Source organism: Adiantum capillus-veneris, chromosome 13, assembly GCF_014529385.1.
Source record: "Adiantum capillus-veneris isolate H3 chromosome 13, ASM1452938v2, whole genome shotgun sequence".
In the NCBI taxonomy this organism is placed as follows: domain Eukaryota; kingdom Viridiplantae; phylum Streptophyta; class Polypodiopsida; order Polypodiales; family Pteridaceae; genus Adiantum; species Adiantum capillus-veneris.
The window spans coordinates 63,807,254-63,879,342 of record NC_140943.1 but is presented as its reverse complement, the minus strand read 5'-3'; the positions used below and the strand labels follow the sequence as shown (position 1 = coordinate 63,879,342).

At 42.9% G+C, this 72,089-nt stretch overlaps 2 protein-coding genes across 2 annotated transcripts; one reads left to right on the top strand and one right to left on the bottom strand.

Annotated features, from left to right (window-relative positions):
• Positions 1–37,617: 37,617 nt before the first annotated feature.
• LOC147444144 (uncharacterized) lies at positions 37,618–46,722 on the bottom strand. Its single transcript, XM_086526859.1, has 3 exons — positions 45,589–46,722; positions 39,895–43,808; positions 37,618–39,773 (listed from the first exon to the last, which is right to left on the bottom strand). The coding sequence occupies exons 1-3, from the start codon at positions 46,654–46,656 to the stop codon at positions 38,921–38,923; spliced, it is 5,835 nt and encodes a 1,944-aa protein (XP_086382985.1). The 5' UTR covers positions 46,657–46,722; the 3' UTR covers positions 37,618–38,920.
• Positions 46,723–59,666: 12,944 nt separating this feature from the next.
• On the top strand, positions 59,667–60,316 carry LOC147444143 (uncharacterized). Its single transcript, XM_086527794.1, has 2 exons — positions 59,667–59,848; positions 59,933–60,316. The coding sequence occupies exons 1-2, from the start codon at positions 59,739–59,741 to the stop codon at positions 60,162–60,164; spliced, it is 342 nt and encodes a 113-aa protein (XP_086383920.1). The 5' UTR covers positions 59,667–59,738; the 3' UTR covers positions 60,165–60,316.
• The last annotated feature ends 11,773 nt before the right edge of the window (positions 60,317–72,089 follow it).

Sequence of the window (72,089 nt, the reverse complement as noted above, 5' to 3'; positions counted from 1 at the left end):
CTTTTATATGAGCTCACCCCATTCACACTTGGGCGCCCATGCTTAGCCAACTAATCCCTTGAATGTTCGAGTTAGAGTGCGCCTCTCATCGGTGATCACTCTTACCCTTTTCCTATTGGACCGACAAGCCCGATACCTGACTCTACAAGTAAATAATACAACGTCCGCCGTAGGTGATATGGTGTCCGTGAGCCGTGAGGGTTAATATGCCCCCCTTTCTGATGTAGCTTCGGTCCTCGGAAGCTATTGAGTTGAAGCTCGTTCGTCGAGGTGGAAGAGCATTTGAGATGAATGTGCTTAGCCTTCTTTAGTCACTACAAAATTAAACAACATTGGCATAGTAATTGCATTCTCATATAGAATTAAAAAGCATATGCAGTTGTAGGCAGACAATGTGATTGGTAACATAATTTTAAACCATTTGTTAGCAACAATAAAGATTAAATTGCAATATAATCAAATGCATAAAAAGATGTAAAGGTAAAAAATTAGACAAGTCTGGGGTCGCTAATTTAACAATCGAAAGGCACTAGAGATCGACTATTAATACCATGGGTAAGCTTCTTAATTTTCTCTGATCAATTAAGTTGTTTAATTGCGAGAGCCAAGTATTTCATGTTCGAGGGCTGACTAGAGGCTATACCTAGAAGACCTTGTAGTTAAGCTACGATAAAAGGAATTTCTGATGAAATCATCGCTTGACTGCTTACTTTTTTGTTGACCCCCCAAAGTCTTTTCACAGTGATTCAATTTTGATGTGTGTGCTTATTTTGTATGCCTTGGGTATTTTGCTTTTCAAGGAAAAGCGCCCACACTAGGAACCTCTAGGGCTCTAGTACCGTAGGCGATACATGTGAGTGAAGTACCAAATCAAGCCGAGATTTCTCTTCCAGCTTAAGATTTTACATTGTGGCACTTTGATTTGTTTTTATTTGTTCGTTTTCATCATTTTAATTTTGTAACTTTTGGGGGTTCATATAACACTATTACACCTCCGCAAGCTCATCACACTAGTAAACTCCCTTTATAATACTTAAGCTAAAGGTCAATAGGGACTAAGCCCACTAGAAAGCCCTAGTACATTTCACACAATGCTGCCTAAATCGGATTAAGAACCTAAGTAACCATTGATAATTAGGAAGGCATTCCCCATGGTATTAAGAGAAGATCTCTAACACCTAGCTTGGTCAAACTAGCTTAGTCGGACTGCTTGATTTTTAAACCTAGACAAGTGATTATGACAAAAAATTACACTGAATTTAATGTTTGGTACTAAACAAAGGCACTAAATATTATGCTACCAATCACAATCAAAGCAGACAAACATAGATGCAAAAACGATAACGAGCAATGCTAATGGACAAGAAACACCTGTTTGTGTTGATGGTCGCGTTTGATTTGAAGTGTGAACGAGAGAAAGATCCCATGAAGGTCCAAATCCTAATCACAGGAACACGTTCCTGTACACACTAAGAAACACAAAGAATAACTCTAGGAGGCATAAAACACTCTTTCGTACTAATCCTACCTACCCTCCATCACTCGAATGATGAGGATCAAAGGTGTTTTATGACATAGGTTTCTATTTCAGTGTACTGGATGTGAATGTGTAGGTCTGGGTCAATGTTTTGACTTTTATTGTGCATACTCGTTTGCTAATTGCTCTTGCTCTTTATTATTTTTGTTTTGTTTTTGTGAGTATAAGGCTTTATATATACATTCCCTAAGATTGGGAGATTGAGAGGTCAAGGAGGAAGGTTGAGAGGGAAGCAAGTGAATGATGACTGTCAGCAAACACTCCCCAAGGAACTCCCCCCTCCTTGGTTAGATCATACCGTTTGAAATGAGCTTGTCACCCTTTGAATCCAATTATTCTAGTTGGTAATAGGTGGGGATTTTTGCCATTAGTTTTCTATTACCTTAGGTGCCTCGTCGAGTTGCAAGGGTGGTAAGGTACTCTCCGAGGATCGAACCTGAAGTGGTTCATAAGGTGATTCTTGAACACTAGGAGGTGTGGATTCCTTTGTAGAATTATGGAGGTCCACTATTGTAGGTGGAGGCTGTGGAGAAGATTTTACCTCTATGGATGCATTACATGAGGAGCTAGAAGCTTCATGGGACTCCCCCCTTCCTGAGCTAGGTGGAACAAATCGTTCTTTCTTTGATACCCAAACTACCTTGGGAGCGGGTGTGTAGCAAACTAGTTTTGGAGCTACGGAGTTGGGCACAAATGGGTCAGGTGACAAGGAAGAACACAATCAACATTTTGGCACCCAGATTTGATCCTTTCCTTGATAGTAGCCTTGGGCTTCCAATAGTCGTTTAGGAATCCACCACAACGTTTTCTTACATTTCTTGGAGTGAGTGGGACGTTTCTTACAAGGCTTCTGTTTTTTAGCACTAGCTATGGTCGCTAAAGAAGCTTTAGGGACCCACTTGTATGTTTTCTTTCTTATATGAGGACCAGTCTTGTCAGAAGCTATATGCATTGCTTGTAGCATATTTAAGGGTACGAGAATTTCATCCCCCTCAGGCGTTACCCAGGTCATCCCCCTATTTTCCCAAGTGTCTATGGTTGCTGCTAGGTGGACCCAATCCACATTGTCCGACTCAGTCATCCCAGGTAGTACATCCATATAAGGAGAATCTTCCCCAACATGAGTGTCCGCTTTACACGTATAACAATACTGCAATGGGGCCGAGTGAATTGTGGTAACAGATCTATTATCAATTATAAACCTGTTTCCTAGAGGATGTGCTCGACCTATTACAAGATCCACTCGAATGACAGAATATTGGAACTGCAAGTAGACATGGTTTTTAGACCAGTCATGCACCATTTTTGCTTCCCTCATGAAAGGACATCCTAAGATCATCTCTGATGCCATAGTGTGTCTGGAGAAATCCATAACAATGAAGGTAATCCTTATTTTATGTCCAAAGACCTTGATCTTGAGATCTTCTAGCATCCCAATAGGTTTAACAATAGACCCATTGGCCATCTTCACTACCATGGTTGTGGTCGCAAGTTGAGGTATTCCCATAGTTTCCCAACAATTTTTAGTCATAATGCTAACCCCAGCGCCACCATCAAGGATTCCCTTCACAGTTAATCCCTTAGTAGTGATTGGTATGGTCGCATTGGATTCATCACCCTCAAAGTATTGTCCCAACTTGTTAACAGGTATTTCTATAACAAGGTTCTCATCTAGGTTGGGTTATGGATCCAAGTGTTTCTCCTCTATTGGCATCTCCCCAAATCCATCCATCTGTGCAAATTGTGGTAGCTCAAACTTTAGTTCTCCATTGAGGAAGGCTCGAAGAGCTGAGACTAGCTCAGGGTCTTTATATAGTTTGGACATAATGGTGGTTTTAACTTCTGAAGACATGAAATCCATCAATTTGGCAATGTTTAACGGCACCTTTTGGCCTTGAGTCCCTTGATGTGGGGAAGATGGGATCTCCATTTCTTCGATAGGATCAGGTAGTCCCTCTGTAAACATTCTTTCCATCAAGAAGTGAGTACATCCACTTTCCCATGACTTTAAGCCACTTTCTTCTTGGATGACACTAGGTATGGCTAAGGGTCTATGGACTTGGTGAGTTTGTTCCCTTTGGGTATCTTTTACCAAACTCCTTAATTGCTTGACTCGCTCAATCTCCTCTGTAGGGTTTGGATAAGTTCCTATCTTCTTCTTGGATCCTGGCCATTGTGGCTCATGAAGATCTTCCTTGTTGGTTTCTATCTTAGTGGTCGTTTTGGTCTCCATGGTTTCACGTGAATCAGAATCCTCTTCAGCGTCATTCATATATACGAGGTCATCACCAGTCCCTATGTTGGTCTTTGAACTGGCATCTGACTTCGTTGCTTTTTGCGATCTCTTTCTTTGTGTTTTCTTCTTTTTCTGAGATTGGGCAATTGATGCCGTGTCTCTTTAATGGCGTGATCTTCGGTGCATTTGGATTATTTGGACATTGGGCAATCAAATGATCTATGCCACATCGATTACACATGAGTATCGGCATTGTAGACGTGCTCGCTTGATTGGTTTGCATTAGTGTGGCGTTCTTTTGTAGCCTAATAGGGCACTTGGCTACACGATGTGGGCCTCCACACTCATAGCATTGAAGAGGTGGTCTCTTAGCAGTGTAATTGATATTTTGGCCTCTTGCCGCAAGAGCAGCTACTTGATATACAGGTTTGACTTGTCCCCAATAGTCCTTCATGTAGTATTGTGGACTTTCTTGAAGCACATCCATCCCATAGGCAATATTAGGATCTATCTCTTCCTCACAACCTTCCAAACAAGAAATAGATGACTCACAACCCACTTGATTCACAGAAGTGATTCTCGGATTTGGTGGTTGCGGTCCTAGCACTGGAGGTGTTAATTGAACAACATTTTGGGTCCTAGGTACCATGTGTTGTGCTCTTTGTTCAAGAGGTGGGGCCGGCATCAATGCAGGCACTCGAGGTGTATCTGTCCATGCTAAGGTTGGTCTATTGGCCATTGCGCACTTAAATACTATGCAATCCTTAGCTTGATGACCATACCTTCCACATGCATTGCAGTTCCCATTGAATTTTACTCTAAAAGTAGGGCATTCACTGGTACTATGTAGTCCATAGCATACTGAGCACCATTGCTGCTCCCTTCTTGGATACATATGATTGTTTTGTGGAGCACGATTGTCTCTAAGACTCTCTTGAATAGCCTTGGTGAGATCTGCTAAAGTCATCTCAGATATCTTTGGCTCCTTAGCAATAGGCTTGAGGGTCATTGGCTGATGCCCTGATGCTTGCGAGCTAATAGATTTAGTCTCAACAGACACTCTTTCTCCTTGAATCATTAAATTATCCTCCGATTGGATCGCATTGGTAGTGACTGCTTCCCAAGTGGTGATACCTCTAATGACTAGGCCATTGTAGATGTCCTCATGTCGTAATACCCTAATGAATCTATCAAGCAAATGGTTATTGTTGAAGCGCTCATTTGGATTACAACGAGAATTCAAATGCTTCAAGTGACTAATAAAGTCTCTCACCGACTCTCCTTCCTCTCATTGGGCTTTCTGGAGCAGAGAGGCTACACCCCAAAGTACTCCCTTCTTTCAAGAAAAGTCTCCTAAGAGTAGGGTAAATCGTTTTTTCTTCCACCCTTAGGGTTCTATACCAATCCCCTACCTTTCCACTTAAGGTTAGGTTTAAAGCATTGTTCTTGTGTAGGTCATTGTGTTCTCCTAGAGAATCGCATATTTGTTCAAACACTTTGATATGATTTCTCACATCCCCGTCTCCACTAAATTTTTGTGTGAGCTTGGCTATTTGTACTGCCTTACTTCTAGGCTCTCTATCAGGCGCGTTACACATATTCTCAGCAATAGATCGACCGATAGCTTGAGCAAATGTTGCCAAGTCACCTAAATGAGCAAGCACCGTGGGTGGAGGTGCTCTAGAGACTACATGTGGAGTAGGTATTGGCATTGGGCTTGGCACATAGGAAGCCCTTGGGTTCCACGTTGGGTATGATATTGTGCCATGTGGTGGTCTAAAGTTCATATGTGTGGCCCTAGGCATAACAGACATCGGATGTGACATGCTAATGCTGGCCGGTATAGTCCCATGGAAATAAGAACTTAGGTGGTGTGGTTGTGGAGCATAGGCAGTTGCAACAATGGGAGGGGTAGGGACTACATGACTACGAGGACCCATGGGTGTATATGATTGGTACACACTTGTAGGTACTATTGCAAGCATTGAGCTACCATGTAGCGGTGCTTTACTAACAAATGAGGTCCATGGCGTGTTTCTTGGCATGACCATCATTGGGGTAGGCATGGTAGCCGTGGTGTCATCAAGGGAAAGATGAGCTAGACTTAGAAAGGTAAAGCTATCACTTGTGGGCTCAGATTGCACTGAGACCCCTGGCGAAACAACATATGGGGGATCCATCGGACTTACCGAGGGAGTCTCCATTTGCGATAAGGTCGGTTGTTTAGCCTTTCCTATATCCAAGAATCTCATGAGACCCGTTGAAGGCATGTTGATCCCCTTGTTCTGTCTCTCTAACTCAATGACCCTATGGATGACCTCATAAACTCTTTGTTGTTGATCCTCCACACTAATAGCGCCCATTGTGGATTGTAGGACATCTAACCAACCCACGTGATAGGTGTGACCTGTGTATAGGTCGGTCAGAGTTTCCGTTTGTAGTTCGTACTCCCAGTTCTCATTTAAGAACACTCCATCTAGGATTGAGGTGCTAGGGGTGTCCTTTGAGCTAGATGCAATGTTGCTTTCTAGAGGTTTCCCTTTAGAAGTTGCTAAGTTAGGAGCACTTGATTGCTCTCTTAGCAAGGATACTGACATAGGGGCTTTTGCTTTTAACTCTCTTTGTTGCTCCGCCTTGCGTAAGCTCTCGACTTCCTTTTCCCTCGCTGCAAGGATATATCGCTCCACCTCTTGTACTTCGGCAACGCTTCTATCATCGGGTAATATGACCTCGGAGGGAAATAACTCTGAAGAGTCAGGAGGTGCAGTGAATGAAGTATTCACGTGCACATTCTCTAACGGTATAGGGTCTATGTTGGTTAACAATGGAGAATTTACTTCCCCACCCCCCTCATTTACATCATTAGCTCCATGTTCGGAGCGAGGGGCTCTACTAAAGGTTTTCTTCAGGCGGCTAAGCACGCTCGGCCCGGATCGTGGGCCCATGGCATGCATGTCTTGGCTTGAGCTATCGGGATTAGGCATTGGGAAACCCTCCATGATGTCGTAGTCAGAGGAAGAATCACTAGCTGCTATGTTCGGGTCTTGGTTTGTACTGCCTTTGGTCCCCGCCGAGGGCCTGGAACCTAAAGTAGGTGGATATTGAGAACTCTCGTAAGTCGAAATTCTCTCTAGTTGCTCCGTCTCTAGCACACGACCAGAGCGCAGATGCATGTGCCTTTGGCACCCTACAAGCGTCGGCCAATGACCTCGAAGGTTAACCGCTTACTTTTTTAAGCGTCCGTTTTCACTCGTGTTTTTTACGTTTTTAATGTTTTTTAATGTTTGATTTTTTTTATTAAAGTGTGTGATAGCTTGAAATGAGCGTATCACTTAGAGGGTCGCCGTGTGATTTACAACACCATTTTCGGGCATCTGAAGTTCCGTTGTCCTCAAAAAATCAATTTTTAGCTATGTGTGAAGCTAAAATTCGAAATTTTAAAAGGCGACTGAGGCCTAGGCCTGAGCGTGAGCTTGGGCTTGGGTCTGGAAGATATTCCCAATCTCGGTCCTACCTTTATTTTTTTTAAAAAAAATTTAATTTTAAAAAAAAGGATAAGGTCACCGCAGCCTGCACGAGAGCACACACACATACTCTATCTACCTACTCTTAACTAATACACCTACTGTTACACACTAACACACTCTATTAACTCTCACAGATCTACTTCCTACTTACTGTACACAGAAAACTAACAACCTTAGTACACAGAGAATAAACATAGTACCTTTAAAAACTCCATTAACAAAGAAAACTAACAACCTTAATACACAGAGAATAAACACGGTACCTTTGAAAACTCCATTAACAAAAAACACACACAGTATAACACCAAATCCCTCTTCTCAACACACACACCCTCCTTCCTTACCTTTCCTACAATAGAAATTGCACCACAAAAGAAGCACAAAGTGCCATTCAAGCTTAGTGTATGGCATTCCCCGGCAACGGTGCCAAAAATGTGCGTTGCATGTGTCAATGCAAGGAACTTGCCGATACACCGCGTGCAAGCCACAAATGGCTCCAAGCACACAACAAGCCTAAACTAGTAAGCTCAAAGATGACGATGGTGTGTCACTCACCGCTCTATGCTTGCTTTGTGGAGGATTCCTTGCCGTGAAGAAGAGGGAGACGCCGCTACGCCGCGCTCAACCGCCTCGCCGCCATCGTGCCGCCGCAATGCTCAATCGCACTCTCTCTCTCTCTCTCTCTCTCTCTCTCTCTCTCTCTCTCTCACACGCATAAGAACACACACACACAAGGAGAAGAAGAAGAAGAAGATGGAGATGGAGCAAGAGCACTCTTCAATTGCACAAATGAGAGAATGAGTGAATTTTAGGTTTAGTTGACTTTTATATGAGCTCACCCCATTCACACTTGGGCACCCATGCTTAGCCAACTAATCCCTTGAATGTTCGAGTTAGAGTGCGCCTCTTATCGGCGATCACTCTTACCCTTTTCCTATTGGACCGACAAGCCCGATACCTGACTCTACAAGTAAATATTACAACATCCGTCATAGGTGATATGGTGTCCGTGAGCCGTGAGGGTTAACATTCTCTCCAACAAGAAGGGAGTACACCCACTTCCCAATGGTCATGTAAATTTGCAGGGGCAGAAAATGGTGCAGACTAAAGAGATGGTTATAGGTCTACCTACGTTTTGAGTTGCTGAAATGCAAAAAGTATGTGAAGCTTGTCAATTTGGAAAGCACGCAAAATCATCCTTTTCTCATGATAAGCATGTAAGCAGGAATGCATTGGATTTAGTGCATATAGATGTATGGGGTTCGGAAAAGACTGCATCTATGGGTGGATACTATGTGAGTTTCATTGTTGACGACCATAGGAGGAAGGTATGAGTTTACTTGATGAAGAAAAAAAGTGAGGTGTTTATGTGAGTTTCATTGACAACCATAGGAGGAAGGTATGGGTTTACTTCATGAAGAAGAAAAGTGAGGTGTTTAGGAATTTTCAAAATTTCAAAGTTATGGTTGCAAAACAAACTAGGAAATAAGCAAAGTGCCTGAGGTCAAATGGAGGGGGACAATACTTCTCCAATAAATTAAATGGTTTTTTGAAAAAGCATGGAATTCAAAGGTAGTTTTCATGTAGGTATACTCCGCAGCAAAATGGTGTTGCTGAGAAAAAGCACAAGCACATTGCAAAAGTGGGCTAGTGGCTAGAGCATTGATGAATGAGAAGAACATGCCTCATTACTATTGGGTTGAGACTGTTGCTACAGGTGTCTAGATTATGAACAAGACCCCTATTGCTGCAGTACATGATATGACACCTGAAGAAAAGTTCTGTGGTAAAAAACCAGATGTATCAGATTTTAAAGTGTTTGGATGTATTGCTTATGTGCATGTACTAGAAGAGCTAAGAATTATGGATTATGTGAATGTGCAAGATGAGATAAGAAGTAAGCTTGATCCAAAAGCAAAAAAAAACGTGTTTGTTGGCTATTCCCTTGAGCAGAAAGGATACAAGTGTTACAATTCTATCACGGGTAAAGTGAGGGTGAGCAAGGATGCTGATGTAAAAGATGATTTGGGGGCTGATGTAAGAGAGAATGTGGCTGCAAAAAATACAAGTGAACAGTCACAAGTTTTGAGTGGGCTACAAGGGTCCTCTAGTGCAAGTCATGGTGAGAATCCGTGGAGTGGCAGGTTACATGAAAAAGTGAGTCCTGCAAACTCTTCAAATGTATCAAGGAAAGGAAAGGAAAAAGTTGAGGATGTCCCTAAGTTGCCAAATTTAAGTGCTGATTATGATGATGGCGATAGTAGTGGTTTTGAGTAGAGTTTGGATGAGGAGTTTGTCATACCCTCTATGAAGACTCTCGATGCAAGAAGAATGCAAGCAGGGAATAGGGCACATGGACGTGATCATGGACCACGCAGATCAAAAAGATCAAGAAATCATGTGTAGAGATTGACTTATGATGTGGCTCGTCGTTGTGCATTTATGATGAAGATTACAGAGGAAGTAGAACCCACATGTTTTGAGGATGCTGTCAAGGATGGAAAATGGCAGCAAGCTATGGTTGAAGAGATTGTGGCACTTGATGCAAATGGGACATGGGAATTGGTGCCATTACCAAAGGTTAAGGACAAAATTGGATGTAAGTGAGTTCACAAAATAAACCATAATGCTGATGGCAGTGTGAGCAGATACAAGACTAGACTTGTGGCCAAAGGTTATGCATAGAATTATGGGATTGATTATGAGGAGAAGTTCAGGACCGTAGCTAAGATGGCTACCTTTTGTGTGTTTATTACAATGGCCTCCACATTAAAAGGGTATTGAAACAACAAATGTATGTAAATAATGCATTTTTGAATGGAGACTTGGAGGAAACTATGTATATGGAGCAGCCACAAGGTTATGCAAATATGAGGCTATGTGACCTTCTATGTGTTGGGTGAAAGGTCTGTGTGCCCGGCTGCACGTTGTTCAGCCGCCCATGTACAACCATTCTTTTTTCTCATTCATAATAACTATACTCATAACTACACATTGTAGTGTGAGTACCGCCCTGCCACACATTGTGTCTATCTCCTTCTTCGTGCTGGCTCTCTGTGTGTGTGCTCTCCGATCCCAACAAGTGGTATCAAAGCTTGGTAGTGAGAGCATTGAGAGCTTCATCATCATTGTTGAGTGTGCTGAAAATTGTTGCTGTTTCATTGCCGTTTTTTGGTCTCGCGCACGCGCGCATTTCTAAAGAGCAGAAGGTTTTTCCGAGCTTGGCATTGGAAGGTTCAGCACTCCGCGAGTATTTTCAGCAGGCGTTCTGGAGTTTAACCCCCCTTTCGGAGCCATTCGTGCCATCAGAAATCCCATCCAAGCTACAGACTAGGAGCTACGTTTTTCAGCTCTCTTTGGTAGTTTTCTGCTGCCAGAGCTTCCATAGCCATTACAGGTGCAATTGCTGCAGTGTCTTCCACTTACGTGAGCCCACAACTCATTTGAGAGTGTGTAGCCTCTGCTTGGAGTGGCCTCATACACACAGATAGAGTGGGATTTTGGCGGCATTGTCTTCTTCGACTACAGGTACAGGTGCAGGTATATGTACAGGTTACAGGAAGCTTTGGATACAGGTTTCTTCTGTGGTTACAAAATATGTATTTTGACTGCGGGACAGCCATGTATATGGTTGTGGTTTGAGTGGGAGCTTCTACTTTTCTGGGCAGTCTGTTTATGCGTGTTCTTGAGCTACAGGCTTACATCATCTATGTATGTTGATGGATGTGGATATGGCAGTTTGACAGACACTCTTTATGCATGATATTGTGGAGATTTGGTTCACTTATACATAGAGCGGGTTTGCTCTTGCTTGCAGTGTTGCGGTTTGAGTACAGACAGGTACTTGGTTGACAGTAGAGATTGGACTTCGTTGAGCTTGTGCATTGGTTATATGCTCACTTGGATCCATTTATGCTCACGGATTTGTGTAAGCTTGGTCAGCTTATGTCTCTATTGTGGTTATTCAGACATGGAGTATGTTTATGCCTCTATGACAGCTCATTGTTGATGCATTTTGTGGCATGGTTTGCCTAGGCCGGTTCGTGTTGTAATGGGCACTAAAGAGGACAAAATTTTCAATATTGAGAAGTTGAATGGTGCTAAATTTTCATATTGGAAAGATCAGATTTGGGATGTCTTGGTGCAGAAGAAACAGATTCGACCTCTAAAGTTGCAGGGAGTTAAGCCAGAGAACATGGAGAGGGATGATTGAGAGGAGTTGGATGAGATGTGCAGGTCTACCATTAGGCTTTCCCTTTCAAAGTTTGTTTATTACAATGTGAAAGATGCACAGGGTGGAGCTTATGAGCTATGGCAGCGGATTTGCGATATGTATGATCAGCATTCGGCTGCTTATATGGTGTATTGGATTAAAAAGCTTATTGATTTGCGAATGGAGGAAGGTGCTTCCATGAATGCTCATTTGAATGAGTTCAATACAATTTTCAGCCAACTTGCTACGCAGAAAATTACGTTTGAGGACAATGTAAAGGTATGTTTTTACTTGTCACGTTGCCTGAGTCATGGGACACATTTAGGACAGCCATAAGTAACTCGGTTCCTGCGGATGAGTTGACAAGTACTAATGTGGAGTCTGGTCTTCTCACGGAAGAGATTAATCGAAAGAATAATGAAGGTAGTAAGTCTTCTAGTGCAATGGTTGTCAGAGGCAGGACTATGGACAAGTATAAGTCCAATAGGGGTAAATCTAGAAGCAAGTCCCGTGCAGGCACAAGTAAAAAGGATGTAGAATGTTTTCATTGTGGTAGAAAAGGCCATTTCAAAAAGGATTGCTACAAGTGGAAAAGGGAAAATGGAGATGGTAAGAAGAAAGACCATGATGCTAAGCACAAGCTTAAGTCCAATGTCAAGATTGAGGAGTTAAATACAACACAGGGAGAGTGTAGCTCTCAAGATGACCATGTATGTGCTCCGACTAGTGCTACTAGTGAAGAGCTTGGTGATGTGTTGCTTGCATCCTATTTTGATGATGCTTTTCTTCTCACTCATGAGAGTAGTATGCCTATGGATTGGGTCATTGACAGTGGTGCTTCTTTTCATGTTACGCCTCATAGGTCGTGGTTTCATGACTATGATGCTTCAAGCATAGGTACCGTCAGGATTGCTGATGGGCATTCTATGCAGATTCATGGCATTGGGGATATTCATTTGGCTTTGCCAAACTCTACTACGTTTGTCTTGCATCGTGTGCGTCATGTGCCAGCTCTTGCAAAAAGCTTGATTAGTGTGGGTCAGTTGGATTCACTTGGTTTCAATGTATCTTTTGGTGATGGAGGTTGGAAGCTCACTAAGGGCAGCCTTGTTTTGGTTAAAGGTGCTAAGAGGAATACGTTGTATTCCCTTTGTGTAGCTAGTGTGGTTGATCACATTGTGGGGATCACTGAGCAACCTCCTGCTTCTTTATGGCATCAGCGTTTGGGGCATATGTCACTGAAAGGTTTGAAGTTGTTGGCACGTGCGGATTACATTCCCATTTCAGATTTTGGTGGTTTTGAGTTTTGTGAGCATTGCCTTTATGGTCAACATGCTCGGTCTTCTCATAAGAAGAGTGTTCCACACAGATCTTTGGAAAAGCTAGCTTTGGTGCATAGTGATGTATGTGGGCCGATGCCCAATGCTTCTCTTGGAGGTGCTATGTACTTTGTTACGTTCATTGATGATGCTAGCAGGAAGGTATGGGCATACCCCATTCGTAAGAAGGATATGGTGTTTGATATATTTAAGCAATGGTTGGCTCTTGTTGAGAACCAATCAGGTTGTAAGTTGAAGTGCTTACGTACGGACAATGGGGGTGAATTTATGTCTCATGCTTTCACTACATTATGTGTTGAGAAGGGTATACGACGTGAGCTTAGTGCTTCCTATACACCTCCTCAAAATGGTGTGGCAGAGCGCATGAACAGGACTATACAGGAGAAAGTCCGTAGTATGCTTTCTATGGCTGGTCTGTCAGATGGATTTTGGGATGAAGCAGTTGCCACTTCTGTGCATTTGATAAATCGTTCACCTAGTGTTCCTTTGGGCTTCAAAGTGCCTGAAGAGGTATGGATAGGTTTGCCACCTTCGTATGGTCACCTTCGTGTTTTTGGCTGTGAAGCTTATGTACATGTACCTAAGGCAAAACGCAGCAAATTGGATCCAAAGAGCAAGAGATGTATCTTCTTGGGTTATGGTAGCTTTGGTGAGATGGGTTATCGATTGTGGGATCCTATTCACAAGAAGATTGTGCGCAGCCATGATGTTGTTTTTCATGAGGACTCTATGTATAGAGCATCACCGCGAACGGTTGAGGTTCGGCGTGTGATATTTGAGGAGGATGGTCATCGGTATGATGGTCCCATGGCTGCTCTTGGGCAGCCCATTGACCCTCAGGTGGGAGATCAGCCCTTGTTGGGAGATCATGTAGATGTGGGATAGCTAGATGCACCTCCTGCACAGTTTTTGAGGCATTCAAAGCGGCGTGCAAGACAGCCTTAGCGTTTTGTGCCTTCTATGGATTATGTATTGTTGACTGATTGCGGGGAGCCATCATGTTATTATGAGGCCATGTCTAGTGTTGACAAGCTCAAGTGGGAGTAGGCTATGCAGTCAGAGATAGATTCGTTGATCCAAAATGATACGTGGGAGCTTACTCCTTTGCCAAAGGGTAAGAAGGCACTACCATGCAAGTGGGTTTACAAGATAAAATTGTGTTCAATGGATGCAAAGACTAGGTACAAAGCAAGGCTTGTGGCTAAAGGATTCAAGCAACAGAAGGGCATTGATTTTGATGAGATCTTCTCCCCAGTGGTGAAGATGTCTACTTTGCGTATGTTGTTTGCTTTGGTAGCTACAGAAGACATGGAGTTGAAGCAAATGGATGTGAAGACAGCTTTCTTACATCCGGACTTGCACGACGATTTGTACATGGAGCAGCCAAGTGGGTTTGTTATTCATGGCTCAAAGAAGATGGTATGCCGGCTTCTTAAGACCTTGTATGGGCTGAAGCAATCACCTCGTGAATGGTATCGTAAGTTTGATGCATTCATGAGCTCATTGGGCTATGTACGCAGTTATGAGGACCCATGCCTCTATACTCACAAGGCTGTAGATGGCAGTCTTATTGTTTTGGTTTTGTATGTGGATGACATGCTGATCGCAGGGAAGTGTATTTTTTATGTGAATGCCTTGAAACATAGGCTACATGAAACCTTTGCCATGAAGGATCTTGGGGATGCCAGTCATATTTTGGGTATGCGGATCACTCGTGATCGTTCTCGCAGGGTGCTCTTTCTTAGTGAGAAAGAGTACATTGACAGGGTGCTTGAGCGTTTTCATATGGAAGGGGGGAAGGCCATTAGTACCCCGTTGCCTCCATATGTAAAACTCAGCCATGATGACTGCCCTCATACAGATTTGGAGATTGCAGAGATGTCTCAGATTCCCTATGCGTCAGCTGTTGGTTCCTTGATGTATGCCATGGTGGCTATGCGTCCAGATCTTGCTCATGCAGTTGGTGTGGTTAGCAGGTACATGTCTAACCCGGGCAAGCGTCATTGGGATGCAGTGAGAGGTATTCTCAGATACTTGAGAGGGACTTCAGAGTTGTCCCTATGTTATGGTGAGAAGGATATGTCTGTTTGCGGATATACAGATTCAGACTATGCAGGGTCAGTGGACTCGAGGAAGTCTACTAGTGGCTATGTGTTCACAGTTGCAGGTGGACCGGTTTCGTGGGCATCACGTTTACAGCCATGCGTTGCTTTGAGCACTACAAAGGCTGAATATATGGCTGCCACTGAGGCTGCCAAGGAGGCCATATGGCTCTCACGACTAGTGGAGATCTTGGTATGGCTGGCGATGCTCCGATGCTACATTGTGATAGCCAGAGTGCCATAGCGTTGGCATGGAATCCTGTCTTCCATGCGAAGACAAAGCACATTGAGGTGAGGTATCACTTCATACGAGAGGTGCTAGAGGACAAGCGCATAGAGCTTGTCAAGGTACACACTGACGATAACCCTGCTGACCTACTCACGAAGTCGTTAGCCTCACAGCGGTTTGCACACTGCAGATCGCTGATGGGTATGGCTTGACTTCTTTTGCTTTACTTTGGCCACTTTAAAGGCACGCTGCCTTTAAGTGGGAGATTGTTGGGTTAAAGGCCCGTGTGCCCGATTGCCCGTTGTTCAGCCGCCCATGTACAACCATTCTTTTTTCTCATTCATAATAACTATACTCATAACTACACATTGTAGTGTGAGTACCGCCCCGCCACACACTGTGTCTATCTCCTTCTTCGTGCTGGCTCTCTGTGTGTGTGCTCTCCGATCCCAACACTATGCAGTTTAAAGAAATCATTGTAAATTGTCTAAAGCAAGCACCTAGATGTTGGTATGAGAGGATTGTGGCATTCCTCATTTCATTGGGTTTTGAGGTGTCTGATGCAGAACATTCATTGTATGTACAAAAGAATGAGGCAAAAATTGTGGTAATATGTATCTCTATGGATAATTTGATTTTTGGAAGTGATAATGTGGTTGAAGTAGAGGGTGTGCACGCTCTACTTATGCAAGGGTTTGACATGAACGACTTGGGAGACTTGCGATATTTCTTAGATATTGAAATCATTCGCACACAAGAAGGTGTATGGCTATCACAAAAGGCAATACAGTTAAGCACATCATGTTTCTTCATTAGATGTCCATGGAATCCAATTCAACCGAAGCACTAGCTAATATGCTTTAGATATGTTGAAAAAGTATGGTATGGATGATTGTAAGCCAATTGCAATGCCCTTAAATTAAAATTTGAAGTTGGGAAATGATGCAGGTCAAGTGCTTGATAATGCTACCATGTACAGGAAGATTGTGGGTAGCTTGATCTACTTGACTATCTCATGTCCAACTTGAGCTACATAGTTGGATTGGTGAGTCAGTTTATGCAGTCTCCCCAAGAAACCACATTTGGATGAAGTTAGGTGCACTTTGCGCTATGTGAGTGCTACTTTGGATTATGCACTCTTTTTTAGGGTTGATGTGGGGTTGCATCTCTATGGCTACACAGATGCGGATTGGGCTGATAGTACATACGATCACAGGTCTACCAGCAGTGGATGTCCATTTCCTCTTCCTCTGTTGTTGAAAAGGACCTGTTGTTCAGAATTATTTCCACCCTGTGTAGAGGAGTCTTGCTTAAGTTCCTTCTCTTCCATAATCAATAAGGACACTACACCTATAAACGAGGGAATGTTCTCTCAAAGATGATGCCAATTTTAAATTGTTTGTACTTAGGACCCAAGTGTAACATTTAATGGCCTAGTAACTTGTGTGTAGCAAAATAGCATAGACATAGTGAGCATTTCATTAGAATAGATTCCTAATGAGCATAGCAAGAGTGCTCGGGTGGAGGGAGCAACAAAAATCATAACACCTAGTTCGATAGGCATGAACAATACTTCAAAAGAGAGAGAAATTAAGCTATTGACAACATTTGAGGACCGGATTTTCATGGAGCCAGTCCCCCCTCCAAAAGGCTTTGTATTATAGGTTTCCCCCATCAAGAGAGACATTTTACAATACAATTCTTTGTGTTCCCTCAATAACTAGCTAGTGCAATGAAGATGAAAGCTTCAAGCACTAAGCGAAACACTTATAAAACACAAGATCAATTCCCTCATGGTCTTAGACCCAAAAACCTCAAACACCTTCGAAGATGGTGAGAGCTAGCGGGGTATGAGAGTAGATTGAGAGGAAGAAGGAGTAGTCTTACGAGAAAAATGTACATCTCCTCACATAATCACTCATATTAGCATATCATAGCTTAGTAATTAGCATGGTAGAGGAGATGAGCATGCATTGAAGCTTGGCTCTTGGTTGGATTTGCATCACAAAGCCAAGAGTTGTTGGTGTAGGCCTCCCTTCTCACAAGCTTGGAGTAGGTGATAAGCTTTCCATTAAAGCTTGAGAACGAGAGAGAGAGAGTCTTCTTGCTTCACACATAATCTTGTGTCAGTGTGTGTGCAATTATGCCTTGAGAAATTCATCCCCCTCTCTCTCTTGGTCGACCCCTCATGCTATTTCCTCTTGCTGGCTTCCCATTGGACCCCTCCACGCTTAGCCAATAGGATTTAAGAAGCATAAGTGATAGTCTTCTGACATGTGTTCCCCTTTCCCCTTTTGTGAGAGCTTTAGGTAATTACTTAATGCAATTAAACTCTCATTAAACCCCTTTGTCTCCTGGCCAATAGGAATCAGGCAAGCCATTGGGTTGTTGAATGCTCATTGGACCCCTTGGGAGACTGTCCAATAGTCTTCTAGAGAGCTTAATTCTTATTGGTTCTTTTATTAATTACTGTTAAATGAATTAAACTAGATTTACTCTAGCCTAATTCTCAACGGTTCACCTCCATGTCCATCCAATAGGATTTGAGTGCACCTTGTGGGCATTTGGGCTAGGGAGCTGACATGTATCTTTCATTCCCTTTGTGTAAAGGAAGCTTGTGAGTGTGTATGTGTGTTTCTTGTTGGGGTATAAAGACCAATGTGGTCGCCCAGGTAAGTGGGCGGGCCGCCAGGTATGTACACATATTCTTTTGTAAAAACCTAATAAGAACTCTATGCTCTACACATTACAGTAGAGCGAGTTCACCATATCGTCGTGCTCTTCTTCTTGAACTCTCTCTCGCGTCGCACTTCCGCTCGTACTCCTTCAACTGGTATCAGAGCTCAAATCGAGGCTCGAGGCAGCACTACAGGAGGCTAGAGTCACCAGCTTAGATTGGAGTGAAATTCTATAGGCAAAGACACGGCCCCAAATCCTTTGGGAGAACCCGAACGCCTCGGTGTTCTCAGAATTTCATTCTGAGGTCATCTCGGCCACCGTTCGGCTTCGACAAAGTTCTGCGCAAGCCATTTTTGACTACGTGGTCTCAGCGGGTGCAGATCCGACTCTGCAAATTTGGGGTTTCGGCCTAAGACTGCAGGTGCTGACGATATCGGCACTCCCAGAGTGTTGATTTGTGGCTGTCTACACATCGAAGGACGGCTCACAGTTCTTGGAGGCGTGTCACATATGACACGGGCGCATCTACACACAGACTGTAGGCGACATTCACTAGTTCATCATGTAGCTTGTGTTTGCTGCTTGATATTCCAGATTTCATCCTAACATTGCAGGTGCTTCCACATGGGATGTATTGTCAGAGATGATGTATGTCTGTTGAGGGTTTGCTGGCTGTGAGTCACGCAGCAAACAACCGCCGCAGCGGTTACAACATATAGTGGGAAATTTGTGGATGTATGACTTTGTGGGAAGTCTATGTACTGTCAGATTTACTGCAGCCTTTGTTGAGGGTCGAGTGAGGTTTTATTGAGCTGGGGGATTCTCGAATGTTGAGATCCTTTCGGTGATACAGGTCTTGGAGCGATCCCTCGAGCACCCTTAGATAGGCAGCTAGGATGTATTGACTGTGAGTTAGACAGTTGGGATTGCATCTTTGCTTTACTGCCATTGAGGCATTGTCATAGTCTATGCTTACAGGACAGTGACAAGACAGTGACAGGACAGTGCAGGACAGTGAGAGACAGTACAGGTGTAGGACAGGTTTACCCACAGCTCACAGTGTTAGAGAGATAGTGGTTTTTTTTTTGAGCTGTTTTTGGTCTGTTTTTGAGTACACCATAGCCATTTTACAAAGAAGACTCTGCCAAAATTTCAACAGAATCTGAAGCTTTCTTAGTTCATTTGACAGGTTGATATTGGTTCAGAGGTCAGTTTACAGGGGAAACTCTGCCGAATTTTTCCCACGAAAGTAAACTACTGTGAAGCGTAGCTATGGCTGGATCACAGGACACTGCTCTTTACAATATCAAGAAGCTGGATGGAACCAATTTCCCATTGTGGAAGAAGCAGATTTGGCATGTGTTGGTACAAAAGAAGCAGATAAAACCTATAAAGCTCAAGGGGATAAAACCAGAAGATATGGACGAAGATGAATGGAGCGAAATGGATGAATTGGCACTATCTACCATTATGCTGACTTTGGCAGAAAGCGTTTACTTCAATGTAGCAGACGAGATGTCGGCTTATCAAGCATGGTTAAAGCCGAGTGATCTTTATGAGAAGCAGAGTGCAGCTTCACAGGTATACTGGCTTAAGAAGCTTGTTGACTTGAAGATGAAAGAAGGGACACCTATGTCCAATCATTGAATGAATTCAACACAATCTATAGTCAGTTGTCAGCTCAAGGTGTCAAGTTTGCTGAACCTGTTAGAGCTATGTTCCTGTTGATCACATTGCCGGAAAGTTGGGACACTTTTCGCACAGCTTTGAGTAATTCTGCACCTCTAGATGGTTTGAACATAGCAGGTGTAGAAGGAAGTCTTCTTACTGAAGAAACCAATAGAAAGACAATGGACAAAGGCAAAGGAACAGCCTTAGTTGTCAGGGGAAGGACCAAAGAAAAGTACAAAGGTGGAAAGAGGAATCGCCTCGTAGCAAGTCCCGCAGTGCTAAAGGCAAGAGTGACATAGAATGCTACCATTGTGGCAAGAAGGGTCACATGAAAAGAGACTGTAGAGAATGGAAAGCAGAAAAAGGCAAAGAGAAAGCTGAAGACCATGGTGAAAAGAGCAAGTCCTCAGTGAAGATTCAAGAAATAAATGTGACAAACACTGTTGCAAAGGATGACAGTCTAGTGTCAGGAGACATCTACTTTTTGAAGAATACAATGGACTCAGCTCTTCTTACAACATCTGATGGAAATGCACTGAGTGACTGGGTTATAGACTCAGGGGCATCACTTCATGTGTCTCCAAACAAGGAGTGGTTTACCTCTTATGTGACCACTAAAGATCATGTTCGGGTAGGCAATGGGCAGACATGTGAGATCTTAGGTGTTGGAGATGTTCAATTGAAGTTTCAGAATGGCTCTTCTTTCACCCTGAAGAATGTGAGACATGTTCCCGCAATTACAAAGAGCTTGATCAGCACAGGTTTACTTGATGATGCTGGCTACGTCACCACTTTTGGACAGAACATGTGGAAGATATCCAAGGCATGGAGTAAAGTCTGGAGGACTTTACATGATTTATGTATCAAATGTCTCTAAAAATGTAATCAATGTAACCGAGCAGCTGAACGTTTCTTTGTGGCATAGCTGGTTAGGACATATGTCCAAGAAGGGAATGGAAATCTTGTCTCATTCTGGTTATTTGCCTCGCTTTTCATTTAATGATTTTGAATTCTGTGAACATTGTCTGTATGGTAAGCAAACACATCAGCCACATAAGCATAGAAGCAGTAGAAGAGATACACAGTTGGCACTTGTTCATAGTGATTTGTGTGGACCTATGCCTAACCTATCTCTAGGGGGAGCTTCTTACTTTATGAAATTTATAGATGATTACTCAAGGAAAGTATGGGTTTACTTTCTCAAGCACAAGGATGAAGCGTTTAGTGTTTTCAAAATGTTTGTGACACTTGTGGAGAATCAGAGTGGCAAGAAGCTTAAATGCTTACGCACTGACAATGGTGGAGAGTATGTTTCAAAGGCCTTTCAGGACTTTTGTGAGTCAAAAGGTATAAAATGTGAACTTACTGCTCCTTACAATCCTCCTCAAAATGGTGTTGCTGAGAGGATGAATAGGACCATACAAGAGAAGGTCAGAAGTATGTTGTCTAATGCACAGCTGCCAAATGGGTTTTGGGTTGAAGCTGTATCAACAGCTGTTCATATTGTAAATAGATCTCCTAGCAAGGTTTTGCAGAAGGATTCAGTGCCAGAGATGGTATGGTCAGGCAAAATGCCCTCATACAAGCATCTCAGAGTCTTTGGATGTGAGGCATATACTCACGTTCCAAAGGAATTTAGGAACAAACTTGAGCCAAAGAGTAGAAAGTGCATCTTTCTAGGCTATGGTAATTCTGGTGAGATGGGGTACAAACTTTGGGATCCCGAATCCAGAAAGGTTGTCCGCAGCAATGATGTGCACTTTAATGAATCCAAATATCATTCTAAACTAGAGAGGGTTGAGGAGATTAGAAGAGTTGTCTTCCAAGAAGATGGACCTGCACGTGCAAGACAAAATGTCAGGGCTCAAGAGGAGCAAGGACGGGATAGATTGGAACCACAGGTTGTGGCTGAGCCTGAGCCACCTATTGTGCGTAGATCTAGACGTATCATGCGACCTCCTGATAGGTTTTTTCCATCTATGAACTATGTCATGTTGACTGATTGCAATGAGCCTTCATGTTACAAGGAAGCAGTGCAAATGAAGGACTCCGGGAATTGGTAATTGGCCATGCAGTCAGAGATGACAGCTCTGCATAAAAACCAGACATGGAAGCTATTTAAATTACCACAGGGCAAAAAGGCTCTACCTTGTAAATGGGTTTACAGGTAGAAGATCACCGCTCATGATAGTCAGCCAAAGTACAAAGCAAGGCTTGTTGCCAAGGGCTTTAAGCAAGAACAAGGCATTGACTTTGATGAAGTCTTCTCTCCGGTGGTCAAGATGACTACATTGAGATGCTTTCTTGCATTGGTTTCCATATTAGATTTGGTGTTGCACCAAATGGATGTCAAGACAATGTTCTTGCATGGTGATTTAGATGTGGAAATTTACATGCAGCAGCCAGAAGGGTTTGTTGAGAAAGGCAAGGAAGATTTGGTATGCCAGTTGTTAAAGAGTCTTTATGGCTTAAAAAAATCACCGAGGGCATGGTACCATAAGTTCCACAAGTTTATGCTTTCTCAAGGCTACAAAAGTAGTGAGTTCGATCACTGTCTATATACAAAGAAGGCTAAGGATGGCAGTTGGTTGATCCTTATTTTGTATGTGGATGACATGTTGATTGCTGGCAAGCACTTGGAAGAAATTTCAGCTTTGAAGTCAAAGATGGCAAAATCGTTTGACATGAAAGACATGGGTGAGGCAAGTCATATACTTGGTATGCGCATTGAGAGAGACAGATCAAAGAAGTTGATTTGTTTATCTCAAACAGAGTATATTGACAAGGTTTTGCAACGTTTCAATATGGAGAAGGGAAAGGCATTGAGTGTTCCATTGCCACCATATGTGAAACTTAGCAAACAAGATTGTCTTGTGTCTGAGGAAGAACAAGCTGAAATGGATAAGATTCCATATGCGTCTGCAGTGGGTAGTTTAATGTATGCAATGATTGCTACTCACCTAGAAATTGCATTTGCAGTGGGAGTAGTAAGTCGATACATGTCAAACCCAGGCAAGAAACATTGGGAGCGGCAGTGAAAGGAATATTGAGATACCTGAAAGCTACAAAGAGTATGCGTATATGCTATGGGAGTCAGGAGCTAAGTGTAAAGGGTTTTACAGACTCAGATTATGCAGGTGACTTAGAAAACCGAAGGTCTACGTCAGGGTATGTCTTTACATTGGCTGGTGGAGCAGTATCATGGTGTTCTAGATTACAAGATTGTGTTACTCAGTCTACTACAGAGGCTGACTATGTTGCAGCATCAGAGGCATGCAAAGAATCAATTTGGCTTAATCGACTAGTAACAGATTTGGGAATCAAAGAAGAGATGCATGTGTTATATTGTGATAGTCAAAGTGCTATACAATTGGCTCGCAATCCAGTTTATCACTCAAAGACAAAGCATGTGGATGTGAAGTATCATTTCATCAGGGAAATGCTTGAGGATAAGCAGCTTCATCTTGTCAAAAATCATACCACAGAAAATCTTGCTGATCTACTTACAAAAGGACTTCCCTCAGAGAGATTTGAGCATTTTCGCAAGCAGTTAGGTGTAGGGTAGTACATCACTTCTCTACATCTCTTGTATATTAGCTTGTATAGTAGCTTCTCTCACACTTAAAGTACCACATTGGACTTTAAGTGGGAGGTTGTTGGGGTATAAAGCCCAATGTGGTCGCCCAGGTAAGTGGGCGGGCCGCCAGGTAGGTACACATATTCTTTTGTAAAAACCTAATAAGAACTCTATGCTCTACACATTACAGTAGAGCGAGTTCACCATATCGTCGTGCTCTTCTTCTCGCACACTCTCTCGCGTCGCACTTCCGCTCGTACTCCTTCATTTCTCTCTCATACCCTACTTGCAAGGCTTGCCCCCTCCTATGTAGGACTCATGAAGACTTTTTGTACACACACAAAGCATCCAATTTTCCTAAGCTTGACCATTGGACTCAACCTTTGAATTTTGGAACCTTAGCATTTTGGAAGTCTTAATGGGCTGAACCTTAAGGTCTTTAAAGCCCATTGTTGCACATTGCTCTTTTGCAGATGGCCCCCCCTTTGGATCCCTATTTTTCCTCCTTTGGACCCCTACTGTGGCCGGTCTGCCAGCTTAACCAATATTCTAGCATTTTCTCCCCTGGCACTTCCCCATATTAAATGATCAGTTTAACATGAGAAAATCATTTAGGATACTTAGATATTGGTTATTATGACATTACCTCTCTCTTGAAATCATAGTCGTCCTTGACTATGGGGTAGAGAAGGTAAAGCCTATTCATTAGTCCTTTTTCTAGCGGGTAGAGGATCCCTATGTTACCCTACGACATCGTTCTAGAATGGATGACTAGTACATTTGGCGCTTGAGAGCCTAGCTGCCGCAAGCATGTCTGCACGTTAGTCCTATTAATCTTCCATAGTAGAGTGACAAGCTCTACTTGGTGTTTGGGAGACGTCGTCTCCACAAACTTGATTCTAAGTATGCATACCACTTCACATTTGTGCAAAATAAATAAAAAGAGAGTCTCATAAGACAAAAACTTTGTTCATTTTAAACAATTGTAAATTTGCTTACTCTAGGGAAGCATTGTAAGCATTGCTAAGGTTTAGGTTATCCTTTAATTGTATGCCTTGCATCCATCTAGCATCTTCAAAAGCATAATTCTTAAACTTAATAAGATATCATCGGATACTCTTACCGCCTCTTAATGCCTTGTGTTCATGTCGGAGAATGGACTCGGGCTGTAGCACCTCTTCTTGGTCCTCGATCTCCGGTGGGTCTTCAATAGTTGGTTCTCGAGGTGCCTCTCTGTTGTAAGGCTTTAGTGTTGATAGCCATCTCATTGATTGGCCTAAGAGTCTGGAAGGGACCATAGTACCTTTTTGCTAACTTAGCATAGTACTTTTGGTGTCCCGTAGGATTCTTGCCCCTCATGTGCCTTAATCGAGCCTTGGAAAATTTAAGTAAGACCCAATCATTTTCCTTAAAGGCTTGGGCTCTTCTATGTTTATCAACAATAGCCTTTTGCCTTTGTTGTGAGATAGAGATAGCATCCTCAATCTTTTGGAAAGATTCTTGTAGGTGTCAGGACAAGGGTAGGACCAGTCCGGGCCAAGGGCCAGGGCCAAGGGTCAGGACGGACATGCAGTCAAGGGGGTCCCTATATTCAGAAGTCCAAGGGCCTATATAGGGCATGGCTGGGTGGTGATGAGCATGTCAGTTCCCTTGTCCTTATATTGGTATCAGAGCTCAGGGGAAGGAGCAGCCATGGAGGAGGGGAAGAGGCAGGGCCTTCTCTCTCGTTCTCTCTCTTGATCTCTCTCTCTCTCTCTCGATTTCTCTATCTCGAAGAAGAAGAAGAAGAGGTGCTGCCTTGAAAGGCTAAGTGGGAGAGATCAAACTGTGATCCTCAATGCAGATCAACTGTGATCCTCAATGCCTATGGGGTGATTTAGCAGTCACCCGCTGGGTCGTACCCTAAACAATATGTCCATAGACACTCCGTGGTGTTATAGAGAGAGCAGGGAATCCACACAAGTGAACTGCCTAGCTCTGATGGTCAGCCATGCTGTCGCAACTGATGGCTGCATCTATAATGTCAGGACAAGGGTAGGACCAGTCCGGGCCAAGGGCCAGGGCCAAGGGCCAGGACGGACGTGCAGTCAAGGGGGTCCCTATATTTAGAAGGCCAAGGGCCTATATAGGGCATGGCTGGGTGGTGATGAGCATGTCAGTTCCCTTGCCCTTATATATTGTTTTTCTGTTACCTCTCTCGTCGAGAGACTCATAGCAGAAACTTGTGGCATGCTTATAGGATAAGCTGCACGTTACGCATAAGATGCACAAGAGCATACCAATCAACTATACAAGTCATAGTCGTTTAAGGAAAGTTCCTCAGCCCAGCATGCTCTTCTTCTCTCGTTCTCTCTTTCTCTAAGGGAAAAATGAAAATCTTCTAAGAAGTTTTTGATACGTGTTTTGCTCATGAGTCAGCCTGAGCCAAGGTGCTCTAACTCGCAACTAAACGTGACTAAGATGCTACTCAAATTAGTCTTCATCGGTTCGTCCATTGAACACTAATTTGCACAAAGGCTATGAGCCCCTCATGCTAAGAGCCATTGTCGGGCCAAGGGTAAGACCCAACTATTGGCATTCTTTGGGTGATTGTTCTCAAGATTGAACAGATCTACCCAGGGGAGTACACATCGACGTTAATGGACAAGCAAGAGTCTTGTCATTACGAATGTTTAGGGTGTCATTTTTGCACTACATATTTTCAGTGCGACACTCAAGTTGAGTTTTTTGATAATCTTCAACTCACATCAGCCGATCTCTACAAGGAAGTATAGATGCATCCATCAGTTGCGACAGCATGGCTGACCATCAGAGCTAGGCAGTTCACTTGTGTGGATTCCCTACTCTCTCTATAACACCACGGAGTGTCTATGGACATATTGTTTAGGGTACGACCCGGCGGGTGACTGCTAAATCACCCCATAGGCATTGAGGATCACAGTTGATCTGCATTGAGGATCACAGTTTGATCTCTCCCAGTTAGCCTTTCAAGGAAAGAATTCCGCAATCTACCACGCGGTAGCGGACAAACTCAACTTTTCAAGTTCATTTCAATCATTATCTACACAGTTAACTATGTTGGTTATTGTTGCCTACTAGTTTAGCAATTTTTACAAAGGGTCTTACCAAGGGGTTTGACTACGTAAATTTTAACCAAAGGGGTTGGATTGCGAAGGCAACACCCACGGTTTCCAGTGCAATATTGTTTGTTTTTTCAGGTAGGAGACGTGCTCCTCTATGCTTGAAGACAGGTAAGTGAACATTACGTTCAAAGTTCCAGGTACGCATCTATTGATTTGGTGTTATTTCATTTTTAGTATGCTTTGCTCGGTTTTTTCAAGACGTATACGTATGCTTGAATGTTACAGAGCCATGCCAAGGGCATGACGGCACAAAGTATTTTGGGCCAAGAGTCCAATCTATCTTTCTGTCTTTTGCTGTTACGAACCTACTTGTAGGGTTCGATTTGGCACATGTTGTCACATGGGATACAACATGGTCTAGGAACTCAAGGAGTTCAGTTTAGCCAGTGTGGAGCATGATAATGAGGGTCCCTCTCACTCTTGTCGCAGAGTGTTTGTAGTTACCTCCACACACAAGTACCAGCTCGTACTTGATGGATGTCTCTTTTCTTGATATCCTTGTTTGAGACATATTCCACATGTGGAGAATATGAGTCTCTGGGACTGACACTGGCGCCAACTAGCTAGCAATGTGTCGCGACGAAGTCCCTAGGTGTTGGTCGCATCCATGGATTCGACCATTTTGAGCACACAGTATCAGGAGCAATTTCAAGGGCCAGAAATTGTCGGGTGCTAAGTACAAACTTGTTACGATTACAAGTGTAGTAATGGAGGGTTGTTTCTACATATAGCTAAGTATGCTATGTCCATGAGAATGTCTCATGGTTGGTACCTAGGTGTGACCGGGTTGTCACATTCTGTTATGGTCCAAAGTCTCGTCATGGAATTGCGGTTCGGATATGTTTGTGTTAAATGCATGCACACTAGGTGTTATGGGCCCTAGTGTTTAACACAAATTTATTCGGAGCGGCATGCAACTTCATGGACATTATTGTTTTTGCAATTTTTTGCACTGCCAGTGCAATCTCTCTTGCAGACTTAGTATGAGTTTACATCCTGCCATACAAGGTGATGGCTGCGTATGGGTGTTTGTGATTGGCTGCTTGAAACTCCAATCTGCTTTCAACCTAGTTGGTTGTCTCCATTCCATATCGAGTATATGGTTGGATACTCAATGATTGAGTCATAGTTTTCGTCAGTCGTGGGCGACTGTCTATAAGTGGTAGGGGGAAAGCACCTCACTCTTACTGCTGCTATTCATCCCGCGTAGGATGGGCAATTTACAAGCATTCTATTTAGTACTAAAGGATATGCAAAGTGCATACGTTAGTAAACCACACTAAAGGATAAAGGAGTAAATGCATGCAAGGGGGGGGAGGTGCACAATTTGAATGCACCTAAGGTCACCCTTGATTCACATCAAACCTCTTCATTGGCCATGCACACTTTTCTGCCCATACCTGTCAGGGTAGAATGCTTTTTGGCTTGCTCAAAAAGGTCTTTGTGGTCGCCCAAACCTTCTAGGGTAGAATGATTTTTGGCTTGCTCAAAAAGGCCTTAGCGAACAAGGAGTGCATTATAGAAGTTTGATCTCTTGATGTGAAGTATTGACTTAATGACGTTTTCCTTCATATTTTAATTTGTGAAAGAGTTTTTTCATTGAAAAATTGTTTTATTATTTTTTATGCCAACTTTTTTTAATGAAAGCATAAAAAAATTCTTTTTTTTATGCTTATTAAACCTACTTTTTTTTATGAAAGCAATAAAATATTTTCTTGTTTTAGTTTTACATTGGATCCCTTTATTTTATTGCTTTTATTTTACTTCTTTTTCATTTTATTTTGTTGTAAAATGCTAATATGTGCTTTTCATCTTCTTGTTTAAGGCATTTCTAATTATGTGCATATGAACAATAAAAGTATATATTAACACACAATGAAAATGATATGTGATTGTAAGCACTCAGTTAGATCTACTCCCCATAACTCTCATCTTTTCGTCAAGGTCCAAGCTCGAGGGGTAGAAGATCTTAGCCACTCTAGTGTCCATTACTTGCTGAATTTTTGCAGAAAGCCGTCAGATTTTTGCCACATCAGCAGCGATAATTTGCATGGTAATCATTGAAAATAATTGCAGAACACGTCAATGCTTGTCAGGGACTGTGTATTGTATTGTACGCAGTGGATTGGGTTTTAAAGAGCACAGCAACACATCTTGGCCCCTCTCCCCTCCCTCTCCCTTGAACCTTGATGTCTAGGAAAGTTCCTTTAGTGACCTTTCCCTCCGTAATTATTTCTCCCACCATTGGCTCCATGCCTCCGTGGGTCGCAATATTTACGAGAAAAGGTCACTAAAGGACCTTTCCCTAGACGTTATCTTCAGCAACCTTTGTGACTCCTCACCTTGTTTTTGCATGCTAGAAAGAGAGTTCGGTAAACATTCATGTTTATGTTGAGACACATCCAATTTATAAAGGGATCGTCAGGCCTATGAACAAGCAGAATAGCTTGAATACGTTGTATATTAAGTTAAGGGTTTTCTTTTCAAAGTTGATTTGGACTCGAGAGTCTTTGCAAATGGAAGATGAGCTTTTGTTTCCGTTCTATCTGGGTTTTGAGAGATGTCATGGACCATGTTTTTCATAAGTGATGTAAATCCTTGTCTTTAAATTAATCAAAGGTTCTGTAGAGAGATTGGTTTAGGTTTGCTAACATCTATTATAGTTTTCTTGCATGGTGGAACAATATGGTGGAAATTTGGAAAGGCAAGTCAACCTGCAAGGAATTACTAGGATCATGTGTGAGGTGGATGATGCTAGCCTTAAAAAAGGTGCGACGAATGCTCCTAGCCTTCAAAAAAGGCTTTCAATTGGTTCTGATAGTGCCTTGGCTCAATAAAGGCATGGGTCTGTGTGCTTTGTGCAAAGGTAGCCTTAGTTGTTGGCCCCCTTGTGAATTTTCTTGTTCGAACTCAGCCCGTTCGGCATACTGCAGCCTCAGGTGCTGCCCCCCTTGTAAATTTTTTTGCTCTTCTAATTCAAATTCTCCTGCGCTTGGGGGGGGGGGGGGGGGAGGGTAGACTGATTTAAATAGGGTGGCATTCATTCTATTGAGTGCCTAAAATTTTCATGATTGATACGTTGATGTTGGATTGCAACTTAATATACAATAGTGATGTTTGAGAACAAGCTTAGTTTGAGAAAGGTTTGCCTCAGCTTAGTCTTGAGCCGATTGAAAATGGAGATTAGCTGGTTGTAAGCCAAGGTAAAGGGAAGAGAAGCTCGCAAGGAAACCTAGCCAATGTGTTGTGCTAAAAAAATTTATGCACGCTGAGGCCATATACCTTGCATGCACACGGAGCACACTAATGTTGAGATGTCAAGCTCAACATGTACGACTCCTGGATGACTACCACCAATAGTCATCATCACTGGCGTACCTTGGTGTATACGCATATCTTTGCCAGTGATACTATAGTTAGACTACACCAAGCTGGTCTATGTACCGGAGTGATGGCACACTTATGGATTCACCTCACTCACTAGCGGTTTATACTAGACCGTTGTACTAGCTCCCCTTTTAATTTATCTTCCCTTCTATTTTGTAGACCTCTTATCTGGAGTTTTTTAAGAAGAAGAAGTATAGTCTTTTGTCTCTATCTTTGTGTGTGTGTGTGTGTGTGTGTGTGTGTGTGTGTGTGTGTGTGTGTGTGTGTGTGTGTGTGTGTGTGTGTGCACGCTTGCAAGAGCTCAAGCTATCTCCTTCTCTATCTCTTGACATGGTATCAAAGTCTGGTTGTGTCTGAGGAGCTTGGAGCAGCAAGCAAGAGCAGTCTAGAAAGTGCCTTCGATATTCCTGAGAGCCATCATCTATGATATCTGATTGAGGTGATTTCTTTCACATAGTATGCATCTTAGGGTTCTTTTGGAAAATGTGCAGCCAGATTTCCATTTCGAACGCGTTTTGACCTCATTTTGAAGTTAGAGTGCGTTTGCATGAAGAACGTTGAGGTTCGAGATTCTGCAAATCTACATATATGTGGTGCAGAAAGCTTTGGTTTGACTATAGTGTGCACATACACTATTTAGTACAGTGAAACATGTGTATGTACGTAGATTGTGGTTATAAGTGGTAACCGACTATTTTTAGCAAGCTGCTTGAAGACTGTGTGAATGGTTGGAAACACATCGTCCAACAATGATGGGCTTAACTAGGTTGTCAGTGAGAAGCTGGACAAGGACAACTTCCATGCTTGGAATTTTGGAATTACCAATTTTCTATGGTAAAAGGTTATTAGGACTACATTGATGGAGAGCATGAGGTAGCACCACTATTTCCAGAGGAAGATGCGAGTGCTACACAAATTAAAACACTTAAAATTTGAAACTAGGGATCTCAAAAAGTCATGTATTGTCTTTTTATCAATGTACAAGACACTATGATTGGGCATGTACAGGATGCTCAATCTCCTAAGGAGGCTTGGGACACTTCGTTGTCATTGGATGTGACCAACACAAAGGCAAGGAAGCTGTAGTTGAAGATTGAGTTGAATATTGTTCAAAAGAAAAACATGTCCATCAATGACTATTGACTAAAGATAAAGAACATATGTGAGTCACTCGCATTGATTGGTGTTACAGTCGATGATGATAAAAAGTAGAAGTCTGTCTGTGAGGCTTGTGTCATAATAACTAATATCTAATTCTCCTAAATGATTTTCTGATGCTAAACTGATCATTTAATATGGGGAAGTGCCAGGGGAGAAAGAGCTAGGATATTGGTTAAGCTGGTAGACCGGCCATAGTAGGTGACAAGAGGTACTCTTTTTGGTACACCTGTGTTGTGATAAACTCGTTTACCATGCTCATGAGTGTTCTAAATGGAGTTTACACACTACGTTTGAATAGGGACCGGTACCATCAGATGGTTACAAATGGACAACAATGTAGAAAATCAAGATGTTACTCTTGGTTTCATTGAACCTCCTACTGAACCGGGTTTCGATTCAACGAGCCGTTGGATCCATGAGGGATGCCACGTTGGAAAACATTATTGTTCTTATGAAGATGCTACCACTTGTGTTTTCGAGGATGAAAACGCTTCTCCAAGGGGGGAGTAATGTCAGGACAAGGGTAGGACCAGTCCGGGCCAAGGGCCAGGACGGACATGCAGTCAAGGGGGTCCTATATTTAGAAGGCTAAGGGCCTATATACGGCATGGCTGGGTGGTGATGAGCATGTCAGTTCCCTTGTCCTTATAGTAGGTCTCAGCTATACTCATTTGCAGCAAAGATCTTCTCGTGTACCTTAAGTAGTAGGGGACTTTTTGATATTCCCTCAATTACCTCGAAAGGTGCTTTTCCTGTGGAAGTATGTACAATGTTATTGTAGGCATACTCCACTAAGGGTAAGTACTTCTCCCATTGAGACCTTTGATCTACTTCCATTACATAGGCTTTTAGTAGATCAAGAATTATAAGGTTAGCTATTTCACTTTGGCCATCCGTTTGCCGGTGATAGGCCAAAGAGAAATTTAGCCTTGTCCCTAAATTCTCAAAGAGACCCTTCCAAAAATTGGTCATTCTAGGATCTCTATCCGACACTATGGACATTGGCAAGCCATGGTACTTGAAGATTTGTGAAATGAAGAGGGTTGCCATTTTATGGGCTTTGATAGTCTTTTTGACACATATAAAATGAGCTTGTTTACTGAACCTTTCTACTATCATCCATATTCTCGTATTCCCATGGATAGACTTAGGCAATCCAAAGATAAAATCCATGGATATTCTCTCCCATGGTGAATTAGGGATTGGTAAAGGTTGAAGCAATCCAGGTTGCTTCCCTCTATCACCACGGATATGGTGCGTGGCCTTTGGGAGTTGACATACTCCACCATATCTTCAGTCAAGCCCGCACAAAATTATTGCTTTTGCTCTCCAAAATCCATCTTTTTGAAGACAGTGGCTTTGAGATGTAAGTCCCAAAACTTGTCTACATATTTGTGAATGGATTAGTAGGGAGAGAGCTTCAAGCTTTGCCATTCGGTGAGTACTTTGTCTTTGGCATCGGTGGCCAAAAACTGCTTCATAATGGAATCTCTTAAGGCTTTCTATGTTCGTAGAGCTTCACCATTGGCCCGTAGGCTAGACCACCATTTCCTGGTGGACTTTTGAAAGTGCATAGCTACATGGTGTAGCTTAGAGGACTCCGTGAAGCCCTCATCTCTAAATGCCGAATCGAATTGTTGGATAAAGGCCAAGACTTTGTCCGTAGCACCAAAGGTGCCATCGTAGGTAAGGAAAGAGATACTCTTTCCTCCCTCTTTGAACTTCTTAAACTTGGATGACCTCTTCCACGCAGCATAGGATTTCCTATGGCCTCTTCTTTTTGATGGTTCAAAAGTTGCACCATCGCTTTCTTCAAAAGATGAAGAATTTGAGGAAGATGGAGAAGAGAGTGACCTCTTTCTCGTCTTTTTCTTGCCTTGATCCTCTTTGTCTGCACCATCACTTTCATAAGAGGAAGAGGATGAAAAAGATGGAGAAGAGGGTGTCCTCTTTCTCGCCTTTTTCTTCTCTTGCTTTTTATCATCCCTCTTTGAATTATGGTGTGGAGATGTGTGCGATGGTCTTCTCTATATAGGAGGTGATGGAGAGCGTTTTGCCTCCCGTCTTCGTGGAGTCATCTCCGTCAAGGTCACAGGAGACTCACTTCTTTCTCGTTCCTTCGGTGGGGGCTCTTGAGTTCTCCTTTGGGAAGGAGATGCGTCATCAAGAAGCAAAATTTTGAGCCCTTCGTATGGATCCTCTTTTTCTTCCCGAATCGGAGAGAGGCCTCTTTTGGGAGTCTCACAAGGAGGATTCCTAGGTACTCTCTCGTCATGGTGGGGAGGTTGGAGAAGCCCATGAGCATGAAGCTGCCATTGCACTTCACTTTGGAGGGATGGATTGCCCATGGCTTGTTGAAGCCTAGAAACAAGGTAGTTAACAAGCATAGGGGCATCATTAGTAGCCTGCTCATTAGCAAAATTAAAGGTATCAATATTAATTTCACTCTCTTTACTATTGTCAGCCATTCTAACAACTTTTAGGTGTAAACTTTTTTTTAAAGGTGTATTTTGCCACTTCAAGCCCTAGTTGCTACCCCTCTTTACCCCTTTTGAAAAGCACTCAAGCTATTGTACCCGTGGCTCGAATATCAGTAATTGCAAGGAATAGAAGAGAGTGTCTTTCAACACCAAAACAACACCGGCTCCTATCAAGCTTCTAATAGATCAATAGTGGTAAGCCGTAGGCAAGCTCCGTAGGACTCCACTATTAAGACCACAGCTCTTGACGGTGATGCCCCGTTATCTGCACGAAGGCAGGTGCACTGCAAGGCTGAAAAATCCCTATTCTACCTACTCAATTGCAATTAATAACAACAACCATTTATAGCTAGCTTGAGGACCTCCCTTCTTGAGAAAGAAAAGAGAAACCTTGTGCTCTAATACCAATGTAACATTTAATGGCCTAGTAACTTGTGTGTAGCCGAAAATATCATAGACATAATGAGCATTTCATTAGAATAGATTCCTAATGAGCATAGCAAGAGTGCTTGGGTGGAGGGAGCAACAAAAAGCATAACACCTAGTTAGATAGGCATGAACAATACTTCAAAAGAGAGAGAAATTAAGCTATTGACAATAGTTGAGGACCGGATTTTCATGGAGCCGGTACCCCCTCCAAAAGGCTTTGTATTATAGGTTTCCCCCATCAAGAGAGACATTTTACAATACAATTCTTTGTGTTCCCTCAATAACTAGCTAGTGCAATGAAGATGGAAGCTTCACGCACTAAGCAAAACACTATAAAACACAACATCAATTCCCTTCTCAGACCCAAGACCTCACACATCTTCAAAGATGGTGAGAGCTAGCTGGGTATGAGAGTAGATTGAGAGGAAGAAGGAGTAGTCTTACGAGAAAGATGTACATCTCCTCACATAATGACTCATATTAGCATATCATAGCTTAGTAATTAGCATGGTAGAGGAGATGAGCATGCATTGAAGCTTGGCTCTTGGTTGGATTTGCATCACAAAGCCAAGAGTTGTTGGTGTAGGCCTCCCTTCTCACAAGCTTGGAGTACGTGATAAGCTTTCCATTAAAGCTTGAGAAGGAGAGAGAGAGAGAGTTCTCTTGCTTCACACATGAGCTAGTATGAGTGTGTGTGTGCAATAATGACTTGAGGAAATCAGCCCCCTCTCTCTCTTGGTCGACCCCTCATGCTATTTCCTCTTGGTGACACCCCATTGGACCTCTCTAGGCTTAGCCAATAGGATTTAAGGAGAATAAGTGATAGAGTTATGGCATGTGTCCCCCTTTCCCCTTTTGTGAGAGCTTTAGGTAATAAGTTAATGCAACTAAACTCTCATTAGACCCCTTTGTCTCCTGGCCAATAGGAATCAGGAAAGCCATTGAGGCTGCTCAATGCTCATTGGACCCCTTGGGAGGCTGTCCAATAGTCTTCTAGAGAGCTTAATTCTTATTGGTTCTTTTATTAAGTGTTTTTAAATGAATTAAATTAGATTTACTCTAGCATAATTCTCATTGGTCCACCTCCATGTCCATCCAATAGGATATGAGTGCACCCTGTGGGCATCAGGGCTAGGGACTTGACATGTGTCCTTCATTCCCTTTGTGTAAAGGAAGCTTGTGGGTGTGTATGTGTGTTTCTCTCTCATCCCCTACTTGCAAGACTCGCCCCCTCTTATGTAGGACCCAGGAAGACTTTTTGTACACACACAAAGCATCCAATTTTCCTAAGCTTGACCATTGGACTCAACCTTTGAATTTTGGAACCTTAGCGTTTTGGAAGTCTTAATATGCTGAACCTTAAGGTCTTTAAAGCCCATTGTTGCACATTGATCTTTTGTAGATGGTCCCCCCTTTGGATCCCTATTTTCCCTCTTCATAACAATCACACATGAAGCCCATGAAGGAAAGCAAACTTCTAACTCTATGCTTTCCACGAATTGCAAGTCTTCATGTGGTTACGACTTTGGCTACTCCTTGGTGGGGTTGTGTGTTTAACATTTACCCGCGATTGGCGCTATAAAGTGCTTAGCATAGCGTCTCGTCCAAGGACGAGAGGCCGCCTGACTTTGCAACATGTCCAAAAACTTTCTTCTTCACAACCAATGCTTTGATGCCAACATAGAGGTGTACCTGGCAGCTCACCCTTGCTCCAACTCGCCTAAATCACACCTTTGAGGAAGTGAATCTCCACCTAGCATGTATCTAAGCAACTACCGGAAAAAAAAAACATGTCTTGCTTGGTGGCCCTTGAAGATGGTGTTAAATAAAGTTGCAAGTATTTTTGAACGATGAAACAATCTACTAGATGTGAAAATAGGAAGTGGGCCATCGTGGCAATAATGTATGAGAGACATTGTCTTGAGCAACACTATATATACAGAAATGAAGATGGTGTTGATTTAAATAAAGCTGCAAGTATTTCAAAGATGAAGCAATCTACTAGATGTGAAATTTGGAAGTGGACATATATGTGAGATCTGTCACCACGCAAGAGACATATTTCTTCACACTGCATGGTCCAATCTCTAGACAGTGCAATAATTTCAAACCATGACCTTGCATATGGACCATGGGCTAGTTTCAATATGGTTGTAGCTCGCTCCATAGCTCTTTGACACTTGGCTTGCAGTCTTGTAGATCTTGAGATCCTCATACTGAGACCTAGTATGGTAGAAACAAGGCAATATATAGTTTGACGTCAATTATTTAGGAATAAAGTAAAGCTGCAGAAGGTGCATTCACTACTCTTATACATTACATACATTGGCTAGCAATCGTATGCAAATAATTGTTTGTCTAATTAATATGTACAGTTTTTCATCGACATTGAGTGAGTACTAGTGAAAATAACATGCAGTAAAGTAAGCTAAAGGAAACACTAAGAAAATGGATAGAACGCTTTCCTGATATGGGTTTCCTGTATAGTGTTTTTAGATTGTCCAAGCTACGTGTCGATGTTTAAGTCAAGCTACAAAAAAGCAATGTGAATAGTTAAACATTTTCTCTTGCAATCAAGGTCGTAGGCTGAAAATGCAAAGTATAAAGTGCACGTCATGCAAAAGTGCCATACAAAAGTATGGTGGAGAGTTGGCATCGTGTTCTCTCCAAACCGTATATGTGTTGGGCCAAGCAAACGCATATACATGGGGAATTGAATGCAGATAACAGACCTTGTAATGTTGGCGAGCTAGAGTCGTGCTTGTGAAATCGAAACATCCACTGTTGGAAATATATGTCCTTTTTGTTAGACACAAAACATGAGTTAAGACAATACAAAAGATGTAGGATATAGCTTAAACTAAAAAACGTGAAGAAAAGCATAGATAATTTTATGTTCTACGTCATAAAGGGTGTAGGGTTTATTGTAAAGATGAGTTCTTAGTTTGAAAGCCCCTGTGGAACCTAGTGAAGCACGTTGCTACCATGAATCATCCTATAAACTCCTACAAATATGCCCAATAGTTCTTCACCAAGAAACTGTTATCCGTCCCATAATCCCTCATGTGTCTATCTTTCTCCAACATTCCCTTGTTGTCTTGTTTCTAGCTAGATAACCCTTTGCAAGATTTCCTTTTTGGTTCACCATTTGGAAAGATATTTGGGTACACCTCTGGGACGGATGGTTCTCCTTATAGTTTGGAAGTCTCTGTCGTTTCACGTACTAATGCTTTATGCTCCTTCAGGTCCAAGGATTGGATCGCTCTCACACACCATTGTCTCCATCACTCGACGATATGGAAGTAGCCAGTGATAAACTATTACTAAAAGACATAACATTTGAAGGCTAGCATGTATGGACCAAACGATTATAACAACATAAGGATTATTAGGTATCCGATGGGCGCCACACAATCATTGTACAACTTTCTCTTTTCTAGGACACATGGAGAAATGAACAACTGTACTTTCTTTTCTCTCCTCATCCAATTATTTTGGGATAAGCGCAACTTGGACGCTTTTGTGTGAACCTTCTCTTGAGATATTTGCAGGTATCCACAACATATGTAAATTGGAGCTTAAGAAAATAGCCAATCTATTGAAGAGATTCTACTAGAAAAAATGTGCTATAACCTCCAGATATATGGCTTTGTAGAAAGCCTATTTAAAGGCTACTCTTTGAATAAGCAAAATCGCTCTCGTGTATAGAAATTGGGAATTCACTCTCTTGAATTGATTGTCAACCCAATCAGCAATGGGCAAAACATTGTTGCTTCATCAACAATTTTACTTTTTGACCATCAATAGAAACTTTGAGCTTATCAACAGTGATAGCAATATAAATTCCTACACTAGCCACATGCCATTTAGGCTAGCAAGAAGAAGTCTCGTCCATCATTAATGCAATTGATTGAGAATATGGTGTTGGGCATGGCGCTTTTATTTTTCTTTACTTTTATTGTATGCTTTCTTTACTAAAAGAGATAGTATTTCAAGTCTTGATGCTCTATGCCAATGCTCATTTCTGAAGGGTGACTCTAATCATTCATTTGAAGGGTAGATTTTTACCTATCCTTCATTAAGCTACATTTAGGCAAAAATTAGAAGGGCTACTCAAAGACTTTTCAGTATTCTATCCTTCTTTCGAACCTTCTTTCAAAGGGTAAAAATATTTTTGCGCTTCACTGAAGGATAAAAGTGCCTCCAAAAGCGCCGAAGCCTTCAAAAATTAGGCATGCTCTATGCTTCTTGGAGTTTGAGGTCCAAGGTATGCTTGATGAGGACATCGAGCTTTTTTAGGGGAGGGAAGTTACATGTCTCCAAGCTCGAGGCTATCTCGAGACCTATCACCTCTGTCCGAGACCTTTACTCGAGTTCACTTACCAAAGCCTCGAGGGCTACAAGCCGACAAGAGGCCTTTAATATGGTCAGGCCCCTTGTGGGAACATAGGGCTCACCAAGTACACCTTTTGCTTGTATTTTGCAATGAAGTTGCCTACGGGCCACCTGCCAGCCTGGCGGTCGTTGCTCAAATCCACCGTATGAAAAGGGAAGAAGCTCTGATTGTGTGCTCAAACTGAACACAGGTCAGACTTCTTGAACGGCTTTATGTTCTCTACTGTTTTTCAGCGATGCAAAGGGCCAAATGCAATCACCTTCAAGGCCTGTGTCCTTACGCAAGTCCGTCAGATGGTGGTGTGAACTCACGATGAGAGATTGGACAGTTTGAAGTTTTGTTGCATAGGCAAGCTGATTTTCCTGCTTTCAGGTAACAAACTGCACATTCAATTACTTTCTGTCATACTTGCCAAAAAAGGGCCATAACTAGATTACATAAAAGAGATGTCTTAGTTCTTAGTACAAAAAGTTGAATATCTGACACAGCATGGTCTTTCACAGTAGCAAGATAATTTAAGATGGTGCACATTATTTTCGCAAGGAGGTTTTGTTCTCTGCGGTTTGAATCGCCATAAGTGTTCTGGGTGATGTGTGTAAGTTTATATAGGCTAGCTAAAACAAGGCGGCAGCCACTCTCAGCTCAAGTTTGGTCTCAATCCCCAACACAAAAAGGCTGATGCAAAAGGCCTATCTACCTTGGTTCCAATGTGCATTGAGGACACCCACATACTTGTTGGCTCAAATTTTGCATCTACCCGAAAAATGGAGATAAGCAGTCAATGAAGGTGTGCATGTATGACTTGTGACTTATTCATAGGTCATGGTTGAAACGGCGGAGCCCAACACGGTCGCTAAATGCAGAGTAAGTACTTCCATCAATGGTGGAATGGGTATTTCCTTCAGCAGGGGCATGGTTCTGCCCTCCCACAGTTGCTTTGCAATCAGGACATTTTGAGACTTGCATTGGCCCTCCACACTCTCCTACGACGTAGAAATGCCCATTTGGGCACTGGTACCAATGCCCCCTTCCCCCTACTTCTTTCATCATCACCTCCACCACCTCCATTCGGCTCTGTCTTTCTGCCTTTGCTAGCTGCAATGTCTCCTTTGCCTCTTTGTTACTGGGTTCCTCCTTTAAAACAATTTCACACGCCCTTGTTGCAGCATCGAACTTGGTCATGTTTGACAGCGCCTTGGCCCATTGCACAAGAGCCCTCATTGCCAGCTTTTTGTCGGCTTCACGAGCAATCGGTGGCTGACATGCTGTAGTCTTTTGAATCACATTTCTCACCTTGGTCATCGTTCTAGGAAGGAATGAATTACCCCAGAACGCCTTCCCAGTATCGATTTCATTGATTGCACATCTTAATGGGCTATGTTGCACAACAAGTTGGAAGAAGTGGATCCCTTCCTTGAATTGACTTTGCAAACATAGTGCAGTACCCAATCCTAAGTAGGCATCGAGATTTTCCCTGTTACTGTCAATTGCAGCCACAAATTTCTCAACGGCTTCGTCGTATGCTTTAAGTTGTAGCAGCTTGATGCCTTGATTAGTGATGTCAAACTGGAGGATTCGCTTTTTCACTTCTTCAATCTGGTAAAGTTTAGTTTTTACCTGATTGCCATAGCGCAGTGACCTCCTGACTGAAGTTCTGCACTCAGGGCTGCATGTTTTTTTTCCAAGAAAAAAGGGACAAATATTAGAACAGGTTGCAAAACAGCCGAAGATTCAAAGAGACCCACCATGTCTAGAAGTTGTAGTAATTTCAAAGGTAAGATGTATACCATTGCTTTGGGGAAATGCCATTTGTGCCGGATCCACTTTGCTCGGTGTGCATCCAAGTATCAAGACCACTGACTTCAAAAACATGACCACAATCTTGCAGCTCCACAAATCGGTCTGATTCGTCGAACTCGTCCATCATCAACAGCGAAATTGTGTCTTTAAAACCAGGCGTGCAGTGTCTACAGATAGATGGGCAGGGCTCACCACATAATCCGAGGCAAAGATGCCCACACTGTAAGGTTTCCTTACATGGCTCATCACAGCAAGGTCGGTTACAAAGTTCATGGCAGAGTAGGTTACAAGCAAGATGCGTGCATGACCATTGACATGGCTCCATGCAAGGAACGCAAGGGTATCCGCATATATTTGGGCAACGGCTATGCAAACACCTTTTCTGGCATGGCATGGTGCAAGGAGGGCAAACCTCATGACAACGAGATAGACAGGAGTGCCCACATGGCAAAGATCTGTTGCACTTCCTTTTACAAGGGACGTGTGCCTGCCCTTGCTTACAGGTGCCGCAGGTGCCTTGACAAATGTGCTGGCAGTCTGGAAGAATTTTTTGGCATGGCTCTCTACAAAGATAAGTCAGGGTGTCAATGTGGCATGCAATTTTTACCGAATGACCGCATGGTAAGATTCGATCTACAAGCTGTTGGCACAGAGAGGTGCATGCCTGCCCACACTTCCTCCAGCATTTATGAGAGCATTCCAATATCTTGGGACATGGAGTCTGACAGTTCACGGATTTGGTACTTGTAGAACAGGAGACACGAGCTGAATGGCCACATTGAGGGAGTTCTTTCACAACTGGCTCAAGACATGGAGGGCAATCGTCGAAGCCATGGCATAACCTCTGACATTGATGACCACATAGTGGATGCTTGCAAGGGCAACGCTTTGGGCACACTATCTTGTCGTGGCCACCAGGATGACAGCGCTTTGGGCATGCATGGCCACAGCTTAACTGAAGCTCACATGCTTTATCACAGCCTCCATCAGGTGCACTTCTAAAGTCACTTGGGTTTTGAATTCTTGTCTCCCTGTCTGGGTGATTTTGACAGGTCAATATGAGAGCATTGCCATATGCATCAGACTGTTGCAGCTCCTTCACCACACCTTCCCACAGCTCGCTTTTTTTACATAACAGTTCCCCATTGCCAAACATGAACAAGCCATCTCTCGCTCTGGATAGGGCAACACACACACGGTTGGACACTGCTAGAAATCCAATTTTGCCCGGGGATCCAGCTGTGGGAAGAGAGTTACTTCTAACGAGTGAAAGGATGATGATCTTACACTCCTCTCCCTGATAGTCATCGACACTACTTACTCGCGGCAGCTTTGGTTGATCGTTGTCATGTACAAGATGATTTGCCGGTAGCTTTTGTGCCAATTGCCGAAATATCTCTTGCGTCTGGCCTTTGTACATGGATAAGATAGTGATGTCAGTGTACGCATACTGCTGTTTGATAAGGTAAGCACATAGCTCTACAACCAGTTGTGCTTCCACGGTATTCACTTTTCCCAACTCATCATCCCCTCTGTGTTCCTCAGGGGTAGTGTGATGTAGAAAGAACACATTTGACTTCATGCCCTTGATATCTTCTCTTGAGGTAACAGATTCATGGTCTTTCAACATTGGATATATGCCAGAGATCAGCTTAGAGATTGATGGCCTCATGCGTCGCTGCACTCCAAGGGTGACATATTCGACCCCACTCTTCACCAGTCTTTCAAACAGAGAGACATCTAGCTGGTGCTTAACTGCCAACTTGTGCACAGCAACTGCTGGGCGGAGCTGTAAGTGGTCTCCAATCAAAATTAAGTGCTTGGTGGAGGCTGTTAAGCATGCCAAAATGTGGCTCTCAAGCACCTCTGCAGCCTCTTCCACCACAATGATTTCTGCTTGTAAAGATTCTAGAATTGAGTGGTTTCGTGCAGCTGCAGTGGTGGTCATTCCCACTACTTTGGCCTTCCTCAAAAGATATAGCTGAATTTCGTTTTCAATTTCCTGCTTCTTTTGGCACGTTTCTGTGAATTGAGTGGAAAGGCGAGTGATCTTTTCCTGCGCTTCACAATGAATTCTCTCCACCCAGTGTGCATGCAATGCCCTTCTAGCATCCCCATCTAGAGACCAAATATCAGTATGATTTTTCAACATCTCTAGCCGCTGCTCGGCTGAAAAATCCTCTATTCTGCTTGGCATCCCTTCATTGCTGCATGTCCTAGGTGGCACATAAGGCATAGGCCTTCTTGCCTTAACCTCAGTCCATGCGGAACCTTGTGGCTCACATTGAACCTTGTCCTTTGCCCTTGGTTTGATCATTATCATGTCATTGCTACCCTTACTTGTAGAAGGGCTGTCAAACTCATCAAGGATGATGTTCCTCCCATTTTCTGCAAGTTCATGGAGGAGATCACCATGCGGGTACTTGTCTTCAGTTGGATCCTCTGCCATTTCAAGAGCTTCAAAAGGGTTCTGCATTGAAGACGTCACTTCTTGTCTTCTCAACAAGTCTGGCTCCACATTGTTTGTCTTTCTGCTGTCCCTATCTTTTTCATGTAGCCACATTTTAGCAACTTTGTGAGTGTCACAACCCTTGTAGAAAAGCGAATGCAATTGCTCCTCTGTTGCAATACCATGTAGTGATTCTTGCGTCACATATTCTATATTCACCAGAGCTGCACATTTAAGCATTTGTTCCTCCAAATCTTTTTTCTGCATGTAGACTTCTTGTTTCTCGTTTCGTAAGAACTGCCAGTCCTGCCTTCCTTCATGGAGAAGCTTTTGCAAATTACAAGCTTCAAGTGTGGGAGATTTAGATCTTCCTCCAACTCTGACAATATTTTTTTCATGAGCATGAATACCCCCTAAAAACTGATCAAGGGCATGATTTGTGTAGCAGATGACAAGAATTGGTCCACCTATTGTGTCTCCCTGCAGGCTCTCTCGCACTTTTTGTGGCAATGGTCTTAGAAGGCTTCCCCATCCGAAGTCACTGTTAATTTCTTTGATATTCTGCTTCAAATTAGCCAGCATGATTTTCACGATCAAAAGCCCAATGAAGGTTTTTCCTGTGCCTGGGGGACCTTGGATGAGTGCAAGCTTTTTTGTTAGACCATGCTTAAGTGCAGACATCTGGCTTTTATCTAAGGAATTTTGCCATTCAGGCCATGACTGCAGTATATGGAAGTGTGAGGTTCGTAGCTCAGCTTTCATCTGTGGGAAGATACTTTCAAAATCAAAGACATCCTCTCTATTCCTTTCTTTCAGGTAAGCAGGCTCTTTGATATGGGGTTCTAAGGCTATGAAATGCTCTTGAAAAGGTAGCTTATCCATTTCTGGGCGCTGCAAATTTCTCAACACATGTGAGTACGCCTCAAAGTATGCAGCTGATGACTCTGCCATGACATAGGCGCTGCTGGCCTCTAAGGCTTGCTGCTCAGAGCACTCTAGAAGCTGGATGTCAACCATGTTATTACTCAATTGTTCGACTGTCCTGTTTGCGACAACTGCCCATAATAGCGTTTGGAATTTGTCACATGACATGCACAGTAGGGAGCCAAACATTAGTCGCTTTGCTGATTGCCAATCAATCGGTCGCCGCATATTTGCATGGAAAGAGACTCGGAAAACCATTGCATGACTGCCACACTGAAGGCCTGCGAGGCGAACATCTTTGTAGACATGTATGTTAGGGTCTCCTTTTGAGTTTTCACGGAGCTCATGAATGCCATCTCTCAGTGTTGCAATGCAGTCTTCTTGCATCAACCTGAAATGGGTATCCAAATACACTCCCACATTAGGATACCGAAGTCCTACTTGGTTCACAGGCAGATGATTTGGGTTTTCTTTTGAGAGTAGCTGTTCCTTAGGAGGTATAATGGGCAGTTCTCTGAAGTTTGAGCCCTACACAAAACATAACATCTACCTCAGCTTGGGTTTCATTACGTTCTAATTGAGTAAGGTGCAGTGGCTCTGACCAGTACCATTCCAACTTCATTACATCATAATTTCAACAACTTTTAACTAGCATTAGACAGTAATTTGTGTCAATTACAATTCACTTACCAAGCATTTATGACATGAAGACGTTAGGCAGCACCAGAGTTAAGGGGGTGGGAAGAGCAGATGATTGCTGACATAAGAGGGTTTAGCTACAGTATCCTGTCTATTTATGGGGGTGGGAAGGCCAGGTAAATGCTTAACATTAGAAGGTATAAAGAAGATGTCTAGTGGGCAAAAATACTGTCTACTTGTTGTCCTACATCATCGTTAAGAGCTAGAACCAGCTCTCGAAATAAACCTTGGAAAACCTGTATGGGCCAAAATTAAGAAGTAAAAAGACTATTCTTGAAGGTTGTTAACTAAAATCCTCTAAATTTTGTAGGCCCCTTCATCTTTCAATTTAAGAACTTAAAAAGTATAGGTGGGTTTACAATAAACCTAGATTTTAAAATTTATCGTGCAGACTAGCTATCATACGGACCAGCAATGCATGCTCAGATTGGATCATCTTAAAGAACTCTCAGTGAGTCATTCTAAAACAGCATTACGGGTACTCCAAAAACGCATTAGTGATTAGTTTGCATAACGGCCCTTTGTCTCCTATCATCTTCGTGACTACATTTATTTCTAGCTCAGTAGCATCTTTCATTGACGGATGATTTCACCCTCCATTCACAGAAAGAAGACTAATTACCCTCGATCATACCTCAATTTTTGGCAAAAAAGGATCATTTGGTACACGTTTTTCTATGTAGCACTAATCTTGAGCCTGCAAAAGATGGCTAGGACCACCCTCTTCTTTTTTTTTTCCATGGGGTGTTTGACAATCCTAAGGTAGATGCGTGGAGTGATCACTCAATAAAAACTAAATCTCGGGAGGTCCAATTTAGTGGGACAAAAACCAATCTCGGGATTCTGCACTTGATCTCAAGACATCCACATCTGTGACTCGATCTCCCAGTACCCTTAGTTTAAGACCCAACGCCTTAACCAACAAGCACCTGCACGTTTGTTTGACACATGTGAGACCGTGGGGATATGAATTGAAACAAGCCATTTCAAGATAAAAACCAATGTCGGGATCCTGAGGTTAGTTTGTATTCCAAATGATCAACGAGCACGCTTAAGGGATGGCTAGGCTCCTTTTGAATGGGGACCATTGATCCCATGCACATGACCACATGACAAATGTGCTGAGGACATAAGACCACCAAGAGGGGCAGATCAGCCATCAATAAACAAGCCTGGTCTAGGGCAATTAAATTTATTTGGGGCTGGCACAATTCTAGAAGTACTTCACTAAAGTTTTTAGATAGCCATAGATTCCAAAAACAGAAAGTTACTCAGCATGAGGTAGAAACATGTTACTCTTGTTTAATTTCTCTACGTTTGTGAAAGGAAAAGTCCCCAATTGATAAAGCTTGTGAGAATTTTACTGCGTCCAAATCTTGACGTATTTATAAAAACTCGGTAAAAATTTAACACAACATTTTTTCCAACTAGCTGTGCATTCTTAGGTGCAATGAGGGGTTGTCAGGGATTGAAAGCACCACTTCCTTGCTCACACTGACACACCCAAAATTGAATCTGCCATCTCACATCACATGAACTCGCTCTCATGCACCCAATAAACCACTGTCAGCGATGCAAACACTTCAAATTGAGGTTATAGAGCACTTACCAGTCCAAGACTTTCCAATTTTTCATCCACAGCCTCCAACCTCTTCTTCTTGGCCCTTTGGTCGAGCAGACGAGCTAACATGTAGCTCAGATCCATCATAGAGTCATCGGTGATCACCTCATCCACAAGAGTTTTGAGCTCATCCAGAGGTACCTCCTTCCACCCATCGCTGGTGCGGCTCATGAGCTCTTCACATAAAAGGGCGTATGGCTCAATACTACCCAGGGTGGGCTTTACGCTGGTGCGGATATGTGAGTGCATCACATTCAGGAATTGGGATCCAATGAGAGCATTATATATTTTGTATGTGTCTTGTTTGAGCAAGCTGGTGCGCAGTTTTGGGCGGGTCAGTAAGCTCACAATTTGTTGCAAGTGTACTTGAAGTAGACGTGGATGGTTAAGCACGTGCAAGAAGCTGCTGTACCCTTCAGTAGAGGTGAGATAAGAAATGTTGTCATGCTCTGAAGCACTCTTCAAAGTGGCAAGCCATTTGTTAATCTCGAACTCATCAGAAAGCAAAGTGGGTTGCGTTGTATTTCTCTGATTACCAGCATCGTGCAAAAATTTGCATGCAGAGCCATATAGGCACGAACCAGCTCTGAAATGTCGACATGGAATGCGAGGCTGCGGCCTATTGTAAGAAGGTGCGGATTTTGTGCTTGGAGGATCGGCATAGCGACCATTGAAGGCATTGCTTGTGTGGTCATTCTTTACATGAATGTGCAGTTTGATGACATCAAGGTGGGATTTATGGAAGGAAACTGCTGGTAAAGAGAGGGACTCCTCACTATCAATGATCACAGTATCTCCATCTTCATCAGAGTATGAGAGCTCAATGTGGGAAGAGTTGCTGACGTTGGGTATCCTGCGATGTCTCGTTTCAGGGAAAGCTTGATCAACTAGCGATAGCAGCTTGGAGAAGGTGAGCTGGGGAGCGAGGGGAAGAGCGACGAGCTTGGCATGGTTAAGGTAGCAGAGCTTTAGGCGGGGGGCAATGGACGTAGCAGAGGGAGAAGACGGGTTGGAGCAGCTAGTGAGGGGGTGGGAGTTCTGATCGCAAGCGGCCATTGCAAGTTCCTAGCTGTCGTACGCGTGCGCATTCACACAAAATAAGTAGAGCTCTGGTGCAGCGCAGCGAAGGGACTATGACGTGTCTGTCTTTTGGGGGGGGGGGGGGGGGGGGGGCGTCCCGCTGGTCGTGAACTTCACGCCCCAGACCCACTCCGCCACAGTTAAGAGTCAGGAGTTTGCAAACTCACCAGGAAAATAAAGTTCACTTTTCTATTCTTGCATTATAAAAAAGCCTTCATGTTCTTAAATTATGAGAACTTTTCAAAAGTTTCTTGAACGCATCTTTATTCCCTCTTATCCCCTTTATTTAGTGAGCGTGGATTTTGAAACCCACCTTGTGAAAGCCCGGTAAAACCCTTTTGCATCGATGATGAAAGTTCGAGTGTTCGAATCACAATAATCCTAGAGGCTACATCCCACCCCTCCATGCCTGTGCCACTTAGTCCCGAGGATCGCCCACGGGCTCCAACACTAAGCCCGGGTTCCAACGAGCTTGGGTCTTTGAGGGGGGAGGGGGGGGGGGGGGGGGGGGGGGGGGGGGGGAGGAAGAGAAGAGATCGAGCGAGCGTCCCGCTGGTCAAAACTTCACACCCCAGACCCAGTACGCCAAAGTCAAGAGTCAAGACTCAAGAGACTCATTAAGGACCTTTCGCACCGATGATGAAAGTTTGAGAATTCGAATCATAGTAACCCTAGAGGCTACATCCCACTCCCCCATGCCCGTGCCACTTAGTCCTGAGGATCGGCCACGGGCTCCAACACTAAGCCTGGGTTCAAACGAGCCCGGTGGAACAAAAGCGAGCTGCAAGCATGACGTCGCCTCGTCTAAACAACCTGAGAGGAGACAGAGCCAAGAAGAGGGCGAGGTTAAGAGAGGCGTGCAGTCGGGTCGAAAGAGCTCTGGTGGGCCTGGAGGAAGAGAAAGCTTGCCTGCAGCGATCCGGGTCTAACCAGGACTGTTTGACACCCTTGTGCGTGTGATTTCCACTACAGTGTTTGAACCCAACCTAAATACCACGGGATATTGAATGAAGTGCATATGATGGGATCGACAGCGTTGACGTGATGCACATTTTTCACGAAGCCAGTACGTCATCCTGTTTATTTTTTTGTCGCGTGTTTACTCATTCCCCCCATCTTCTCGTCTTAGTTTGCTTTATTACAAAGTAGAGAGACTTAAGGGACACGGGCTCATGTGACCCACCTATCGTGGGTCTCGCTCTTTCCTAACAACGGTTTCAAACGGACAATCTTATACAATTTTTCAAGCTCACTCACATGAGCACACATAAAAACACTCACATTTAAACCCTTGAGACATGAGGGTGGGTGAGTGGGCGCAATCCTATAAAACTAGGTGAAGCGAAGCTTCGAATGACTGTAAAAAAAGAAACACTCACATCTCTCTCATTTCTCTATTCTCGATTTCAAATGTCTCTATGTATGTGCGAAGACTATGGTCGTAGAAAGACTATCAAAGTAAAGAAAACTCTTTGGTATTGAGCCCTGCTTTCTTCCATGACAATGGACTCCTTGCGTTTTGTTCAAAGATTGATAAAAATCAAGTTTTTAACAACATGTCGTGGTAGCCTAGTGTTTTCACATACTAAATGTGCTCAATAAAGCATGGGTTTTAGACTTTGACACATAACTTGGAATAACCTCTAATTTGACTCCTTGCCTTTTATTCAAAGATTAGTGTCTACCACACATAACTGGAGATAACCTCCAAAATTGGAATTTATAAATATTGACTCAACAAGAGAAATAAAGTGATAAAATCAGCAAAATGACCATTAGGAGATATACATAATTAAAAACAAGACAAAGAGAAAGAGAGGTAGCCTTCACTTCATAACGCTATGGTGACGCGAGGCTTAGTTACACCAACTTGCGAGGGAGAGAGAAGGAGTCGGGACTAAGAAGGGACCTAACCCCTGAGATGACGTATTGTTTTTATTCGAATCAAAATGTAAGCTCATCATGCTCTGGATCTTGCTCCCACTCTACAAAAGGTGATACCATGGGTTGCCTTGAAGAGTCCCCAACCCCCCTTTCCCGTTCCTCCTTGTCAGCTTGTCAACTTCATAACCTTACCTCATTATAGATCTTCCATTTTACTTTAGGAACTGCACCTGCAACAACGTAGTTCAACTAGGTAACTAAAGCCCAGTGTCGGCAAAAGCTGCAAAAACTTCCCCTTCATCATTTTAAATATCAACATGTTGACCATGCTATAGGAAAGCATGACTGGTAGGGCAGTAGGCTAGTCACTCAATTTTTGAGTGGGCTTGCAACAAGTGTTTGGCTACAATTAGTGGCATGCATTGGATCATCAATGCACACATGCAGGTAGAGTCGTAGAGTACTAGTTCTCTCGTGAAGTCAAGGTGTAGGGTTCAATCCTACCTGCTCGACTCCGTGTTGAACTTTTTAGAGGATGGTCATGCGAGGCAACGATCTGGAGTTTGGCAAGATGACCTCAAACTATCTGCAGCAGCAGCTGAAGTTGCCCAGGCTGCAATGACTTCGGTGGCAACACGGTGCATCAAATGGGCTTTAGAGAGAGCTTAGATTTACAAGGTAGGGATTCAAGGCAGGATGATTTGCGGCGGGCAAGTCTTCCTATAGTGAGGGGAGGCCAATACTGGGTGACAAGTGGGTTCGAAAAGCTGGCTAAGCGAGGCTCACTGGATGAGCTTACAGGAGAATTTTTACACGTTGCAGCATGCATGAGGTCTTCTGGCATGTTGGGAGGCGCTTGTCTTGACTAGCCAAATAATTGGCAAGCACCTCATAGTGGAAACCACTCAATTTGTGGGGAGATGGGGGTCAGTGTTGCTCGTTTGGGAGGTAACAGTCATCTGCGAGATTCAGAATCGGCAATTTAGCTAACAAGAGGACACCAAATTATGGCATCATGGAGGGGCATTCACAGAACCATCCCATACATAATGTACATCCGCTGATGCATGGACCCATGCATCTATCCATACCAGGATCCTCCATATCCTGGGAATCCATTTATGGGTCATGCATATGCAAAAACTAATGGTTGGCAGTTTGCTTCACGTGTGGCTCCACCTTTCTGGCCACACCCAACGTTTAATAACAATGCTGTCACCGAAAAATGAACAAGGAGAGGTAGCACTTCCAACAACTGAAAAACATGATGCTACTTACAATACACTTCACAATAATGAGGTTCATTGAGAGTTAAATCTCCCTCCACAAACGTCAACGAGGGAGCTATCTAATACAGATGGAAATCACCCTACTTCCACGCAAGAGTTAGCTAGGGAGCTATCTGATATGGGTAAGTCTTATGGAAAGCCCCCTAGTTTCACCTAAAAACCAGCTAATGGTCAACCACCAGTTAATGAGCTTTATGGAGAGACACCTGGTTCTACAGCTGGTGGTCTATCTGTTAATGAGCCACCTACTTTGAAAGAAGAGCCAACCGGTAAGCTTCATGTAGAGTCTACTAACAAACCAGCCAGCGATCTTCCAGTTAATGAAGAGACCGTGGTTACTCAACATCACCTACCTAACAAGAATGAACAAGAGGAAGAGAGTACCATTTATTCTTTGGACAATGGGGATGGGGAGCCTTATGCAGAAAGGACAAGGCGGCTGACTACCTATAAGAGCATCATCACCAAGAAGACGGTCAACCTCACCATTAGAAGAGTTCAGTTTGGACATTCAAGCTCTAGAAGGGCTATCTGCAATGAAAGTTCTACCATCCTTGAATCCATGTTAGCTGCCAAGTACACAAAAAGCACAGACAACTAAAAGAAAAGAAGCAAAATATGTGCATTATACCACAGGCATGTCCACAAAGTATTTCATATCTTCAAAAGAGGTAGCGAGGGGTTGAAAAGGAAGTGACATCCCTGATCGCACTGCAATATTACCAACTCAATCATCTCTAAAGCTTTCACTATGAACAATTCTACTTGTCACATGCTCCATCTACAGTTGATCATCTCCATAAGATCTTGTTTTTCAGACAATCTGCAAACCATCTCGGAAAATATGTTGAAGGTTGCTCCGTACAAACGCTGTTTTTGGAAGTGGATGGAGACAATGGCAAAGGGTTTCTCCTTGAACGCGAGGAATCCATTAGTAGCACTTCACCTCCAACATCAGGTGTGTCCATCTTAGCAAGTGCTTCTGCCAAGATTGTTGCCTGAGGCTTTCCAATTGCTGCATTAACGTTGCACAAACTCAGATTTTGCAAAAACTTTTGAAATTGTTGCACCAAAAATTGATAAAATCAAAGACCCAAGTAGGACAAAAACCACTGTGAGTAGAGGTTAAATAAGGCAATAAATCCAATCAAGGCACCAATGCCAATCCACTACCTAGATGATTCAAAAAAACGTTCCCCGCCTCTGGAGCACAAAAACCCCAGCCATGGTGGTTCCATGGGGGGGATATTTCTAGGCGAGCAGTTTCCGGCGAGCGCTTTTTAGGAATAAGGTGAGAAGATTCCTAAAAAGATTCTCTCTTCCTCTTTGTGGACTATCTCTATCTCTCTCTTTAAGAGAGAGAGAGAGAGAGAGAGAGAGAGAGAGAGAGAGAGAGAGAGAGAGAGAGAGGTATGGAAGCTAGACAAATTGTTTCAAAAACAATATAGACAAGGGTACATAAAACAAGAACTCCCATTAATAATAAAAAAGTTACATTTTATTAAGCTTGCAGTACATAAACAAGAAGTGTTCATCTTCTGGAAGGCCCGGTTTTAGTAGTTGATGTGCTCCCTTCAATTGGCATATTAAGATTCACCACGTTGCTTAGCTGCTTCCTCATTTCCTCCTCATCCTCCTCTGTGATGAGCCCAATTTTCTCCCAGCAAGAGAAAGCTAGTTGTCCCGGCTCGTTCAAATTGATTAAGCTCCGCATATTGAGTTCCTTGCGGCATTGATAGAGGCGATACACGTTGATGGTTTCCTTGAGAGCCTGACGAAACCAGTCGGCTCCATACAATGCCTCTCAGTTTGGAATGGCTTCCATGGCATCCCACGCAGACTTTATTTTACTCGCAAGATCGTCGGACTCAATGTTCTGGTATACTATATGACAATGCAAAACATGATCCGGACAAAACCAAAACCATTGACACACCACACCATTTGGATGTTTTCGATATCCTTCAAACGATGGGGCTGGTATACCAAGGCTAGAACCTGCTATACTGCATCCACACCTGCGTCCGCCTCTTGGTGTGCCGCTACATGTGACCCTACTACCTTGTAAAGTTCAACGTATGGCCCACATTGCCTCATTGACCTTGCGCTCATTTACATACTGCCCACCAGAACCTATACTTCGTTTTGGGGTTTGTGATATCCCTTCTTCTGCAAAGTTGATCTTACGTGGTCTTCCACACTTCTTGCGATCTTTGGTGACTGAGTTGTACTCAGGCCTATGTGATGCATCATCTTCCACGTTGATAACCTCATTTGGCTTCCGTTTTTTGCCTTGATGTCTCCTTATCTCCTGTTAATGGAGTTGGTTGTTTATACATTGGAGTGTCTGTCCTCAGTAGCCGCATTCACTGCTCTAATCACTTGGCTAGGACGTTTTTCATGGCGTTCCGTAAGCTTTTGTATTGATGGACCCTTCCCAATGTGTTTTCCATGGCTGTATGAAATGGCCTTTTTGCTCTGTAAGATGGAATTTGCAAGGTCGGTTGTACATGCATCATATAATGATATGCGTTTACAGAAACCCTCCCCTGCTAGCCAGCTGCCGTGCTTGCTCTCCGCAAGGTTAGTGCGTGGAGTGTTTGGTCCATCAGAGCTACTTTCTACGCATGTCATAATGCCACCCCAATGTGCAATACGAATTTCCCACCAACTAAGCCATGAATCCATGTATGGAATGTTACGGTCTATGCAATGACCGTTACGCCACCATTGGTGTATCAGACGAGCCTGTGCTGCTGCAACCTCTTTTTTTGGTGCTTGCCTCCACTTCTCACACATTTCTTTGTGTGTGTGTTGAGAAGCTTGCACCACATACTTCATTGTGTGTTGATTCAAGCTTTTCTTCCAATGGAAAAGACAAGAACGCTCTCGGCCGCTCATTCTATTGGTCTTGTCACCACCATTGAAAACAATTCGAAATGCATTCCAATTTACTTGAGCTTCATCAGCCATGTAGCCAAAGAAATTTGCTTTGTCACACCCACATATATCATTACATCATTAAGGCACTCCCAAAATAAACATTGCGTTTCCATGTCTTCCTGTTTCATTTCACAAGTTGCAATAGTCAAAAGGTCCTGCATGCTGCAAACAAATTGTTTTAGAGAGAGTAAATAGAAAGCCACAAAGCTCTTAAGATAGGCCATGTACCTTGGATCATAGACATGACAGGCCATAGTCACTCAATCGTTAACACGTCTGGTGTGATCAAACTGGATCCACGCACGTCGAAGATCACCATCCCGATCTTGTCTCATTCGGTTGACTAGGTCCACACCGGATGCCGGACCAATTTGTGGACATTTTGAAGACATAACATTTCTCCCCCTCCATACCTTGACTAGGAAACCGGCTTCCATGGAAAAACTCATATGTGCAGTCTCGCTTCAGTTTTAGGAGTGCATCAATGCCAAAAGATTCTTTGTCAATCCCTCTACGTAAAATAGATACTGACCTCCGAAACCTGTCAATGTTAAAAGTGTTTAGATTAAAAAATAATTTAGCATAGAGTTTTGCATCGAAATAAGAATCTACGAAATGCTCATACCAGTTATCTTGCACCAATGGGCCCAACTCCTCAGCGATTGCAAATAGCTGTTGCTCGCCTAAAATACCTTCGTTGGTGTTGTTGCGAAGAAGTGTTGTACTTATAATTTCTTTTGCCAAACACATTTGAACCTTCCTGGCTCCTGCGTGTGGGTCAACAATCAAAATCCTTTGCACCATCAGCTTGGTGTTGTCCGTTAGTGTTTTGGATGTGCCGCTGCGCACATCGTGTCGATGTGTGTCACAATGAATCATGACTCTAGTGGCAGTCTCATCGGATGGCATGACATAGTATACTACAAATCACATGTTGCAATACAAAAAGCAATTTCCTTACAAAAATGGCATGTAACGCTCTTATCTCCAATCTTACAATATTCCCCAGGTCCAGTTGCCTTTTGTATGTACCCGTTGAAATGACTTGTATTGGGAATATGGTAATTAACCAAGCGGACACATTGTTCATTCATGCACTTGAGAGATCCTATGCAATGACTAAGACGCACTACACCTGCAAATATTGTAGTAGGCTTCGACCACAAATGAGGATCATACTTATGCTCCATCGCATCCATATGGTGCAACTTTCCCATGGTAGGTGGAAATTCTAGAACGGGATCTCCATTGTAAGACCTTGGAATCTCTATAACTTGTTCCACTACTTTGATTTGCATTAACAACTTGGTCAATGTACCCTTCTTCTCGGCCTGTAAGAGCTTTTGTCTTGTACTTCTTTTGAAGCTGTTTAAGGGAAAAACTCGAGGGGGGTACATAGATCTATTAACTCCTTTGGACCGAATTGCATCTTTAACGGACTATCCACAATGAAAATGGGAATCATGCTCAGTGAGCCGCCATACTGTGTTTGATGAGATACGTTGACTTTGTATTTACGTGAAAGCTACTCATCCAATACATAGATGAATTCACCCAAATTGTTGAGAGTCCTCTCAAGAGGCAAATTCATTTCAATATCACCTACTTCGATAACAGCATCTAAAGTTGTAAATTGCATTGGAGAAATTAATTCTAAAAGAAATGATTCAGAGATTATGAATTTACCATTGTAAAAAGGATAAGAAAACTCTTTACCCAAGAAAAATAAAGAGCAAGCCATAATAATATGCTAAGCAAATAATTAAGCGCAAGATCACATTGTATAAGCTAAAACAAATTGAGTATATACTCACGTCTAATAAGTAGCCGTTATAAATTTAAAATTAATATTATTTTATTAATTAAAAAAATTAATGTTAAAAAATATGAAATATTTCAAAAAAAAATTACAAAATATTTGTTTGTGACTGTGTGTGAGATCACGGGCTGGAACGTTTAACGTGGATGGAAGCAAGGCACTAACGCAAGGCGGGCGGAGGGAGAGAGACCAGGGCAATGGACAGTCAGGTTTTGAGTGCTGGGCCGCCAGTACGAACAAAGGCGGAGGTTGGGTGGGGACGGAGGTTTTGGGGGGGGGGGGGGGGGCAAGGGGGCGTACGAGCGGGCGGGGCAAGGTGCAAGGGGACAATGGAGGCGGTCTCAGGCGGGGGGGAAGGTGCCAAGGGGGTAGAGGCGGCGGGCGGAGGCCGCAGCTTGGGTGGGGGGGCAAGGGGACAGCGGAGGCGGGGGCGGGCAAAGGCTGCAGATTTAGGTGGGGGGGGGGGGGGGGGGGCAAGTGGGCGCACGAGCGGAGGCGGGGGCAGGATGAGGGGGCAAGTGGGGGCGGGATGAGCCGGGCGGAGGCTGCAGGTTGGGTTGGGGGGGAGGGGGGCAAGTGGGCGCAGGAGCGGAGGCGGGGGCGGGATGGGGGGGGAGGAGCGGAGCGGGATGGCCTGCATACTCGCCCATGGCCAGCGCGTTGGCCATGGGCGGGCACACGCTCCCGTGTGGAGCGTGTACCCGCCCATGGCCAACGCGCTGGCCGTGGGCGCGTGGGCCCGTGGGCGCCTCTGTCTCTGGCCACGCGTTGGCCAGAGACAGAGGCGTCCACGGGCCCACGACAGTCCACATGGACACGGTGGTGCGCGTGTCCACGTGTACCGTTGCCAACCGACAGTACATGTGGCCCGCCACATGGTCACGCGCACTGCCACACAGGCAATGAGCTGGCCACGTGTCCTGCCATGTGTACTGTCGTTGGGCGACAGTACACGTGGCACAACACGTGGCACTATTATTAGTGCCACGTGTATTGTCGCCCAGCGATAGTACACGTGGCCAGCTCATTGCTTGCGTGGCAGTATGCGTGACCACGTGGACTGCCACGTGTACTGTCGGTTGGCGATGGTACACGTGGCCAGTTCACGTGGACACTCAACGGCCACCTGCGCCAGCGTGTCCACGTGCCTTGCCACGTATGTGTGTCCACACACAGACACACGCAAAAAGCGTGTGTGTGTGTGTGTGAACACACACACAAACACAAACGCACACACAAACACGCACGTGCATGCGCACACACACACGCTGCACGTACACACACACATACACACACGCTGCACGTACACATACACACACACGCTGTACGTACACACAAACGCACACGCACACACGCGCGGACATGGCAACACACACACACGTGTACATGGCAACACGCACACACACACACACACACACACACTCCTTTCTCTCACACACACAGTCATAAAAAATTTTTAAAAATAAAATTAATAAAAAATTAAAAGCTTTATATAGTGACCTTATCTTCTTCATTTTCTTCTTCTCTATTCTCTTTTGCTACACAGATCTCTCTCTCTCTCTGTCTCTCTCTCTCTCTGTCAAGTTCACATCTCAAACTCCAACCTACAAATTCTCATAAATCATCCTATATCTATTTCTTATAAATTATCCTTCTTTCTCGCAAGCATGAGAACAAGAAACCAACAAAAAATACTGGTGCAATTGATGAGGTGGTTGTTACTACCTCACAAGAAGTACCTCCGTTAGGCACACAGGATACCCAATAATCTCAGGCATTGAGTTCTTTGGATCGTATTGTATCCATTGTAACTGGAGTGGCTGGAATATCACAATCAAGCGCCGAACCCAGTCATCGTGTGAAAATAGGTACCGCTATTGAGAATGTCAAAGACGAAGCGTTTGGAAATGTTGTCGACAAACACATTTCTTTGGGTTGGGTGGATTCTCACAGAGTACCATACGATGGGAAACTTCCACGATTGCCTCTTTGTCGACTTCTCTCAAACCCCGCCATCCGCACGCATGATGACCATGTGGCCGATTTGCAACTCTCTATTGCAAACAAAAGCTACCAACCAACGATGGCAAGATTTATTGTTAGTGAACGAATTCCTGGGGAGGATCACAAACAATTTACTTGTCGTGGTCACGCTGCGAGGGATCTTGCAATGTCATATGATTTGGATGAAGAGCTTCGCCAAATCCCCGAGCTTAGTCACATGGTCGAGAGGTACTTTGTGGTTTGGGATCGTAATCACCGATTGGAGGCATGGATGCGGTGGATGAACGAGAATGACATTCCAATTGAGAAAGCGCCAAAGGTGGAGTGCGTTCTAGTTGACTTTCAGCCACATGAGGCAGCAGAGTTTCTATTGGTTTTGGGTATGATCAATAGTTGAGCCCTTTGTTTTTTTGCTAATGTAAATGCATCTTATCTGTAAACTATATAAATTACAATCGATTGTTAAACAGGGCCACGAGGGTTTCAGTGCTTCACACGACCGCTCATGATATTTTCATGAGTGATGAGAAAGCTAGGGTTGGCGGACCCTACATCACTTCTGCAAAAATTCCCCGAAAGAGCGCGTTTGGCAGCAGAAAGGGCTTTGAATTTTAGAGGTCTAAATAAGTCTAAGTGGCTAAAATTGCCAATGGATGTCCTTGCGCAACTACTTTGGAAGGTATGCTTCAAACCAATTGTATATGAGAATATGTTTTGATTACGAAATCTTATTATGTGTATTTTGATCGACTCTTTTGAAAATAATAGGAAGAGTTCGATCATATGTTTAGTAGTAAAACGGAAGGGCTGCCATCAAAAGGGAGTTTTGACTACGAGTTGGCACCTGACGCATACAAGGAAAGCATCAATCTAGCGCTATCTCAAACGGAGCAATACTTTACGCGCAAAGAGCTTGAAATAGCCACCATTGCAAATCCAAAGAATGGCAGCGATTTTTTCCAAAAATGTATTTCATTTACAGGTTGGGGCGAGAAGACCACGAAAACGACACCCTTGAGAGTGGCAGAGGTAGCGCGTGCACGCATTAGCCCAACAGAGTAAGTAATAGTCGTTTAAATCATTGGATATATTTCTCTTTTTATTATGTAGCAATAAAAAAAAAGTCTCACTTTTCCTTTGATAGGAAGTGCCGATTGCTTGATTTGCTCCAAGGCGGTGATGCATCCTTGAAGGAGAAGGGCATCGATTTGACGGAGAATGCCTGGATCCAGTGGCTTCGATATCACGTGTGCCGGTGGCAGTTGGAAAGGTTAGATTTAGTGAACATTTGCACCAGCTAGCAATTTGTTATGTAACTTGTGACTTATTATTTGCTGCTGCAGGAGACTGCTTGAGATGGCCGAGAAAATGGAGGCCGAGAATCATGATATTGTTATCCAACATGAGAAGGCTGAAGGTAGGCATGGTTGCACGCTTGCCCACACATTATTTACATACAGACGCAAGCACTTTGAGAAGGCCTTCAAGAAGTGGAGTTCTCGGATCAAATCCACACATGAACCCGAAGAGCAACCCCATTTTGCTTGTACGGCACGACGCTTGTTGTACATGTTCGACATCTTTAATTGACAAATTAAGAATGTAGTAGGATACACTAATCTTGTTCTATGCAAATGAAAACATTGTGGTCTGTCTCGTAGATGGTGGAGAAATGCTCTTGTCTTTCCCATTCCCAAGCACCCCAGTGATGCATGGTGCAGGTCGGAGAGAGAGGAGACGGGCTTATATCCTGACGAGTGGATAGATGACTTGCGGCCAAAGGGAGCGTGGCTCAAGTGTCCTTGGTGGCTGGCTACCCGGACAAGGAGTACCCACCCGAAGAGGAAGAGCTATACATAGGTATGCCTCTATGTAGTTTTTACCTTTGCCATGAAGCAATAGAATATGGGCTCAATAACTCTTCTTCTTTTAATTAATAGCGGAGCATAATGCATCACGGAAGAAAGCAGTTGTGATAGAGGATGCTCTATCTCCAAACACATCAAAGAAACCAGATAGGAAGAAACAAACCTCAAGGAAAGACTCGCAAGCACAACAAGGTGACAAGCAATGTGGGAAGAGAAAGAAGAGGGCTGTAGTTTCGAGCGACAGTGAGAGCAAGCATGTGGTTGCGGAGTATTCTGTAGAAGTCAGCGATAGTGCTCATAGCCTTGGTGCTATGAGTCACAGTGTACCGACACTATCCTTCACTCCCAGACAAGTGGGGGGCATCCAGGAGTCCCCTCCATGTTCACCATCACATGGTAGGGCTGCAGAGGACCTATCAGACATGGCCAGAGTTGTGGGAGATAACCATCCAGGTACGTGAAAATGCTTAATGTTGTGTTGTTCTCTTTAGCATTGCTTGAAAGATATATTTGATCTTATGTTGCTACATACATATAAGCATGTAGAGCCACGCCACCTTGCAGTGCATGCTAGTGCCAAAGAGTTGGCAAAAGCTATTCCAGATGTGTTGTGCAATGACAGGTAAGCCACGCTTATTTATAATCATAGTTATGTGCACACTTATAGTGCTAACAAAAACTGCATGCAGTTCTATGCAGTCACTACGTAGATTCTTGGGCTCTCTATCAGGAATAGGGCAAATGAACCCAAGCTTGAGATTGGGTGGCGTACGTTTGGTGTACATGGCCTTTCCCTTACACACTAGGCCACATGCAGCTAGCACGGGTGGGGTTCCTTTATGGAACCAATGGGATAGTGACCTTGTGGATGCTGCATTCCTTCTGGCATCCGAGTTTCTTTTGGTGGATGGCATGATTGTGGCGACATGTCGTGCAGAACATCTTTCCATCGTCACTTCGAAGGCAGAGGGAGCTGGTTTCCAGCTGTTGAGGATATTGTACTTATGGCTACCGGAGGCTAGTTGTACGACTGTTCAGGACTATTTAGAGGGGGTATGTTGTTTTTTTGTTTTGATAATGAATAGTAACTTCGATGTTCGTGGGTCAAAAAATAATGTTTTACTTGCTCCCCGTAGGTTGGTACTTTGTTGCTAGCCATTTTTTCACCCCCTAGAATTGGTGGGTGTCAGCTTCCGAGGTACGATCGAGCGGATGGAGAGATTGTAGCAAATGTACGTGGCTTCTCTATAGATGATGACATGTTGTGGGAGAAGCTACCAGGATCAGATTCCACACAGTGGACGCTTGATCGTATGGGCCGGCCTTATCGTAGAGGTGTTAAGGAGTCCAATGTTTGCCAGGTGGTAGAATTTTTTTGTTAGCTGTTTTTATTGTTCCTATAAAATTATAGGTATAATAAATCTAAAGGTAACTTTTTTTTGTAGATGGCTACTAGGTACCTTCACAGACATGGGAGATGCTGTGTTGGATTGTTTTGCAGGAGTTGGGACATTGGCAGCACAATGTTTACTACTACGTAGACATTGCATCAGTTGTGAGAAGGATTGGGCAGTTTTCAGTGCTTGTTTGAAGCCAGCTCAGCGCCTACCTTCCGATTTAGGCTCGACATTGATGTTTCATAGGAGTGTTAGAGCTCAGGTAACTGAGCAAGCGTAGCAGGTGTCCGAGCAGCTTCATCCGCTTGACCCACCGTTCCTGACACCACTCAGCAGTCAGGGCGGGGCAGTAGCAGCACCATATCCCACTTTCACAGCCCCATTTTTGGCATGGCGTGCAAATGGACCGTCTCCCAGTGCATTCATTGCCTCCACATCTGAGGCCCCGCCCGGGGTTGATCCATTGCCTCTTTCACTACCTGCACCCCCCCCCCCCCACATATAGTTCATACCCTTTGCCATTTGGAGTAGTTCCCCCACCATTTGGTGCACTGCCCCCGTTGGCACGACCTTTGTTTCCTCCCAGAGAATATGGCCCCCCACCGCCCTTCTTTCCTCCACGTCACCCATGATGTATCACTCCCCATATGTTTTTACTTTGGATGCAATGGAACTCATAGATTTGGGGTTTGCTATTTGAAATACACCGTAATTGTGTGTAAGGAACTTCTATTTCTCTTATTAATAGTATATTGAATGATTCGCCGGTGTTTTTTGTTTGAATGTAAGTTGGTCGTGAATGACAATCAAATTTTAGTTGGAGAGAGAGAGAGAGAGAGAGAGAGAGAGAGAGAGAGAGAGAGAGAGAGAGAGAGAGAGAGAGAGAGAGAGAGAGAGAGATGGGTAGATTGTCCCTTCTTTTGAGAATCCGCTCGCCCGATTCTTAAAAAGCGCACGCCAGAAACTGCTCGCCCAGAAATTGCGTCCGTTCCATGGACTATGGTGTTCTGTATCAAATACATAGCAAAAGGCATCATGTTAGTAACCCTATAGTAACCAAATACATGTCACAAATGAAGATGATTATTACCCATCTAGAAGCAAGAAATTCATTCACTCCGCTTGCTGTTAGCCCATACTGAAGGGGTGAGGACCACAAACCCCATATCACCATGCATGAATTTTTGCTAAAAATTATAGAAAAGTTGAACTTAAGTTCCCCTTACAAGCTGGCAGTGTTATCATCCTGCAATTGTTTTGGGTCCTTCATTTTGTTGTATAAAGCAACCAGATAGAAGTAACTACACATACCTCTTAGAATGATGAATCCTCCCAGCATAAATATTACACGCAGCGATGTCCATGGGAACACAAGTTCTCGACTGTGGTGAACACAGCTAACAATTATACCTTCACCCTACTCTTGCCAGTACATGGTGAAGGTTGAGAAGCAACAACAAGCTTCACCAATTCTTCACAATCACCAGAGTAGAGTAGAACAGATTTCACGAACTAAGCTCGTGTAGCAATACACATGGTTCCGACTGCACCATGAAGTTAGCTATCTAAGGTTGATGGTTGAAGTGCAATGATGGAACAAAATTACTCCCAAGCAAGTCGATCTGATTGTGAAAAAGTTACAAAAATAAATAGAGCGGAATCCAAAGTTGAGATCAACATCGTATAAGAAAAATTAAGGTGCGTCGGCTACCTAGCCCGCAGTTGAGCATCCCCAACGCCAGCTCTGCTTGCCCAAATCTCTGCCATTGACCTCCCCACTCGTTCCTGTTTTCCTTCGCTTGTTGCGCAGCCCTGCCTGTGTCATCCCCTTGGGTTGCAAGGCTTGGGAGCATGGAGCTGCAAGCTGCTAGGCTACATGGCCATCGATGGAGTGACTCAGACACACAACCCCACGCAACGCAGTAGAAAAGGGGGAGAGAGTTTTTCCCTCCAAACATTGGTTGCTCTCCATCCATTCACGTTGTGCCCTACCGTCTTGGTTATGAAGCTTTGGAAAGCCCCTATTGCAAGGTGGAATGGAGAAGACAGAGAGAGAGAGAGAGAGAGAGAGAGAGAGAGAGAGAGAGAGAGAGAGAGAGAGAGAGAGAGAGAGAGAGAGCATCCTCTCACATACACATAGGAGGAGAGAGCACTCCCACTCTCTGTTTCGTGCTATGGCCCCCGCCTTGAGCACACAGACCCTGAGGCCAGAGAGACAGCGAGAGAGCTTTCACAACAGACATATAGAGAGAGAAGTCAGGCTCGAGCAGAGAGAGAGAGAGAGAGAGAGAGAGAGAGAGAGAGAGGAAGGATGGGAATTAGTTACAGTGTGTCAATGACACTCCAGACATACTGCCAACTACAACACTCTCATCATGAGTCACGAGTCTCCTTTCCAACACTGAATCATACAATGTACAATGCTCGTGGCAATGAGTATCACCTGAAAGCAATCAAAGATTTTAGTGAGTGTCTTGAAAGCTCTTTCTTTATAAATCTTTTTAATGAGTGTCTGCTATGCAACCAACTAATTAAAAAAATGTACAATTGTTTAAAACAACCTCTCCTTTTTCATTAGGAAAAAGTGAACACATCACTATGGCCTTAGCCCTTTGGGCAGGCCAAAAAAGTAGAAAAGGTGTACTCCTAGGAGCTCTAAAAACCCTTGAAATGTTATTCAAACACTATGGTCGTTCCCAAAATGACTACATTGGGTTCGACGTGACATGGTTAAACTTACTCTCATTATCCTAAGGAATCCACAATGCTATAAAATATTAGAGATGATTTGAATCAAGAAACTTGGACACGATAGGTGGAGGGATCCTTGTAATCATCGACAAAACACGTGGATTCAAGCGCAAAGATCATCAAACATTGATCATGCATTCAAGAACACACTACTCTTGGTGTAGATGTCTACCACACATTGTTAAACACATTTTTTTTGTGTTAAGGAGCCTTTGACTAAGGGGGGGCTTTCACGGGAGGGGGTAATTGTTTTGAAGTTACCCCCTCCTCCCTCCACTAATTGCATCTCTTTGGCGTGCAGTTAGATTTCCAAAAGTTACTCCCCCCCCCCCGCATATCATGTGTGAGCTGGAGTCCCATCAAACATCTCATCATTCTCTTTCTATCTCTTACCCCCTCCCGAGTTCCCGCTCTCATCATCACTCTCGTAAGTCTTCTCTAATGTTTTTCGAGTCTTTGATAGAGGATTCAAATGTCTTCCATGGGTGTCTTTGCATTAGCACCTCTAGTTTTGTAGTTGCTCTTAATGTCTTGGATTTGTAAAGAACTGTCATAAAATCTAATATCTAACCAACCCAAATGATTTTCTCATATTAAACTGATCATTTAATGTGGGAGAATAAACGAGAACAAGGGGTAGAATATAGACATGTGCTTATGGATCTGTCTCAACATGGGGCCAATGGTAAAGGGGTCCAATTGAGAGATGGTCTGTTAAAGAGCAATGCTACCTAATGGAGCTTAAAGACCTTAAGGTTAGGGTTGACCTTGAGGTGGGAACCCTACCCAAACATGAGGTACTTATCGACTTGCTAACTAAAGTGCTTAAAGTGTTTGTGGGAACCTTGCCCAAGCTTGAGGTGATTCTGATGCTTAAATGACTAAGGTTCTTGAAGTGTTCAATTCAAAAATAAACTTTCAAGAGACATAAAAGGTTTTCATGATTAGTTGACTAAGTATTTGAAACCAAATGACTTAACAAGTATAAAAGACACATGTCAAAATCCTCCACATGTGACCCTCATGATGTGGTTGAATCCTATTGGATAGGCTTTAAAGGGGTCCAATGAGAATTAAAATAAATAATGAAATTCTTTCTCTCAAAGAGGAAAAAGAGGACACATGTCCAAATGGTATAATTAAATAATACGAGAGAGAGAGAGAGAGAGAGAGAGAGAGAGAGAGAGAGAGAGGTGGACCAAGCATGAGAGAGGGGGTATAATCTCCCACACACACACACACACACACACACATTCTCTCATTGTGTGGAGTGCAAAGTGCAAAAGCTGTATCTCCTGCTCCAAGCTTGTTGAGAAGTGGAGAGCATACACCAGCACTCTTGGCTATGGATTTCAAACTTAACCAAGAGCCATGCTTCAATGCTTAATCTTGCCATCTTCTTCATCTTCATTACTATGCTATTATGCTATGCTAAGCAAAAAGAATGATGATAAGTGAGGAACTATTTCTTTCTCCTATGGATGATTCTTCTTCCTCTTCCCTACCCTCATTCCCCTCTAGCTCTTTTCACCTTCGAAGGTGTTTGAGACCTTGGGACTGATGCTTGGAATAGTTAATGCTTTTTGCAAAGTTTATGCTATGCTTGTGATGCATGAAGCTTTCCATCTTCATTACATCACCTAGGTCACAAGGAACACAAAGATTGTATTGTATCAAGTCTCTTGATGGGAGAATCTGTAATACAAATGCCATTTGGAAGGGAGACCGGCTCCAAGTAAATATTGTCCTCGACTATTGTCACGTTCTCTAATTCTCTCTCTCTTGCAAAAGTATTGTTCATGCCAAGTTAATTAAGTACTATGTTTATGTTGCTACCATCAATTAAGTTCACCCTCTATGTTCTCAAAGTAATCTTGCAAAAATACTAACTCTAATTATGCTATCCTCAAAGTTCATAGGCCATTTCCATTACATTGGTATTAGAGCATTTGGTTTCTCTTTTCTTACTTAAGAAGAGAGGTCCTTAAGTAGCCTATTATTGGTTGATTTTGTTAATTATATTACACTAAGTGGGACTAGGATCTATTATCAGTTTTGTTGAACCCACTATGTGAGATATGGTGCACACCTCGGGAGCTTTGGTCTTAATAATGGGCCATTTTTAGACTTGCCTACGGCTTTACCATTATTGAGCCATAAGAAGTCCGCAAGGAGCTATCCCTCGGCGATACTTCTATGCTACACCCACCCCACTTCTCTCAATAATTAACCAATTCGAGCCGTGGGTGTAGATACTTAAGTGCTTATCTTCAAAGGCTAAGAGGAGTAGCAACTAAGGTTTTGAATTGCCAAAGAATACACTAAGTAAACACATAAGTATAATTAGCATGGCTGGCAATAACCAAAAGAGTAGAATGAACATTGATAACTTTGATTTTGCACATGAAGGTGCTAATGATGATGTCCCCATGTTTATCAATTATCTTGTTACTAGGTTGCATCAAGCTATGGGCAACTCTACTTTGCAAGCCGAAGTTACTCAACAACTTGGTGCTTATAGGATTTCTCTTGCTCTCCAAGAGAAGAGAGAGCTTAGGAGGCCTTTTGATAAGACCCCCAAAAGAAGACTCTCTCCCATACAAGAGGAGGAATCCAAAGAACAAGAAAGTAATGAATCTCTAAGTTCCTCTGAATATGTGGCTCCACGAAGACGGCGGTCTAAATGATCGCCAAGCGGTGAAGCCCCAAAGACATGGAAAACTCTACGAGTTTCCATCATGAAGCAATTCCTTGCAAGCGATGCAAAGGACAAAGTACTTACCGAATGGCACAATTTGAAGCTTCTCTCACATGAGTCTATTCACAAATATATAATGGAAATGGCCTATGAACTCTGAGAATAACGAAATTAAGATAATTAGGGTGAGCATTTTTGTGAGATTACTTTGAGAACATAGAGGGTGAACTTAATTGATGGAGCCGGTCCCCCCCTCCAAAAGGCGTTTGTATTATAAATTCTCCCATCAAGAGAGGCTTGATACAATACAATCTTTGTGCTCCTTGTGACCTAGGTGCGGCAATCAAGATGGAAAGCTTCATGCATCACAAGCATAACATAAACTTTGCAAAAAGCATTAACTATCCCAAGGCCTCAAACACCTTCGAAGGTGGAATGAGCTAGCGAGGAATGAGGGTAGGGAAGAGGAAGAAGAATCATCCATAGGAGAAAGAAATAGTTTCTTACTTATCATCACTCTTCTTGTTTAACATAGCATAATAGCATAGTAACAAAGATGAAGAAGATGGCAAGCTTAAGCATTGAAGCATGGCTCTTTGTTGGATTTGTATTACATAGCCAAGAGTGTTGGTGTAAACTCTCAACTTCTCAACAAGGTTGGAGAAGGAGATGGAGCTCTTGCACTTTGCATTCCACACAATGAGAGTGTGTGTGTGTGTGGGAGAGTATACCCCCCCTCTCATGCTTGGTCCACCCCCCCCTCTCTCTCTCTCTGTCTAGTAATATTTAATTATATCATTTGGGATATGTGTCCTCTTTTTTCTCTTTGACAAAAAGTACTTAATTATTTATTTTTATGCATTTAAATTCTCATTGGACTCGTTTAAAGCCTATCCAATAGGATTCAAGCACATCATGAGGGCCACATGTGGAGAATTTGCCATGTATCTTTTATGCTTCTTAAGTCGTTTGGTTTGAATTGAACACTTCAAGGTGATTTAGTCAATCAAGCATGGAAACCGTTTATGCCTCTTGAAAGTTTATCCTTGAATTGAGCACTTCAAGAACCTTAGTCATTTTAAGCATAAAAATTACCTCAATCTTTAGGCGAGGCTCTCACAAACACTTTAAGCACTTTAGTTAGCAAGCCGACAAACACCTCATGCTTGGGTAGGGTTCCCACCTCAAGGTCAGCAGCCCTAGCTTGCCTAAGGTGAAAGGACTTTTTTAACACTAACTTTTGGAGGTCTTTAATGAAGCTAACCCTAAGGTCTTTAAGCTCCATTAGGTAGCATTGCACTTTAGCAGACCATCTCTCATTCGGACCCCTTTAACCTTGGCCTCCTGTTGAGACAGATCCATAAGCATGTCTATACTCTAACCCTTGTTCTCGTTTATTCTCCCACATTAAATAATCAGTTTAATATAAGAAAATCATTTGGGTTGGTTAGATTTTAGATTTTATGACATTACCTCTCTCTTGAAATCATAGTCGTCTTCGACTCTGAGGTAGAAAAGACATAGTCTTAGTCATTAGTCTACGTTTCTTAGCGGGTACATGATCCCTTTTCAACCTACGACATCCTTCTAGAATGGATGACTAGTCCATTTTTTGCTTGGGAGACGTAGCTGACCACAAGCATGTCTTCTCTTTAGTCCATATCAGACTCCCAAAGTAGAGTGATAAATTCTACTTGGTGTTTGAGTGACGTCATCATCGCAAACATGATTCTAAGCATGCATACTATTTAAATTTGTGCATAAAAGAGGATTAGTCTTATAAGACAAAAACATTGTTCATTTAGAAAGCATTTACATTTGCTTACTCTAGTGCAACATTGTAAGCATTGACAAGGTTCATACTATCCTTAAGTTGTATTCCTTGCATCCATCCAGCATCTTCAAAGGGATAATTTTTTAGCTTAATAAGATACCATCAAATAATCTTATCATGTCGTAGTACTGCTATCCTTCATACCCGCAGGATAGCTTTGGGTTGTAGCACCTCTTCTTGGTCTTTTATTTTTGGAAGGTCTTCAATAATTGGTTCTCTTGGTGGCTCTCCTTTGTAGGGCTGAAGTAGGCTCACATGAAAATCATTGTGTATGAGACAATGGTTGGGAAACTTGAGTTGATAAACCATGTCATTGATTTGCTTCAAGATTTGAAAAGGACCATAGTATCTTTTCGCTAATTTAGCATAATACTTTTGATGGTCCGTATGATTTTTGCCCGTTGTTTTCCTCAATCAAGCCTTGGGAAACTTAAGTAAGACCCAATCATTTTCTTTGAATGTTAAGGCCCTTCTGTGCTTGTCAATAGAAGCTTTTTGACTTTTTTGAGAGATGGATATAGCCTTCTTAACCTTTTGAAATATTCTTGGAGGTCGCGGCTATACTCATGCGAAGATCTTCTCATGTACTTTAAGTAGCAAGGGACTTTTAGGTCTTCCATATATGATCTCAAAAAGTGCTTTTCATGTAGTATTATGGACAATATTATTGTACACATACTCTACAAGAGGTAAGTACTTCTCCCATTGTGATCGTTGATCTACTTCTATAGCATAAGTCTTTAGTACATCGAGTATTGTAAGATTGGCTATCTTACTTTGGCCATCCGTTTGTGGGTGGTAGGCCAAAGAGAAATTCAATCTTGTACCTAGATTTTCAAAGAGATATTTCCCAAAATTACTGGTCATTCTAAGATCTCTATCTGACACGATGAATGTTGGTAATCCATGGTGTTTGAAAATCTGAGATATGAAGATGGTTGCCATTTAGTGTGCCTTAATAGTCTTTTTGACAAGAACAAAATGTGCTTGCTTGCTAAACCTGTCGACTATTATCCATATTCCCGTATTTCCATGGATATACTTGGGTAATTCAAAGATAAAATCCATGGATATACTCTCCCATGGTGAATTAGGGATTCGCAATGGCTGGACTAATCGAGGTTTCTTCCCTCTATCATACTTACTCTTTTGGCATACCACACATTTTGAAACATACTCTTGTATGTCCACTTTCATAGTAGGCCAATAGAAGTACGTCTCTACTCCTCGAAGAGTAGGTTGAATGCCTCTATGCCCCGCATAGGGAGGAGCATGAGATTCATACATGACTTTCTCACGAAGGGAATGGGTAACACATAGCCTATTGCCATGGAGAATGTCATAAAATACAATATCTAGCTTTACCAAATGATTTTCTCATATTAAACTAATCACTTAATATGGGAAGATAAAAGGGGAACAAGAGTTAGGATATAGATATGTGCTTCTAGACCTATCTCAATAGGGGACCAAAAGAAGAAATGGTTGGATGTCAATAGGGGTATAAAAGGAGATGGTCTACCAAAGAGCAATGTGCAATAAGTGCTTTTAGATTTACCTGAGCAAGGGACCAAGAGGAGAGATGGTTACATCTCAATGGGGGTCCAAAAGGAGGTAGTGTATCAAAGAGTACCATGCATGTACTCGAGAATAAAAGACCTTAGGGGTAGCTTCATTAAAGACCTCCAAAAGTTAGTGTTAAAAAGTCCTTTGACTTAAGCAAGATAGGGCTGATCTTGAGGTGGGAATCCTATCCAAGTATGAGGTGCTTGCCTGCTTGCTAACTAAAGTGCTTAAAATGTTTTTGGGAACCTTGCCCAAAGCTTGAGGAGATTTGTATGCTTAAAATGACTAAGGTTCTTGAAGTGTTCAATTCAAAGATAAACTCTCAACAGGCGCATCAACTTCCATGCTTGATTGACTATGTGCTTGAAGTATTCAATTCAAACCGAATGACTTAAGAAGCATAAAAGACACATGCTTGAAGTATTCAACTCAAACCAAATGACTTGAGAAGTATAAAAGACACATGTTCAAAAACTTCTCCACATGTGACCCTCATGATGTGCTTGAATCCTATTGCACAGGCTTTAAAGAGGTCCAATAAGAATTTTGATGCACAAAAATAAATTATTAAGTTCTTTCTCTCAAAGAGGAAAAAGAGGACAAATGTACTCACAAATGATATAATTAAATATTACGAGAGAGAGAGAGAGAGAGAGAGAGAGAGAGAGAGAGGTGTGGACTAAGCATGAGAGGGAGATATACTCTCCCACACACACACACACACATATTCTCTCATTGTGTGGAGTGCAAAGTGCAAGAGCTCTATCTCCTTCTCCAAGGTTGTTGAGAAGTGGAGAGCCTACACCAACACTCTTCGCAATGGAATGCAAATCCAACCAAGAGCCATGCTTCAATGCTTAAGCTTGCCATCTTCTTCATCTTAATTACTATGCTATTATGCTATGCTAAGCAAGAAGAGTAATGATAAGTGAGGACCTATTTCTTTCTCCTATGAATGATTCTTCTTCCTCTTCCCTACCCTCATTTCCCGCTAGCTCTCTCCACCTTCGAAGGTGTTTGAGGCCTTAGGCCTGAGACTTGGGATAGTTAATGCTTTTTGAAAATTTTATTTTATGCTCGTGATGCATGAAGCTTTACATCTTCATAGCATCACTACCGGCAAAGAAACACAAAGATTGTATTGTACCAAGTCTCTCTTGATGGGAGAATCTATAATACAAACGCCTTTTGAAGGGGGGACCGGCTCCAAGTAAATCCGGTCCTCAACTATTGGCATGTTCTCTAATACTCTCTCTCTTGCAAAAGTGGTGTTCATGCCAAGCTAATTAAGTACTATGTTCATATTGCTATCATCAATTAGTGGAAAAAATCTGACGGCTTTCTACAAAATTTTTGGCAAGTAATGGACACTAGAGTGGCTAAGATCTTCTACCCCTCGAGCTTGGACCTTGACGAAAAGATGAGAGTTATGGGGAGAAGATCTGAATGAGTGCTTACAATCACATATCATTTTCATTGTGTGTTAATATATAATTGTATTGTTCATTATACGCACATAATTAGAAATGCCTTAAACATAATTAGAAATCCCGAGTCCAAATCAACTTTGAAAAGAAAACCCTTAACTTAATATACAACGTATTCAAGCTATTCTGCTTGTACGATCCCTTTAAAAATTGGATGTGTGTCAACATCACATGAATGTTTACCGAACTTTCTTTCTAGCATGCAAAAACAAGGTGAGGAGTCACAAAGGCTACTGACGATAAGGTGTAGGGAAAGGTCCTTTAGTGACCTTTTCTTGTAAATATTGTGACCCATAGAGGCGTAGAGCCAATGGTGGGAGCAATAATTACGGAGGGAAAGGTCACTAAAGGACCTTTCCTACACATCAAGGTCCAGGGGAAAGGGGCCAAGATGCGTTGCTGTGCTCTTTAAAACCAAATCCACTGCGTACAATACAATACACAGTCCCTGACAAGCATTGATGTGTTCTGCAATTAATTTCAATGATTACCATGCAAATTATCTGATGTGGTAAAATCTGACGGCTTTCTGCAAAAATTTCGGCAACTAAGGGACACTAGAGTGGCTAAGATCTTCTACCCCTCGAGCTTGGACCTTGACGAAAAGATGAGAGTTATGGGGAGTAGATCTAAATGAGTGCTTACAATCACATATCATTTTCATTGTGTGTTAATATATAATTGTATGTTCATTGTACGCACATAATTAGAAATGCTTTAAACAAGAAGATGAAAGGCACATATTAGCATTTTACAACAAAATAAAATGAAAAAGAAGTAAAATAAAAGCAATAAAATAAAGGGATCCAATGTAAAATTAAAACTGGAAGTGGGCCATCGTGGCAATAATGTACGAGAGACATTCTCTTGAGCAACACTATATATACAGAAATGAAGATGGTGTTGATTTAAATAAAGCTGCAGGTATTTCAAAGATGAAGCAATCTACTAGATGTGAAATTTGGAAGTGGACATATATGTCAGATCTGTCACCACGCAAGAGACATATTTCTTCACATTGCATGGTCCAATCTCTAGACATTGCAATAGTTTCAAACCATGACCTTGCATATGGACTGTGGGCTAGTTTCAATATGGTTGTAGCCGCTCCATACCTCTTTGACACTTGGATTGTAGTCTTGTAGATCTTGAGATCCTCGTACTGAGACCTAGTTTGGTAGAAACAAGGAAATATATAGTTTGACGTTAATTATTTAGGAATAAAGTAAAGATGCACAAGGTGCATTCACTACTCTTATACATTATATACATTGGCTAGCAATTGTATGCAAATAATTGTTTGTCTAATTAATATGTACAGTCTTTCATCGACATCGAGTGTGTACTAGTGAAAATAACATGCAATAAAGTAAGCTAAAGGAAACACTATGAAATTTTAAAACAAGAAAATAAATAAAACTCTTTACTGATATGGGTTTCTTGTATAGGTGTTTTTAGATTGTCCAAGCTACATGTCGATGTTTAAGTCAAGCTACGAAAAAGCAATGTGAATAATTAAACATTTTTTCTTGCAATCAAGGTCATAGGCTGAAAATGCAAAGTATATAGTGCACATCATGCAAAAGTGCCATACAAAAGTATGGTGGAGAGTTGGCATTGTGGTCTCTCCAAAAATTATAAGAAATGAAAGTCGTGTCCTACGCCGTAGGATTTATGTGTTGGGCCAAGCAAAAACATATGCATGGGGAATTGAATGGAGATAAAAGACCTTGTAATGTTAGCGAGCTAGAGTCGTGCTTGTGCAATCGAAACATCCATTGTTGAAAATATATGTCCTTTTTGTCAGACACAAAACATGAGTTAAGACAATACAAAAGATGCAGGATATAGCTTAAACTTAAAACCATG

What these genes read in the sequence shown, in the direction of transcription:
- LOC147444143 (XM_086527794.1), top strand. Translation starts at nt 59,739, where the DNA reads ATGATGACATGTTGTGGGAGAAGCTACCAGGATCAGATTCCACACAGT. An exon ending in AGGAGTCCAATGTTTGCCAG is followed by an intron (nt 59,849 to 59,932) that starts GTGGTAGAATTT and finishes TTTTTTTTGTAG; the next exon opens with ATGGCTACTAGGTACCTTCA.
- LOC147444144 (XM_086526859.1), bottom strand. Translation starts at nt 46,656, where the DNA reads ATGGCCGCTTGCGATCAGAACTCCCACCCCCTCACTAGCTGCTCCAAC. An exon ending in AATTGGAAAGTCTTGGACTG is followed by an intron (nt 43,809 to 45,588) that starts GTAAGTGCTCTA and finishes TGTTTTGTGTAG; the next exon opens with GGCTCAAACTTCAGAGAACT. An exon ending in GGCATTTCCCCAAAGCAATG is followed by an intron (nt 39,774 to 39,894) that starts GTATACATCTTA and finishes AAAAACATGCAG; the next exon opens with CCCTGAGTGCAGAACTTCAG.